The following is a 72,089-nucleotide window of genomic DNA, read 5'->3' on the forward strand; positions in this document are numbered from 1 at the left end:
CACATCTGGGGAATGTTTTAGAGTTCAGTAAAAAAAAAATATTAAAAATTGGAAACCACTGTCCCAGCAAAGTGGATACAAATAAACTGGACAAGGACAGTTCTGCCAGTGCTTTTTACTGCAAATAAAGTTTGGTAAAACTTTCAAGATTGTGACTAGCTGGATGATTCAGGAGAGGTTATTTCAAAACAAGGGAAGGGGGAATACATCAAGTGTTGAAGAGCAGAAAGAAACCTGCATTGCCAGGACTTGATGGCAAATATTTCTTGGCTGACGTCTCCTGTATGAGGAGTTAATCTGAAGAGAGACAGGAAAAACAATAGCTTTGTAGGATAACTGGGTTATGATACAGCAATGGGCTGGTTTTAGTGACCTAGGTTTTTTTCTGCAATGCCAGCCTTTAAAGTAGTTAGAGATGTGTGTTTTTTCACATCCTGATGTTAATAACCCAGATAATTTCCTCTTGGCTAGCTCCATAGTCTGTTTTATGGGCATGGTAAGTCCTTTGCTCCTTATCTTCCTGGAGCGATAAGATGCCACCTGTTCTCTGCAGTGAATTCTGGTGGAAGATGTTCTATGCCTGTAAAAAAATATGTACATTTCCCGCAGGAAAACTGCGATTTATGTTTAAGGACTGTATCTTGAAAAATATAATTTATGATATAAAAGCATAGGTTTCTTGTTGTCTCTTGCAAGACTTAATTATTCCTAGATGAAACAATGGCTCCACAAAAATTAATGACTGTTTCTACTTCTGTACAGTGACAATTCATTTTTAGTGTTTCTCTCTTCTTGTTTCTCCCAAAGATGAAGCTTCCTTCGTTTCATATAATGACGAGTCTGGCTTCTTGTGAGACACTTCCATCACAGCAAAACAAAAAACGGCAACTGTATCCAAACAGATAGATGCAATACTTCCCCTGGCCCCTTGGACCTTTCACAATAGGCAGAAAACAGAAAATAATCATCTCCTACACTGGCAACTGTTACATCTTTCTCCATGCTCTCTGTGAAGTCCCATCAGCAACATCCAGTCTGTCCAGAATGGTGTCATCAGACTTGGCTCTGTGGCATGGCACAAAAGCATATCGTCCCCTCTCGTCCTCTACTGCACCATGAAGCCAGCTTTAACTGCCTGTCCTCACATTTCAAGCTCTGCTCCGGGCTGCTAAAGCATCTTTCTCATGAGAGCACCCCTTAACAGGATTAAGCAACTATATTAAATCCAAATTGAATTGTGGACTCATTGTACTCGCATTTGATTCCATTACAGATTGTATTTGTTTCATTTCATTATTTACTGCCAGAAAATGAACAACCCCCTTTTAGCAGCAGGCATCAGACTTATGGAGCTGAGGCATAACTAGCCTAAAGAGAGTTACCCAAACTTCAGACTCTAGAGACAATAACATGTCTATAAACAACCACTTATATAAGAAACCAATAGATCATTTTAATATACTTGTGTTTGAAGTACAGGTCAGAGGACAAAATTGATGATAGTTAGAAAACCAGTGCACTCAAAAAAAAAAAAAAAAAAAAAAAGATAAATTCATGTAGCCAAAGATTTGGATTATATTTTAATTTGGCAAAATCAATATCTACTTTGTATTTCTGGAAGAAGGCAAAGACTAATGAAACTGACACAATACATTTTCTGTAATGTTATTGAGGTGTGAATTAGAAAGAAGAATGTTGCAAGTGTCTATAACTCATACATAGCATATATGAATTCCTTCATCTGCTGTTACTGACTGATTTATTGCAGAAATCAATACAATGAACAAACAAATATTTTCAGTATTCTTCCGGCTGTTCCCACCAGTGTCTAAAAGTAGTGTGTATCAAAGCCTCCAAAATGTCGCAATGTTGCAAAATCCAATACATATTTAACCTAGGAACAACATACCAGATGGTTTTAAATATGCAATATTTACTATAAAATGAACACTAAGAACAATGGAAACTTGACCCAATGTCAACTGAAGTCTAAAACCAATCTTTGTTGGTTTTACAAGGAGGTTTGATCAAGTTCTAGCTTCAAATGAGTGATTTTACCTAAAATGTTTTACTTGCAGCTACTGACAAGGAGCTGATGCATCACAGCAAACCAATCCACACCATAGGCCAGGAGTCTGCTGGTTGGTAATACCTGATGCTTAGAAAGAAAAAGAGAGGAGCAAATAACTAGCTCATTTTTTTGCTTCACTGATAATTTTGCAGTGGCAACTTCTTGTCTCTAGGACAGAGAAAATTCCCTGAAATCACAAGAGAGAGGAAATTGTTTGAAAATCACAAATAAAAAGGAAAACTGTTACTCAGTTCTGCCATCACTTCAAGTTTGGTCTGGAGGTCTCAAAGACTATGCTGGCTCGGGGAGGCTACTATAGGCCATTTATTATCTGTTGTGAAGAAAATTTTGTCCAATCCTCATTAACAAAATGGATGCTAAACCTCCATTATGGTTTCTATTTTACCTCTGAGAAATTACCACCTTTCTTTTTATCCCTAGTCAATTCCTGTCCTCCTCCTGATCTGCCGGTCTGACTCTCTGGTGCGTGCCTTCAAATGGGGAAGCTGTCTTCCCACAAGTTGACTTCTCTTTACAGCCCGGAGTTTGGGGTGCAGTAGGAGTATTCATGTCCTTATACCTGTATGTGGATGTGGTTTCGTGCTGTGTGCTGTTAAGGGGAATGAAAACAGGGCCCTTCCCTTTGGCTGGTTTCTTGCTGTGGTACCCCCTGCCTCGTTGCTTTGGAACCCTCTGCCATGGAGGACAGCCTCCTGCCACCCCTACGCCTGTGCCAGAGAAATGGGGGCTCTAGGACCTGAAGAACAAGCTGTGATGAAAGCAGCGTGAGGTTTTGATTGCAAAAAGATTTGCAAACTGAGCTTCCCAGGCATTAATAATCCATATCGTTGTAGGATTCAAATTTGCTGAACTCCTGACTCCATGTCAAATGCCTTCCATTGCACCCCTGGTATATTGCATTTTTTTCCTGAAGAAAACAACGAGTTTGATACTAAGGATGAAGGAACATAGTGTGTATAAGCTATTTCCCTTGTGTCAGGTGGTGCTTGGCACTTATCATGCTGCAGTAAGATTTAAGAAATCAGCCAGCAGTCAAAAGGGAGAAGGCACTGAAGTGAATAACCAAAGGGAGTGCTCACTCCAGTAAAGAGCATCTTCATGGCTGATGGAGCAATGGGTGGAGAAGTTAGCAAGTCATCTGTCGCAAGGCTAAGAGTAAGGATAACTCTGCTTGGCAGCGTGTATTAATGCCAAAGGAAGGGCCTTATTCCGTAAATACATGTTTACTGATGCCAGAAAGTCACATAAAAACTATTATTTGAAAGAGTCACTGTATGAGTGGTTCATTCACATCAGGGCTGCAAAGTGTGGGGCAATAAAAGCAAAGATTATCTCAGACTCCAGCATTTGTCCCACCCCAGAAATGTGGCAGAGCATTCATCACATGAGCAGGGTTGAGATAACTCTGCCTCACCGCCTCGGGAGAGGTGGCATCCAGAGTCCAGCATCTGCCAGGGCGAACCGCCACAGAGCCTGTGAGGCCAGTGAGCCTCACAGGTAGGGACAGATCTGCTCCATACCGATAAACCCTCTCAGGCTCGTAAAAAAGGGTGGCTCCCTGCAAATTGCCTGCTGGGAGCAGCTCTTGACCTGTCTGATCTCCCAAAACACGCTGGGAGACCCTTTAGGAGTATGCTGGCTGGCATAGGCCAAAAGTGCTCCAGGGTCTGCCCAGGCAGTTTAGTTTGACAAGGTGTTGTGCTTCAATGCCTGGAAGGTTTTCTGAGATGAAGGCAGCCAGAAGTTCCCAAATCCTTCACTGGAGACAGCAGAAGTGCCTTGCCTGCAGGACATAAATGCCTGTGGTCCCCCATTTCCAGAGTGTTAGCAGTAACAGTCCCACAGCTGTGAGCAACTCAGAATCGCTGGTGTGGCTGTAGCCTCGCTGTCTCCCTCAACAGCATTACAGGAGCCAGGAGCTGGACAAGACAACCAGGGGCTGAAGTATCTGGGGAGCACATACTGCATAGGACAGGGGCAGAGTTTTAGGGGAGCGAGCAAAGCGGGGCTGAGGCTGCCGCCCTCCGTGCCTAGGGCAGAATTAACATTGCTGCCTCTCCTTTTAGGACAGCTTTTCTCTCTCTGTGGTAAGGGTCACACAGCTACATCCCAGCCCTAAACAGACCAGAGGGCTCAAAGGCTTCACCCCCTTGCTTACTTGCTGCAAGACAAGCCACGTACCTCCTTCATGGGAAAGGTTCTCGGTTAAATACAAAACTGTGTGACTCTTTCCCTGCTGGGTCTGGTAAATAAGCAGGTTGACCAGCCCAACGCCTTGCTGCCATGAGGAAATGCTCATGAGGAAGGAAGAATGAGAAAAAAGCCTGAGGGAAAGCCCCCTACCCCCAGCCCAACACAAACATTCCTTTTTGGGTATGCTGGAGAAAAAAATATTTAATGTTGTTTTCTGTGGAATGCCTTGTAGTATTTTAAATGGATGTGGGCAATTTTAAAGCCCATCTTGATTTACGAAAGCTGTTGTAACAGATAATGATGTAAACTGTATAGTGCTCCTTATGGCTCCGTTTTATGGATGTGAGGTGTTAGCAAACATTGGTAAGGGAGCTGGGAGCAGGAAAACTGCAAAGTTGTCCCCGTTTAGATTTTATCCTACTATGTTATCCTGAGGAACAATGCCTATTCTCCACACATTTACATGGAAATAACAAGAAAACCCTTAGGCTGCTGATCCCCCAGACCTCTCTACTTCCACTTGGGGCCTGCGCTGTGACCATCGGCTTCAGGGCTGTCTGCCAGTACTACTGTGCTGTGTACTCAGTCCCAGTAGCAAAGTCCCAACCCTGGGTTACACAGTTGGGATCTTTTCCTTCCAGTACTGTTCCTAGATAACTAATTTCTTCATCTGAAGGAGAAATTTATGAGCTTGGATAGGATACTGAAAAGTTTATACATTTGTCATCTTAACAATAAAACATCCATGGAGCGGATGGGGAGAACAACGTGCAAACCATTAGCATCCCCACAACTACATCTGTGCAGAGTATCCTCTATTTGTTCGTGCAAAATATGTGATTGAACTAAAAGATGGTGAAAATCCATCCATGCACATTTATGTGAATCAATGCTATGGGTTTGAGGCAATGCCCTTTTTATTCACTTTTCAAAATTCCACCTAAGTGAATTGCTTGAAGAATGTTAGGAACAACAGTAATATCAAGAACCTTTAAATTTCTGCACTATGTCTGTCTGGAAGGATTCAGCTTTAAAAGTCACAGTAGATTTGGGAATCAAATTTTCCCATCAGGAAAGAGAAATAAGAGACTGACCTGTGTATTGCTCCCACACTAAAGTGCAGCATTTACAACTTAAACCACTATCTCTGATAACCATCTAAGAGTAAATCAATAACTGAGTCCTTTGTGGAAAGAAGCCGCTGCATAATGGTATCTCTGCATATTTTCACTACTGATAAGGCAATGCACCTATGAAATACATAGGCATGAACCATGTTTCAAGTAATTTCAAACAATAAGCACATGAATAAAAATCAAACTCTTCTCCTAGACAGTTCACAAAGAGTGAAATTCATCCCTGGGCAGGGGGGCTGGCACAGAGACATTTCACTTCCCTAAGCTTTCTGAAACCTTCAAAATAGTGCTTTAAAAGCAATTCAGCATTGTACAGACTTTGGGTTGGCCTTCTGCTCGGCAGTGAATTTCATCCATTGTGAATTATATGTGAGAAGACTTTGATTTTTCACCTAAGAAGAGAAAAGGACTAAACGAGTAGGATGCATGATTCATTTCAACTAGATATCCTACTTGCAATCAGCACTTATTGTCTCTGGTGCTTGTAAAGGACAAAGCAGGGTTGTCTTGGTATCCTGGAAGGAGCTATAGACGTTTGTACATAAAAAGTGACAAACAGGAGGAAGAAGAGATTGGGGGAAGGAGTGTTCAGTGAGCTAGTTTTTTCCCAATGCAATGAGAAGAAGAAGGTCTATTACTGAAACAGCAGGTAGCAACGTGGTACCTGTGTATGCTTTGACAGGAGTTACAGAGCCGCAGCTATGAAGGAAGCACCCCAAACTTCCATGTGAGTGGTAATACACACCATAAATAAGTAAAGGTTATTTTGCTGTACTGAAACTTGAGAAATATTAACATTATATACTATTCTGGGCACTCGTAAAATTGCTTAGAGGTTTGAAATTGAAAAGGTGTTATGAAGGAAAATCTTAAATACTCTAGAGGTTTGGACTTTGAGTTACGAGGAGGGATTAGCCTGTGCTGGCCTCTGCAGCCGGAGGAAGAAATGAGGTAAAATGGGAGATTGTCAGAGAGGTAAACGAAATCCTGAGATGAACAGATTGAAGGCGGTAAGCTGTTTAAGATAGCAACTAATTTGAAAACAAGATGCCATGGACTAAAATTGGGATGGGATGGGTGGGTGCACAGGCAATTCAGACAAAATTACTTCACAGAAAAGAGTCTGCGATTTGGCATGCATGGGAAAAGTCAGCTACTGAAGCATGTGTGTTGGGGAGGGGGTAGAGTGTAAACCCACTGTGAAAAGGAACAAGATGTATTTTTGGACAAGAATAAAATTCAAGGTTGCAGCCACTAATTGGATTTTTGAGGATATGCTGATATTAGCTACTTGTAGATTGGTTGGTATTTTCTGGGTTTGTGAGGACAGACTTTAACAGACTGATGTTTTCTCCTAGCAGTTAATATTGTGGGGTCCTTAAGTCATTTGCAGCATCAGCCAGAGCTCATGAAGGTTGGTGGGACTCCTTCCTCAACTACAACAGGCTTTGGATCAGGCTTCTCTGGTAGAAACTAGTAGAGCTTTACGATTTCCTCAGCTCTGTGGATAGTCTTGCTTTTTGATTACCAATAAGCCTTTTAAGTGAATTACAGCTGTGGGAGAATACTGCTTCTTTAAGCCTTTTCTCCTGGGAGTGCTGAGTGCCCTTGGAGCCTCCCTTCCCTGCTGATTTGCTCAGGAGTCCCTGATGGTCTTAACTCATTCTGCTCACGCTTGTGCTACTGCTATCAAGATTTCTAGGCATTGGCATAATGTTTAACCTTCAGATCTTAGAGAGTCATAGACTAGATTTCTATGACATCTGAAATCAATATAAGTAACAGCGATATTTGCTTCAAAGCACTGAACAGTAAGTAATTTTAAACATAAACCTTTTGATGACCTGCCAGTGCTAATGATCAGTCCTCTGATATTGTGTGTACACTTGCTCTAGGTGTCAAATAGCCACATACAGCCTGTAAGGCAGAGAAGCAAAGTCCCCAAAACTCTGACTTGTACTTCACAAGCTAACAAAACAGTTTCATTAACTTACCTACCACAGAGAATGATGGTACACACGAGCAGGTCTAATATATTGCACACAGAAAAGTGCTGCAGTAAACATATACCCAAGCCAACATGTCACAAGGTGATACCTTGATTTTATTTTCCAGCTTACAAATACAGTGGGAAATCATGCTGTGACTGCAGTCTTCAAAGGCAACAGGTGAATTTAATGTGAGCAGTGTCCACTCAGTCCTTCTTCGGTAAAGACATCTAGCAGTAGAAACATTGGTGTGCTTTAATTGTTTTGTCCTCTGATGAAGAAAAGCAGTTATAGACTCAGATAAATCAGCTAGTTAGGCTAGGTTTATAGTGAGTTCTGGTTAAATCTTTTCCTTAAGGAATGAATGGGCAAAAAGCATTATGGACTATCACAATATGCTCAAGACCTGCATGACTTTATAGTTTATCTTTTCCTATATGCCCATTAATATAGCGCAGAGTAGGGATGAAGCTGCTGGAATGCATAGTCTCGGCATTTCCATCCCTTGAATGTTTCAGCTTTTTAAAGTAATCTTGACCCTGCATCAACGTATTTGGCTTTGAAAGTCAGAATATCCTCCTAACTTAGCTTAGCCTACCACTGCTGAATTGTACTTTCTGTTTAACTCACTTTACACTCATTTTGGTCTGGAAAGAAAAATAATTTTTTTACTCATGTTGAGTGGCATTTGCCAGTCTATTGATTAAATGAGGATTATTTCCATAATCAGGTGCTACCTAGTATGAATCCAGATGTAACTGGCATCCTGTGAAAAGTATTATACAGAATGGAAATACAGAAACTTGCTGTCCTATTTTATATTAAGTAACAACTGTGATACTCAAAGTATTACAGTCTAGCCTAGAGGAACTTAATTAAGTGACACCTCTTTTATAAGACTATTTTTAACCTTGTAACAGCATATATTTTAAGACAGAATTATGTATTTGCCAAATAGACTGGCAAGTTGACTGAAGCAAAGATATGCAAAGGTTATAATTCTCTGTTCTGCTATAAAGGAGACAAACCAACCACATTTTATTAACAAAATCCACGCCACACCAGAATGGTCTCTGCTTTTTTTCCTGGGTCACTTCGCTTTGTCTTGAGACATGGAAGCGTGTGAGTTCAGTGGTTCTGCTCCACCCTCCCATACTCCGCTCTCCTCTGGTACTTCATAACTGCCGTGTACAAAGACCCGAGCGAGAAAGAGCTGTGCGCATCTTCACCCACCCAATATATAGAGCGAGAAATTCTTTCAGTGATGAATTTTTCCTCACAGAAATCAATAGAAATGTATTTTATCATAATCTTAAGATCAATATTAAATAACTAAGCCAAGCTTTTGGAAAAATGAAGTCCCTGACTATAAATTTTCCCTAAATCTAGGCTTTGAAATCAATTGAATCCATAGTATGCCCCAATACATTTTATGGCCGTTTGAACCATTGCTTTTATATTTAACACCATATTTTGTTCCAGGAAAGGGTAATAAATGTCTCTGCAGCACTGAAGAAAGCCAACAGGGGACACTGGTTGTTTGGAGTACATTCTCTCAAAGCATTTTTCTTCATGTTGCTGGAGGAACTAAATTAGCTGGGAAAAATCTAACTAACAACCAGTTATCCATCATGGTTCTTTGTGCCCTAATATCATTGCACACAATTGTTTTACAACATGAAAGGCCAAAAGAACATGCTCCGAGGGACAACCCTACACTGAAAACCGTCAGACAGGTGGTACGTTATGATTGAACCTAAAGCAGTTCAACTTGGATAATAAAATGTAGGATTGCAGTAAGGTAAATGACAAAGGCTATGAAAGGCTGGGAGGAAATCAAAACCCGTGTCAGACTCTATCTAAAGAAGCAACAGTGCCCATCTTTGCTGCATCCAACCTTCAGTCATGGATCACAACCAAGAACTACTTGTGAGCCAAAGAAGGCAACAGAAAACCATTTTGAGTCTGAGCATTGTGCAGCTGAGCATCTGGCAACCGGAGGGATGCAGCTTTGAGGAGACCCTCCCAAATATGCTGCAACAACATTGTAAGCATTGCTACAGCAAGTGAAGTAAAAACCTTGCTGCAGCAAGTAAGTATAAACAGGTTATGGGAGGATCCTGAATTATGCTCAGACAGTGGGGCAGGAATGGGATGGAAAATTAAACTACTCTTCTGGGCTCTGAAAGTTTTCTTTGGCTTTTAGTGTAAGTTTATGCTCCTGGAAATGGGAGTACCTCAGTGTCAGATGCATCTGGCCCTGTAAGACTGGTTAGGGTCTTCCAGACTCTAAGGACCAGATTGGCAAGTCTGCAGTGTTGGGCAGAAGTGGCCTCCAGGATGGATTTAGGGCCACACGCACAGTTCACCTGCAGGAAAAGCCCCATAGCTGCCTCTGAGATGGTCCAGCTGATATACCTGTGAGTAGTGAAGCAGTGGAAGAAAGGGGAACATCATTTAGAGCTGCATTTTGGAGATCCCACAAGCGTGCACTTCTCCATAGCGTGGGTGGGCCCAGAACTTCGTACCAGGCATGGAGAAATGGTGATCTGATGTCTTGCACCCCTCTTCAAATGCCCTTGTGGAGATATCACAGAACTGATTCAGGGTAGATAAGATGCTCTGGGATCCCTCCTAAAAGGACCCTATATGGGGAATGATGAGATAGGGGGGAGAAAAAACCTCAGAAGACATGTTCTCCATGTAAGACCATGACAGGGTGTTCATTTCTTCTTCCCACATCAGGTTACATGACAGAAATATTCAGATCTCAAGTCTGTGGCTGCTACCTCTCAATCTCTTTCCTCTGCACAGCAGGTTCCTCAGGGAGGCTGTAGCTTCAGTGGGGAAGACTGGGAGATGCTACCTTCCCAGTGCAACATACACAGGACTATTATATATTCTGTAATATTGTTTCTAAACTCTGGGACAAAATAACATCTCAGAGAATTCCTTTGTGATGCACACATGGGGGACTTAAACCCTGGGCCTGCCCCAGAAAAGCTAGGACACCTGTTGACCATCATGGTATCTCCTGCTGCAAGAGCTGGTGGGACTGGTGGTGTCTGAACTCAGCCTGGGCCTGCAAGGGAAAGGCAAAAGCGACCATAGCCTCCGGTCTCCTGCAGCCTGCCTTCCAAAGGTGGTGTACATACAGTGGTACGTGCTGGTGGCAAACGCAAGTTGCAGTTTTGTCCCTGCGAGACAACCTGGACACAGTAAAAATAGTAAAGCATGAAGGGGTGAGGAAGCAAAAGTAGCTCCAAAAATCCCTTCCGCTCGTTTCCTCAGGCCACTGGCTGAATCCCAGCATTAGCAGCGGTGATTGCAAGAGACCACTTTTCCTGGACTGGCTCCTTTTCAGAGCCTCTCTGCCCCTGCACAGCCAGGCAAGGACTGCATATGGCTCAGCACTAGGATGTTTGGGCCACTGTATTTCCTCTACAAGCGTGTCCAAAGGAGGGTGCAATGCATTCCTCTTCACCCTTTGGTACTGACAAAGGGATGGAAAAAATGGTGCAAGTTAGTCTATTTGGTGCAATTGTTAGTCTATTTTTGCTCCCAAGTGACTACCTGAACTTTGAGTCTCCCTCCTCGGCAGAGCAAGCTTCCTCCTCTGGTGAGTGTCCTTAGTTTAGGGATAGGGTACGTAGCTTTGTGTGAGTGCAGAGCACCACTTTACAGTACTTGAGATGCATAGATCTTCCTATTTTTCCTCTTTCTATCTTGTTGGCATTGTAAAGTTCCAGCCCAGCTCATTACCAGCTGCCAAGAGCTTACTATTTGCAGATGCAGATTGTCATAGCTGTTTGAGGAAAGAAAATGAAGGGGAAAAAAAAAGGGAATCATGCCAAAGAATGGCCAACAAGATGTCTGACAGTCGGACAGCCTCCTTCCTTTCTTCTAAGGCTTGAGCTGAAAGGGCAGAAGACAGTTACCAGGACCTGCCTGCGAACAAAGAGTAAGCAGACATCTATGCCTGCTCCTTTCACCACTGCAACCATCCCTCTGTGCTTCCACCCGTTATTGTCATTTGTAAAGCGCTGACATTTGGTTGACAGCTGCAAAGCCAAGGTCCTTCCCCTGAGTCGCTGACAGCGGTGATATCTATCCAAAGTCTCCCCACATTTCTGCATGCTGCTTTTCTCTTGGCTTGAAGGAAAACGCTACCTAATGTCCTGTTGATGATCTGATTGTTACCCCAGAAATAGAGGTAATTTAAAACAAAACCAGATTGCTTTGTTTGTGGAACGCTGTTAGTACTTGGCTTATACACTAAACTGGTAGCAGATACAGATTTCAACCTCATTTATGACTGAGCTATAAATAACTCTGTTCTCATAAATCAGCTAGCTGAGAGTTAAACTAGTTTTAGAGGAGACGAGTTGTTGGGAAAAACCCTCACTAGTCCTCCCAGATGGATATTGTTTGCACTTGTACAAAAATATCCAACCTACATTTTTCCTTCCATCTCAGACTCTCCCAGCTCAGTTAGATCACATTGGAAACACGTTTGTTTCATTCATATCTTCATATAAAATATGTCAGTGCCACTTGGGAGGGGTTAGTGTCCAGAATACAAAGCTGTGAGCTCTGGACTCAATTTCTATGGCCATGGGCAGGATTCTAAATTCAGTCTCCTAGCTTTCTTGAGCGGCCTCCCTCTTTATCCCTTGGCTCTCATTCCAGGGGGTATAACTGAGCTGGGGCAAACACAGCACCGTGGGAACAACAGGCGGGACTGGGACAGTACATACAGTGAATTCTTTGGCTTTTTAAGCACCTCATAGGATTTTTAAATCTGCTTTGTGTTGTTTTTTTTAAGTTTGTGGGTTGTTCAGTGGGGACAGCTCTGCTTGTTGACCCAAGTACATGCAGATGTACCTGACCACAGCACCACTGCCTGAACTTATCTGTGCTGTGGGAAGCTACCCTTTCTTTATAAGGTATCCTTTGCATTAAGTAGCCTCCCTTTCCTTCCATATGCCTCCCTTTCAGCCTATTCCACACCTGGAAGGGTTTTACACACCTCATCAATGATGGGCTACAGAAACAAATTCGCCCAGAATGGCAAAGTGCACTTGGGAATTGCTAACAGATTTGGTCCAACCATTGGTATCAAATGGGAGCTTTATAATGCTGTGATAACACTGACGCTCTTTTTTTTTAAACTATCTACACAATTTACAGGATTTTAAATCAGCCATGGATGGTTAGGGATGGGAGCTTGTACCCCATATGCCGCTCACTTAGACCTTCCCACTATGCCACTGAGGCCCAGAAAGACAAACAAAATGTTACATGAAGGATGAAGAATACAAAGAGAATAACAAGAAAAATAATGCAGCCTTACCTCAGACGTATGTACAGTAATAGCTACTCTATCTTAAAGAAAACTAGAAGTTCATAGAAGGGCAAAGCAAATGATTGGGAGCACGGAAAACCTTTCATATGAAGAAGGTTGTGCTAGGACTGTTCACCTTAGAAAGGAAACCAATGAAGGAGAGTATGATAAAGATATATTAAATCCTGTCTAGTGTAACACTAGTGGCTGAAAATATTCAAGCAAATTGAAAAGCAGCAATTTCCAGACTGATCAAATAAAACCCTTTTCACAAAAGAGATAATTAAACCATGGAACTCTCTGCTGCGAGGCACCAGGGAGGTCAGGCACTCAGTGGGATTGCAAAAGGGCAGGATTTCTGTCTGGTAATGAGGCTCTCCAGACTTACAATAGCTCGTGTTCATGCATTTTAAGATATTAACATCTGAATTGCAAGGAACAGATTAGGAATAGCTTTTCAGGGTTAGGAGTGGGAGGTGTTGCCCAGTGATTTCTTACGCTCGTTTCTATAACATCTTCCTCTGTAGGCTAAAGTGGGGTTGCTGGGGTGGCTTGGCCACCTGCCTGATGAGAATGATACTGATGTCCCCTTGGCTCACTGCCCATGCCATCCAGCCGTGCTGGGGAGCCTGAGTACACCAGGGGATGAGCACCAAGTGTTTCTAAGTCCTTGTGGCACCTCTCTGGGGGCTTCTCCAGTTGGTCTGACTGCCTCCACATCTGAGGTGGTCCAGGTCCAGGTCTACCAACATCAGGGCTTGATACCCCCTCACTCACACCATGAGCTTGCACCTTTGCACCTTTTCTGCAGTACCGCTCCTCATGAGCCTCATCCCTGGGCAGCTTGTGCCAGAGTGTCACTGGCAGTGTGGCAGCACCACCGGCATGCTCCAGCTGCGGGAGCAGCACGTGGGGGTAAGTTGCCCTTGGGAGTCACTTGGTCCTGGGAGGAGGTCCAGAAAGGGCCTAGAAAGACATCAGGAGCAGTTCTGCCTCAGCGGCTTTCTTAAAAAAAGGCCAAAGTTATTCTTTTTATCAATGTGTAGCTGACACTGTGCTTGTGTGCGTTTTTAAGAATTTAAGCCAGCTAGAAGGAATATGGCCAAAACTTGACATAAGGTCTTGGCTTTCTTATGGGTGTTGTTGGGGTCTTCAGGGACTGTGTCTGAAATCCCAGAGTTGTTTCCCTGTTTAGCCAGGACTATCAGAGAATTCACACAGAATCAGTCCTGCCACAGATCTTTCTTCATTATACTTTGTTGTCTCGGGATGTACATTTGCTGAAGGATAAATTGTGTTACTCTACCCTTCAGATGAAAACCCCACTGTAGGAAAAGCTGTCTTCTTCAATTTGATTTGAAGCTTGAAGCTTCCAAGCAGCTATACAAAAGATTTCTGTATACATAATTTTGGGGTTATGTTCATGCTTTAATTCCATGCTCATGCAAATGGACTGGGCTTTCCCAAAGAGCTTAGAAGTGGCTTGAAAAACTTTGTAAAGGTTTGAAGGTTGCATGGCATCTTATTATCATAGGTGACCATGTCCTAGAGCTCGCTGTGGTTGGAAGGCAGCTGAACTGTGAGGGCAGGAAAGGAAGCGAGTTCAGTTAAGTCTGTGTCTTTTTGCAGCAGAACTGTGACAGTGTCTGTGCCTGACACAATGGGGTTTAGAAGCACTTAACTTTTGTCTTCCTGCCTGCACTCCCTGACAGACAAGTTATTTATTAATTTTTAACACCAGGTGTGAATTGTCATGCTAAGAGCCACACAGCTTCTTCAGTGCAAGAAGTACTCAGCAATAGGTTACAGCTGGCCTGACCCTTACTTAAGAAACGGTTGCACAGACATATCTTAACAATTTCCCTCCACTTAGGAGGAAGTGTACGCTTGAAAGAAATGATGCTCAGACTTGAGGTCCCTTCAAAGTCTTCTTCTATGGAATACGATGGATTTTACCCCCAGGTATCAACATCCCTCCTCTTTTAGGTTAGTAAGATACATAGCATGCGGGCAGATCATATCTAATCTGAATAAGCACCCCTTAATCAAATGTACTGGAGATGTGAGGAGCCACAGCACCAACTGCTTTGAGCTACTGATCTGCTCCTATTACAAAGAGTGAATTGCTAAAGCAGGTGCACCCATCAGTCCTTTCCGCTCATAGTGCCAGATTCAGCTCGGTTTGCAAAAGGCATATTTGGGGTCCACAAGCACAATAAAGCATCATTTCTCAGAGAGAGTCAGCTTTCTTTGTTCAAGCAAAAAGTCAGGGAAAACATGCAGTCAGGCTAAGAGAACTGACATCTGCAGGAATCCCAGGTTTAATTCTATGAGTGATCTTTATTTTTAGCTGTAAGTGGAGAATCACACATGAAGTCAGTAGGCACATGTTCCTTCGTAACTGTCCCCGTGAGTGAGGAGTACAAGGGGGCTGGTATCTGCTGACAGAGGGCAGCCTTCCCAGACTTGTTAGAGTTAATGGAGGGAGAAAGGCTACAGCTAAGCTCTTGTAGGGGATGATTGAATGCAGGATCTTATCGTTCCCAACAAACTGAAGAGGAAACATAGGAAGACTAATCTATCTCCCTAGGCTAAACTTAGCATTTGGGTGTACTCCCTCTGGTCCCATTAAATTCCCATTAAAAATCAATTTATTGGGACCAGGATTTCATTATCTCTTCTTCAATAACCTAAAGCCAATGCCTTCTGTGCTTTATCAGTTTCCTGAGTCCAGTTTGCAACATTTCTTCAAAATCCGTTTATGTTCAATAGTCACAAAACTTTATAGGCTGCCTAGGTACCTAGATTTTTGTTTATCCTCTGGAACCACAAAAAATTCCCATGCTGAATCATAATGGAAAAATGAAAATGTCAAAAATAGTTGTATTTTATCATCTGAAAAGAAAAAGCAAGAAGTTAAGGCCAACTGACAGTTTTGCTTTAAGTCTTACCAATTAGATTTTGGGATTTTTTTTCCTTACTACAATTACATTTTAAGGCAAATTCAATTTGAACTGGAAATATTTTTTTTTCTTTCAAGCCAAAACCATTTAAACCAAGAGTTTTCCTCAAAAAAGGCTTTATAATTTAATCTGTTGACATTTCATGTAAAAAAATATTTCACTGAAAATTTCTGAGCAGTTGTATTACCAGTGATTCAATGCTTAATTTGCTAGATGTTTCCATGTTTACTTCTAACTAATGGATATTTTATGCTATAGTGTACCTTTATAATTTATTAATATGAAAAATTAATATATATCTAGCTTTGACTAAAACCAACGCTTTTGAACATGAAAAAACAGAAAGGCCATTCTTACCATAAATTCTTACAACTCTTGTTGTGTTGCATTCATCAAACTGATTTCTCCTTTTCAAATGCTGAAGAATAAGTAGCTGATAATTACACAGATTTATATATATTGTGTGCCCTTTTAAAATATGGCAAGCACAGAGTCTTGCATTATTCTGTATCAGGGGACCTGTAATGCAACATAAAGCTATGGCTGTGAATGATATTTTAAAAGTTTATTTATGGTTTGCAGTGTTTCAAATAAGGTTCAGAAACGCATACACAAATGAAAGCTAAGCTGTTCTGCCTTTACAGTCACCTATGGTAAGGGACTGGCAATTCTTCTTCTTGTGATGAGGTGCAGCTCCTCCAAGCTGTGCTTTGAGAAGACATGACTGGAAGGATGGTGGCACGGCTGAAGACTTAAGCTGTTAAAGTTTCTCTTTGTAGTTATGTGGGTGGGACTGCTATATGGTAATTTATGAGCTAAGGTATATATAGCCTCTTTTTCTTTCTCCTCTGGGATTTTCAAGACCATAAGGTGGATTTTATTTGCAATTACGTGCCTGCAAACCTCCTTACCTGTATTCTGCCTTTCCCTTATCCTTCAGTATACTCCTTCTTTCTTTTTTGCCTACAGGCTCTGGAGGAGGCACTAATCAAATTTCACTGCAGAATTCTGCAATAACTTGTTTGTTTGCTTTGTACGAGAAGGAACAGGGAAATGATGAAAATTATTAGCCAGAGGCACAATCTCTTTCTGTCGCCATTGTATGGGGGAAAGAAAATTATATGAGAGCAGATTTGGTACTGCCTAATTCTGCACAGTGCCCCACTGAGGGCTCCATGCCACTTGCAGGGGTGTGTGCAGGAGGCAGAAGGCCAAGCATCAGGGCAGGGGTATCTGCCACCTATGAGCTCTGAAAAGCCAGCGCTGGTGTCATTCTGGTTTTACCATCCATGCTCACATGGCTTCTGAGTCAAGTGTATGGATTTGCACCGGCTGCGGGGGAAGCACCAGTGTGCAGCCTGAGTTGTGTCCTCCCCGCTACCCCAGGGGCTCACCTGACTCCGAACTTGGGGACCTTGTGCGACTGGAAGGAGGGAGGGGAAGGTGCTGGATGTGGAGTGGAGCTGAGAAATCAGCAGACACTTCACTTACTTTGAAGACTGTCCTTCAGAAACCCTGCAGACTGAAACGTCCATAGCATCCCAGGTACTTCTCTGCTTTTGTGTTGGTTTCCACCTCAGACTACCGGTAGTGGCAATGATTCATTTTTTTAATATGGAAATCACAATTACTGTCAAAAAGTAGGAAGTGTTATTGAATTTTCTCTTGAGACCTTTCCCTGGAGAAAAAAAACAGGATAGGAGCTAATAGTCCTAACAGCTCTTAAACAACTCTTGAACCTTTTGAATCAATTACCAGGGGTGAAAGTGGCTGAGCTACTTGTGAGTCCATAGAAGTTGACAATTACTCTCTGGAAAGCATTAAGGATGAATATCATTTTGGTACAGTGAGATGTTAATGTTATCTTTCACAGTCAATGGGGATCTATGTTATCTTTCACAGTCAATGGGGATCTAAGGTCAGGAAGCAAGCAGTGTCCCTGTCGCTCACTGATTATACGAATGCAATGCAGAAGCTAGTATCTCCAGCCATGAGCTGAGGTAGATAGCATCTTGAAATAAAAGTTACCATCATGTTTTTTAGGAGACTTCCTGGGTCCAATGGCATGTCCATCTGAAGTTCAAGATAGGCTTCTCTGAAAATTAAGCCTATACCCTGCAAACACAAACACATTACAACTGACTGCCAGCCTACGGCTCTGTATTAGGTTTGTTGCAAACACTGGTGCAGGGAATCTGCACTATCATACAGTTATTTCATCTGTACAGGCAAGGATTCAGTTTTTCCTCCAAGTGCAGTTATTGCCAGCTCCATTTTGTCTTGTTGTGTACGTATTTGCTAAAACATGCTACACACTGACAGACTGTCCTACTCTGAGCCTCTCTTTATGCTTCCCTCTATGACCACTGCCAAAACTGGCTCTTCAGGCTTGAAAATTGTGGTTTGAAATCTTCCCTGAATCTGTTTATCTCTGTACTTCAAGATACTAAATCTTAGCTTCAAGGTAGAACAGTCAGCTCCTCCTTTTTAGTTTAGGACCAAGGATAATGTCTTGTCACCAACACCCAGCGTGTTTCACTTCCCTTCATCTGCTCCTTCCCTTCATCTCCAAACCAACAAGGGGTAAAGATATGTTACATCTCCTGTTTGCAATTAAAGCCTATATCTACTGTAGCTGGATAGTGCTATTGTGAGTCATAGAAGTCTGATTGTATCTGTGGCGATGAGTTCTACAAGCTAATGATACATCGTATAAAACATTCTTCTTTGGAAAGAATACTCTGCTGGCTTTTGGTCCCTCATTAGCAATCAAATACTCTTTTTTGACCTTCAGTATACAACATGATTTTATATACCTCAGTTGCATGTTCTCCTTGCTTTCTCTCTAAGAGAAACAATTCTGACCTTTTTACTTTGTCTTCACGCATCTTAGCCTTATTGAAAGCTGCCACCTGTCTGCCTCATGCCTTCTGCCTCTCTCAAGACCTCTGATTTACACTGTTCTCTGTAGAAACGTTGAAGCTCTGGGCTGCGCTAACGAAGTACCCAAACTTCAGGGGTGGATGATCCTACTTTGTCAATTAATAGTCACTCCGGGTTAAGGTGATGGGGAGTAAATGAGACAGTGTGAAGAAATGTAAAAGGTAAAGCATCTCTAACATTTTGGTTTAGGACAAGGATCCAGGCTCACAGACATTTTCAATCATTAACTTGAGAAGAAAATATGGTTCTGTCCCAAGTCAGCTAAAAAACACAGTGGCAACAAGTACAACACCGAATAGATGATTCCTTACACTTAAGCTCCCTATAGCTCTGGAAGAGATGTATTGCCCTCCCTTTGCGATCAGTATTCTGGGAATAGCCAGACAAATTATCAAGAAATCAGAATGGAGATTTTTGGTGTCCTAACCTCTATCGGTGGTGTAAAGTAAGTGAAAGAGCCATAAAAAGCTACTCCAGCCCTGTTGCTTAAATGAACTGCATAATGAGATGTAGAGAGCTCACCTGATCCAATCTATGCTGAAAGCAATGACACTTTTCCACTGGCTTCACTGAGAGCTAAACTGGCTGCCAAAACAGAAATTGATCTTTCTGTTCAATGACACTGTAGTAAAGAAGCCCCACACGCTCGCTTTGCGTTGACTGTGGGCTCTACAACATCATTTTGACAGTTTTGATTGAAAAGAAGCTGTTGAAAACGCTCTGTGAAGAAAAACTGTGATGCAGGGCTCGGTACCTCTCTGAATTCCTAACAGCTTGTAAACTCATGGAGAGAGTGTGTCTCTGTGCTCGGCTGAGAAACAGCCTATTTCTGAGGAAAAGACCCACTTCCATTCAATAGAAAAATATAAACTCAGCTACAGGGATGTCTGTGTGATTCAGACTATGCCTCCAGAGTATAGAGACTGTATATGTAAGTACCCTCTGCTAATTAATACTGCACTATCACCCCAGTAATTAATGCACAATAGAAGAGCTCTCCTGCCATTTTGCAAGGTAATACAGAATTTGGAAAAATGTAGCCATGAAAATCTGAGGAATAATGGAGACCCCTCAATAGGGTGTGCTGAAGCCAGAGACCCTGGGAGGAGCTCTGGACACAGAAAATGCCTCTCAGTTACAGAGACGAAGATAGGTGCAGCACTCTCCCCTCACAGTATAACCTCACAGCTAAAGAAAGCAAGCTTTTAAGTGACATAAGACATTTTAAGATATTTTACTATGAATCTAGCATTGCTGTGGGTTTACACTGAAGGTCATCTGAGTCAACCCAGCTGATAAATGGTGTTTGGTCAGTGTAAAGTCAGTGGATGTTCCAAACAAATGCACTATGTGTCTTGAGTATTGCAGGGCTTGCTGGACCATGGTGGAAGACAAGTATGAGGAGGACTGAGAAAATGTATTCTGGCATGCTTAGAAGATGTAGCGTATGTTAGAACAATCTGGGACTTTTCTTTCCTCCCAGTGTCATCATTATCATTGAAGAAGTGCTTACCATTATGTGGGAAGTCATGAGAAGGACAGCCTCATCTCTCAGGACACATAAACCCACCCAAAATCAGTGGCAACTTTTTATTTTAAGAAAGTGGACTGGAAGGCTGAGGATAAGATGACCCTACCTTTGTCAACCTGAAGAGAAAATAATGCAAATAGTGATAATGGAATATTTGTGGCCTATTGCAGCTTTCATGCTGCCTGTGAAGCCAGGACTTCTTCCTAGAAAGGACTTGACAGTGCTGCGGACCTTGGCTGATCACCACTCTCAGGTGGCATCAGAATCAAGGACAAGCTGGGACATTGAAGGTCCTCACATCAATGACACATGCAAAGATTTAATGAGTAACTGTTTGCTGAGGTTAATCAGCAATTGATTGCCAGTGCAACTGGACAGCATGTGGTTCTGGATTTTTGATTCCTCAGTAAAACCTCCGGCTACAGGTATTTTCCTCACAAACAAAAGTGGAAAACAAGTGCTGGATACCAGCACAAAACTTTCTGGGCTTGCAGGTATACGAAAGGGAAGATTTAACTGGAGCACAGTCAGAGCTGCTGACTGCTAACAAGAAATAAAAGTACTTCCCTAATTATCAGATGAGGTGCATCTAGAAAAATCAAAGTGCAAAAATAAGGAAAGTGAAGGCACTTTGACGGTCCCTGAGTGGAGAAGAGAGCTGGCATTTGAGGACAGCACAGGGTTTCTTGCAATCAGTCAGGAAGGTATTTGTAAAGTCTTTCTCAAAACACGGAGAATGGGTGAAATAAAGACTGCAGCCTCTCCAGAAGGTGGGTCACCTGAGTTGGATGTCCTTCCCCTCAACTGACCTTGCTGGCTACACACATGTGGAAAAGGAGCTAGAAAAATGCTGGGATGGGCTCTTTTCTATTTTCTTCCCCCTCTTTCTGAGAGCCACCATGGTGCAGGGAGTATGAAAAGCTACATGGTTCAGATGTTGAGAGATCAGGGTTACGGCTGGATGCAAGCTGTGCCTGAGCATCTCCCAAGAAGAGGTGTGTGTCTGACTGTACCCTGGCCCCATGGGGGTGAACCTGCACCAGCTCCACAGCTCGGTGATTGTGGGAAGGAAACCTGCCTGCTAGAGGGGAGCAACAGCCACAAAAAACTAGGGAGCATGCTCATGTGCAGCCTGCTTGTGGCCTCAGTGGATGCTCAGTAGGATCTCTGCCAAAAAGCAGCACCCAGCTGTTCTTCTCTGTCCTCCCGACCCCCAGGCCAGCCCTTCTCTCTCATGCCCACGGCAGTTTCCAAGAAAAGGAAGCTGAGAGACTGGTGACTTTTTAATGCTGACAAATGTTGTTCACTGCAGGTATAATTTGCTGCTTAAAGTCATAATGGCCATTTTATATAAATTTTCTTGAACCATCATCCATGAACAATGGGCTTTTCTACAGAAATGTGAGTTTAACAACCCTAAGGCTCTTCTAATTTACCCCAGCAAGCTGATACAGAGAATAATTTAAAAATTAACTTTTCCTCCCCCTGTTTGATTCCTGCCCCAGTACAGTTACTGCAAACAGAAACCTACAGAGTGAAGACTCAAAATGCAGCTGCATCCTGCATCTTCAGTGCCTGTAGCTCTGTCCTCGATTTCCAGAATTAACTCAAATAAATTATGCATTTCTACATGCTTAACCAGGAAAAGTCTGCACAGTGACAGTGCAGAGTCACTCAGAAGGGAAAAAAATCTGACCCTGTAGTGCTATGGATAACAGCTATTTTTGCCTTTTGGCAGATACATTGCCACCTGGGATAATTTATTAAGAAAGAAACTAATGAAATTACTGGAGTGCCAGAAAAAGAAGGAAAAAAAAAAAAAAACAGAAGGAGGAAAAGGAAAATTCCCATCAACATCACACTACAGAACAATGAAAATGCCTCCCACCTGCAAACTTCTCAAAAACATTTCCATGGAGCCCCAGCTTCTAATTTGGCTTCAATTTGTAGTGGCAGAGAACTGGAGTTTATTGAAAGGAGATAGACATGAGTTTTAGGAAGGCAATGTGATGAACACTGTTAGGAAATTGCAGCAGGTGTGAGCATTAATATTATTTTCCTCTACTCAGAAACTTGTTCCCTTTGCACCTAAACCACAGCTTTCCCATTAGTCTATATCATCCTGGCTCTGTATTGGTTTTGAACTCCTAAGTTCATTGCAGCGCTATCCAAGGCACAGACGAGCTGGCTAAGGTCCTTCTGGGTAACTGTGCCAGGTGTATGGAGGGAGCAATGATGGCTCTGCTTAAAATTATGCTTAAATTGTTCCTTTTCCATGTGCTGACAATTATTCACAGGGAGTTACATTTGTACTTGTCAGGGAGAGCCCACACGTACGGTGGACTTCTTGTGAATCGGCGTTCAATGCATGGCCCTTCAGGGTGAAGTGATGAGCTAGCTGTAGTTTTAGAGAAGGATATACATTCATCTCTGTGTCAGGTTGGCATGTTTTACACATTCATACATTAATTTGATTCACAAATACACACCTTGCAATTTTTACTGATCTTCTTTTCCTGGTCACCTTCAAAATCTGCCTTTTGCAGTCTGTATTTTTAATCCCCTTTTTTTTCCTCCTTGCTGATTTCTTCTTATCCTAAAGCAAAGACTTTAATTTTCTCCTTTGAAATCATTTAAGGGACCTGGCCTTGTGGTGTTTACTCATGCACCCTCTTCAGTTTTCCTCTAAATAACTATTTTGCAAAAATGACAGTACAAAAGGGCATTGGAAGGAAATCAGAGTCCAGCACACAGGGGCAGATGTCCTCAGCCTGCTGTAAACAAAACATCCCGGGCCCTGCAAGCTGAGCCTGTAGAGTCAGTGAGAGCCAGCGCAACACCAGCTTTATTGTTTAATATTCATGTTCTGCGTATCTTAATGTTGGGAGGCAAATCTATTCTACCTACAAATGAGAAAGCAGTATTTTTTTTCACCAGTTCAACCCTCGTTGTAGCCACAAGGTTACCTGGCACACTCCCTCCCCCAACAGCAGTGGGGAGCAATCCTGGTCCACCTTGGGAAGCTGCAGTGGGAGGAGGCATGGGTGGGAAGCGGTGGCTGACCAGCGGCAGGGAGCCTGCTCAGCCAGTCCCCGCGTGCTCCCCGCCGAGTGTGGTAACTTTTCTGGTCATGCAGTGAACGGTGTGAACCATATGAGAGAACTCAAGCTTGTATGTGAGTCTTCACAACCTGGTACTGGTGAGCTAGAGTTAAGAATTTCTCAGGTTCGATGGTTTGAAACCTATAGAAAATCAATGAAAATAAGGGGACCTCTGATCTCATGTCTCTCCTGCTACTTTTTTCTACATGAGGGCAGTTTTCTTAACTACTCACTTTAAAACACAAGGTTTACTATAGCTCTGACAAGATTATCATGAACAAGTGGGGTCTGACATTCAGGATTAGCAGAAGGAGAAGCAGCCACCATAATTCCCATTCTGCAGCTGAAGAAGTAAGGTGGTGGTATGCAGTATGTCTGTTTCTGTCTTTTGCAATCCCAGTTGATGACTAGGACAGAACTTGTGAAATAACCAGACAGCCACATGGCCAGCCAAGAAATGATTTAAATATATTTTTCTGAAGTATCCATAGGGCAGTGACTCTGTTTTCACACATGGCTTTGTTTAGGAAGTAGAAGTTCTGCTACTGTTAGCAGAGCTCCCGTTACAGCCAAGGTACATGGATGTATACAACATACAAACCCCGCTGGGCAAATATTTTGCCATGATTTGAATGTGACAGGCTAAGCATACAGCAGGGATGGACGATTTCATGGTCATGTCATCCCCCTAGCTCCTATTCCAGATAGGACAAAGGTGTCTTTCCTTTTACTTGCCTCTATCTCTGCACTATGTCAGTACATCTTAAGCAGAAACGGAGACGTGCTGAGGATACGTCCATAGAGTAAAACACATTTTTCCTTTTTAAATTCCCAAAATAAGGTCAGGAAATTCTCTTTCTGTTCATGGACTTTCTGCAAGCTGGCAAAGAGGCTAAATTAACTGCATACATTATTCATTACAAATTATTCACTCTATGCAGCATATACTGATTGTATAGAAAATTCATTTTTTCTGTCCTAGAAATGTCACTGGCTGTAACTCATTACCTCATCATTGACAAATTCTGTTGATTGCTTGACTAGTTGCTTTAACTAATCCGGGATTATGGTTCGCAAGAATAATAATAGCCACTTCTCTAGCACTTTGCACAGGAGGATCTCAAAACATGATTTCGAAATGCTAATTAATCCCCAGAGCACCTGGGAGGTGAAGTATTCCTATCCTTATAGCAGATTTGTAGCTCTTGAACCTTGTCGGGAGGTGGAAAGTCATTCTGCTGACTCACCCAAGCTGCCAGGTCAGGTGGGTCTCATTAGCTCCAACCAGCCAAGATAAAAAGCTGAGCATTAAAAAGAAAGGGAAAAAAAAAAGGAAATCAAGTAAGAGGAGATGGGAAGGGTGAAAGAATACCTTGTTAGCTGCCTGAGGAAGCATTGATAGCCTGTTTGGTTTCAGAGTCTTGTTCTTGGTATAGTTGTGGAGGTAGCTGAACAAATGATAGAGAGTTAAATGGGAATGAACACTTCCAGTTGAACTCACTGACTAGGTTGAATCTTTCAGGCCTTTCTTTACTTATTTTGCAGGGTGTATTTCCAGACTTGCCTACACTAGCAGTCCAGAAATTGTATGAGATGAGTTTACTATGTACCTGTAGCTGATCTGTGTGGCTGCAAAAAGTTGGAGTTGCTCTGCGTGCTGTGCTAAGTATGCAGTGACTATTTGTCTTGGACATCTGCGTGTCTGGTAGCCTGGCAGTTTCTTGCTCAAAGATGAAGCTATTTGATGACTGGTAGAAGGAGCCGTCTATCACCCAAACTGGTGAATGTGGCAGGCTGGTAAACAAGCTAGATGGCTAAGGATTTCTTTTGCCTAGGATAACTTCTAGGTAGCAGAATGGCTACAGTGGAGTTTTAAAAGCTATATACCGGAGCCAGATGATCTTTGGCTGGTATAAGGACTAGTGGGAGAAGAGTTTTTGCTGTATATCTGCATCCCTTATGCTCTTTCATTCTCTCTTCTATTGGGAAACTGAGGTATACAAGGTATGAGGAACTTACTCACTGTCTGAAACACGGGGAGATGTGGGGATTTGGGTCTTATCTCAAAGTCTTTCATGATCAACATCACATCTTGTGGTGTTTTAATTTTTGCCTGCATTTGTTGGTCACTTAAGAGATCAAGCGGTATGACAGCTAAGCACTGCTATAAAGTGGAGCTCTGAAAGCGAAGCGTGTTGTGCTCTGCAGCAAAGGACCATCAAGCAAAAACACTAAGTAAATTGTGTTCGTTGTCAGTGGATGTTTCCTTTGAAAGTATAGAGCAGGGGCTTTGAGCAGAGGCACACAAACATGTGTTATTCCTTTAAAAATAAGCAGAACTGGAGATTTAGGTGAAACAAATGTTACCAGGGCTGGATAACATGTATGCTGAGGGGAGGGGAAAGAAATGGGGGAGTGGGTGTATGACTCTTAACACTGCCTTTGTCTAGGAGTGTGCAGTATGGCAGCTAGCGTTTGTGCTTTAAAAATGTAATTACCATCTGAAGAAGCGAATCCAGATAACCAGCAAACACAGACAGAATGGGAGGTAGGGGCCAGTTCATGGCTGTACGCTGCAGTGCATGGATGCTAATGTTGTTCTGGAACTAATGTATTTTTTTAAAAAGAGGAGGGGGAAAAAAATCAACAAAAAAAACCCTGAAAGCCATGAGCACTCATGGTTCAAGGGAAAAACAATAGTCTGTCTAGCAGGGGCATTTAGACAGAAAAAGTATGACAAACAAAAACTTACATACTGCTGCAGGTTATACTGCAGGGCTTTATGGTATTGATGTGAGTACTTGATTAAATAAGAGCAGTAGGGGTATAGAGAACTGCTGCTTAAATTTGCGGTAAAATATTCTTGCCAGCCTTCACTGATATCAAAAAAAGGACTGACTGGGTCCATATGACCTTATTCTACTCTTCCTTGCACCAGCAGATGAAGGAATCGCTTTCTGGAGGTTAATGGCTTTAGACTTGTATGTAAATGAGGGGAAAATCTGATCTTAAATCTCTAGGAAGCAAAAAGTAGTGACAGGATTTACTGCAGACCTCTTCCACAGAGGAAGTCTGCGGGGGCTGGCAGGGAGCGATTGTGCAATTAGAGGAGCCTTTAGCAGTGCCATTCATTCTGCACTTGTCCTCCCATTTCAGTGCTGGCGAGCGTGGGGATTTGAGGAGGAAGGAGGTGGCAGAATAGCTGTGAATGGGACTCTGCAAAGGGCTGTCCCAGATCCCACGAGGGTGTGTTTGTATTGTCCCTTCCCGACAATGTTTTTCAGGCCAAGTTCCTTGACTGTCTATGCTGACTCACCTTGGGGTGCATTTGGGGCATGTGAGCAGTGGCCCAGGTGGGGAGTCAGGCGGAACCTGGGCAGCAGTGAGCTCCTCAAGCCTTGGTGACAGTTCTGCATCTGTGGCTATCTGAGATCACAAACACACCCCAAAACATGGTGCAGCAGAGCAGGTGATAGTACCACCCCATTCCCCCATTGGCACTGCAGGACTCTTCAAAACCTTAGCAAGGTGGAAGGGGACCAGGATGCTGGACCAAGAGCCTGCTTCTCCCATGGACGAGTCCTGTGTTGGAGCAGCATGAATGTGGTCAGATTTAGTTTTGCCCCTGTGGTGATGAAGAAAGAGCAACCTGGGCGGACAGGACTGGCCACTCTGCCTATCCTCACCTTCAGTTCCCCAAAGCTACATGTCTCAGCCTGGCTTTGCTCTGGTTTCTCTTTTCCTTTCAAGGCCAGGCCCTGTACCTTGGAGGCTGTTGCCTGCTCAGGTCTGCCCATCTGCCCCTGGCTGGTGGTACTGTGCCATTTCTGAGTGGGTACCAAAGCTGCTTCCTACATGTGGAGCTCACAGATACGTGCAGGCAGAGAAGGGTCTGGTGTCCAGGAGATGCAAACCCTTCCTTGTGCTGACCTGTACCTTTCTGTGGCACCTTTATGTCACTGGTGTGACAGCGAGGAGGGCAGGGTGAGCCCAAATACAACCTGGAGAGGCTGAACAGCCGCTTTGTGCTAAAGAATGAGATTTCAAGTCAAGGCGAATTGCAGTAATTTTCCTGTTCAAAGGGCAGAGAAAACAATAGCATGTTTGCCATGGATATCAGATATCCGAAAAACCAAATGGATCCCTGGTGTAGCCCACAACAAAATTAGCTTGGGATCAATAGCAGGCAGGGACTTGAAAGTTTTCAGGTGAGAGCTATTAAGGGCACACCTCTTTGCCCCCTGTGGAATGGATAATGTGTTTCTGCTGTTTTGTCACCTGCAGGCTCAAAGACTGTGTGGGGTTGGTGTCCATTCATTCTTCTCTCAGAAAAGGTGTACGTGGCCTTGGGAGCCCAAGCTCCTGCAGTCTGTGTAGCTGGGGGGGCAGTACTAGTAATAGGGCAATGAGCCTGAACTGTTTCTTCTCTCTGAGTGAGAAGTGGGATGCCCAGGTGAGACAGGACAGAGAAGTATGTGCTACTAAACCCTATGCTGCTAGCTCTGCTATGTGGATTCAGGGCTGCTAGAATGGCATTTCCCATATATGCTTTCATTCATTCTTCAGGAGGGGAAAAATAATATATTCTGGCATTGCCTACATAATATAAGATTCTATGTACCTAATCTATTCCTTCATTTGCTCTCTGTTTGCTGCCTCTCACCCCTGTTGTATGTTTTCCTTCTTGCTTCATTTCTTAACAAAATGTGATTTCCCTAGTTTTCTGGTTCCCTTGAATCATCAACAAAAATCTGGTATGACTTTTTTTAAAGACTTACTACTAATATACTTATAAAATAACTTTAATCAATGCTACCTTTTGGGGAATTCCTAAGTAATTGCTAGAATACAACTAATTATTGTGCTGTTACTTTACCTTTCAGTCGTTATTCTTCTGTGTAGTTGTAAATTTTGCTAACTAAATATTAGCTCTCTGATGAGCACTCCCATTAGGCTATGTTTTTTTTTCCCTCAAGAAAATGTGTAATTTGCTTAATTACTTTCACTCATCTGTTTAACTCCTGTGGTACTGTGTTACTGCTTTTGAGAACACTTGGCATTTCTAACTTAAAAGTCTGAGAGGAACTTCTTAAGGAAGAGGTAGGTGGCTTCAGCTTTGAGAGAGCTTACTTACCATGGGGGGAATGTTCAGTAGTCTTTTCCAAAAGGATAAAAAGCCAAAATATCAAAAGCTTTTGTTTCTCAAGAGGTTCAGAAAAGGACGGGGGGAATATTATTTTCTGAATATTATTCAGAAAAGTTTGGGGGGTGCTGGGGTGGATATTTTATTCTTTTCAAGCTGAAGTTAAATATTCTGTGCAGGATGTAGTCAATGTTGGCAATTCAGTTTGAAATTAAGCATAATTTTTTTTTTCTCATACTTTAGACTCATAGAACCATAGAACAGCTCAGGTTGGAAGGAACCTTGAAAGATCATCTGGTCCAACCTTCCATGGGAAAGGGAGCCTAGGTGACATTATTTAGCACCCTGTCCAACTGCATCTTGAAAACCTCCAGTGATGGGGACTTTACCACATCCCTGGGGAGGTTGTTCCAGTGAATTATTGTTCTCACTGTAAAAAAATTTCTTTCTTATGTCACGATGAAACCTCTCCTGGTGCAACTTGTACCCGTTGCCCCTTGTCTGCTCCATGTGGCTCCCTGTGAAGAGAGAGCCTCCATCCTCCCCATAGCTGCCCTTTAAATACTGAAACACTGTGATGAGGTTCCCCTGAGCCTTCTCTTTTCCAGGGAGAAAAGACCTTACTCCTTTACTCTTTCCTTATAGAGAAGGTTCTCCAGCCCCTTAATTATCTTCATGGCCCTCCTTTGGACCCTCTCCAGTCTGTCCCCATCTTTCTTGAATTGTGGGGACCAGAACTGGACACAGTACTCCAGGTGTGGCCTGACAAGCACTGAGTACAGTGGGATGATCATGTCTCTATCTCTGCTAGTAATGCCCCTGCGGATGCAGCCCAGGATCTGATTTGCCTTTGTTGCTGCAGTGGCGCACTGCTGACTCATGTTCAGCTTGTCCACGAGGACCCTCAGGTCCCTTTCAGCAAGGCTGCTCCCCAGCCACACAGATCCTAGCCTGTACTGGGCTCTTTGGTTATGTTGTCCCAGATGCAGGAGTTTGCGCTTGTCTTTGTTAAACTTCATCCTGGTCTTGCTAGCCCACTCTTGCACCCTATCCAGGTCTCTCTGTAAGATGGCTCTCCCTTCTGTTGTGTCCACCTCACCACCCAGTTTGGTGTCATCAGCAAACTTGGTGAGGGTGCTTTCAATCCTATCATCCATGTCATTTATGAAGATGTGGAACAGCGTTGGACCCAGTATTGGTCCCTGGGGGACCCCACTTGTGACAGGCCGCCAGTGTGAGTAAAAAAACATTGATCACCACCCTCTGAGTGCAACCTGTTAGCCAGTTTCCTGCCCATCTTACAGACCACCCATCCAATCTGTATTTTGCCAGTTTGTCCAGGAGAAGGCCATGAGACAGTATCGAATGCTTTGCTGCAGTCCAGGTAAACAACATCCACTGCTCTCCCCATGTTGACAGAAGATGTTATATTGTTGTAGAAAGTGATCGGGTTAGTATGGTATGATTTGCCCTTGGTAAATCTGTGCTGGCTTTTCCCAATCACCTGCTTCATTTGGTTAGTAATAGTTTCTAGGAGGACTTGTTCTATTACTTTTGCAGGGACTGAATTAAGACTAATGGGCCTATAGTTTTCTGGGTCCTCTTTTGGGCCCTTCTTGTACATGGGTATGGCATTTGCTCTCTTCTGGTCATCAGAGACAACCCCTGATCTCCACAACTTTTCAGATATTATAGACAATGGCCTTGCAACAATGTCAGCCACTTTTCTTAACACCCTGGGGTGGATTCCCTCTGGGTCCGTAGATTTATGTGGGTCGAGCCCTTGCAAGAGACCGCAGACCAGCCCTGCCTCCACTGCTGGTGGGTTGACACATGCTTTGTTGTAGCTACTTGATCTTGTGATCTAGGGTCCAGCTATACCAGTAAAGACGTTATTGAGAAGTTATTGAGAATTCTGCCTTGTCAGCATTATTAATGACTGGTTTCCCTGCCTTGTTTAACAATGGGCCTATGTCTTCCCTGTGCTTCTGCTTACTGCTCACATATCTGAAGATCCCTTTCTTGTTGTACTTGACATCCTTGGCCAATTTCAGTTCTAGCTGAGCCTTAGCCTTCCTGACTGGGAAACTATTGTAATTTTTAAAGCAGTTCCATTAAAAATGTATGTAGCTGTATCAATTGCACTGTGTTACTTTGTGTTTCCCATTTCCAGATATTCCGTAGAATACGCTTTTTTTCTCTTTGCAATAACCTTGGCTTCTGCTTGTTTGCGATGAGGTGGTACGTGCTTAGACACTGTCACAAAGAGTAGTCTGCGGTAGTTCATTATTGTTACTATTGTAATAAGTATATTAGTAAAGCGAAGCTATCGCTAAGATCTGCAATACCAGCAGAAGCTTCTCTCTTTGTCTTCCAATTTCTTTAACGCTAGATACTGACAGGTAATAATGACTTGACGGAGTGCTCATAAAAGGCACTTTTTCCCCTAACCTGGTTAGAAAGGTTCTTATGAAATTATTGCAAGCATTGGATCTTATTCAGATTCTGTTTAATAATAGATTCTTGTGTAATGTAAGAGTGTGTTTTTTCCTTTATCAAGTCTCTGCTGACCTTTTTAGGATTACTTCCACCTCTGTTCCAAGTTAACGCACCTGAACAATAGCACAAACCATGCAAACCCCACGACTGCCACAGCCTCGGTGTGTTTAGCAGTAGGGACCACGCCGGCTCGGCTGACCTCAGAGGTCCCCGCTCTCTTATTCCATGCAGCTTCTTACCTCGCTTTCATGTCCTGGTTCAGCGGTGCATGGCCATGGGCAAAGCGTGCAGACCCAAGGGGCAGGGTGACGTGGGAAGTGTGCTGGCTATCCCGTTTTCTTAGCACTTCTTTGCTCATTGATTCGCAGAATTATGTTAGGAGCAACGCTGACTGGCATAATCTCTCTGTGCTTATAGGCAAGGGGGAGAAAATTTCTACTGATTGTGTTTGCAGAACAAGGGGGAGGGGACATTTGTCCTCCTGTGGGGCCACATGGGGCCCAATCGCAAAAATAAGAGAAAATTGAAGTATTGATGGAATTCCTCTTGCCCCTGGCATTTTCTATAGTGCTACAGAAAACTCTAGGTGGCTTAGTTGTCATCTGTCTATGATCTATTGTAAAAAGTCCTCCTTTTATACATGCTCAATCTCTGCTTAATGAAGAGACAGGCATCGTGAGAGCAGTTTGTAACAAATTTATTAGCCAGTCATATGCATTTAATTAATGTATAGCTCTGTATTCTACTTACAGGCAAAATTAATAAAGAACAGAAACAGATGGACGTTTTTATCTTGCTGAAAATGAAGACACGCAATTCTCTCTGCTGATGATGTAATCCCAGACTGATCTGCTGCCAGAAGTTCTGGAGGTAAATTCGTCTGCTGAATTATTCAGGGTGTAAAGGGCATTCGGATCAAGTTTGCCAACTTAATGGCAAACAGCCTGTCTAGGAGGGGTGGCGCTTCATTCATTCCCTGGGTGAATTGCCAGCCTCACCTGCCCTCTCCTTTACCTCCTGCCAACAGTGTTGTTTAAAGTATTTTCTTAGTACGTGGAGAAACCTTACCCAGGAAGCCAAGGAGCCAGTCGGGGTGTTCGTGCCAGGAAAACGCAGGCTGTGTGTGACCTAAATGATCGTCTACCAAGGTCAGATGGAGGTTGGCAAATCAGTCCCATGCACAAGAGGCCCCACAGGGATGGCTCCTCTGTCGTGTTAGCAGCTGCAAACAGTAACTGCAGTAATACTCTCTCATGCCTTGCGTGGTGTTACCAGATAGTCATTTAGCATCCTAACAACAACTTTGATCTGATTAATGCAGCTCAGCAAGGGTTTCCGCAGGAATCAGTGGTGGGATGCTTTGGAGTGTGTGAATCTAACATTAAATAGTTACAGGTGGCCTTTTGGTATTAGAGGGCTAAAAAATGTAACTTCATATTGCTGAATCCTCCTGGAATTGCACACTGTGGGCAACATAATCCCTAAGAATGCATTTGTGTTTTCTTTAGTCTTGAACTCACTAATCATCCATGCTTTTCTCTGTGACCTATCTATTAAGATGTTAAAACAGAAGAGCCAAGGCTCTGCAGTTACATTAGTGTAAAGCCAGAACAAAACCCAGGGATGTCAGTGTTTTCTACAGTGTTTATCTAAGGCAAAAAGTGTTCCAAACTGCAGATGACATACCATACCAGCGTAACAAGTATGTCACTTTGAGAAGAGCTGAGCAGATGCTCTATTTCTTCCCTGCCCTCCCCTGGCACACCCCACCCTCCCACACCCCCCAAAAAAAAATTATGGACAAGTGCTAAGTAGTCAGGCCTGTCAAAGCATTTTCACTTGCATAAGAACCATTTTGTTCTAACTTCCCTCTTCCCCCCCCATCTTCTCATCCACAACTCAAAATTCATTTTAAACTGGAAGACTTAAAAAAGCTAGTTACTTACTTTTCATACAAAATATTTGTCATAGTTTGACAGTTTACAAAACATGTATGTTTGGATGAAATGCTTTTTCCTACAGAAAATTTCTGATGTTCAATTTTTAGTCAAATGGTTTCAGCATGTGAAACGATGTGCTATGTTCAGTTACTCTGTTGGGTACCACCCTTAATGAGGCGGTTCAGTGGGCTATTCAGTCATGAGCCTTAAGTGCTTTTCTTGAGACAATAAAAAAGGAAGGAAGCATCAAACAACTGGGATAGGGAAACTGAGATTTGAGTAAGGGGAAAGGGCAAAATCAGTGGACCTGGGAATACTGTTAGGCATACTGCCACCGTTAAAATACAAAAGAAAGCGTATGGTGAACTGTGACATGATACTCTGTATAATCAGATAATTTAGTGAGATTTAGTGGGTTGCTTTATGACTGAAGCATGGAACAGAGCAATAATTATTAATCTGTCACTTCCATTAACTTTGACTACATAGGACAATTGCCACTTGATCTACTCTACAAATCCAGACTGGTCACATTCTCACTTAAACTGTGCTAATTTATGTTGTCAGAAGCTCAAATTAATTGGTCCTAGGGATGCCCTGCCATGCCTGCTTTCCTCTGACAATGTCTCTTCTGCTTACAGCTGGGAGACAGGTATGGGAACTGCAATGATGCCTCAGCTCTGCTCTGGGAACCTACAAAGCAAAAGGAAACCAAAAACTTGACTAAACAAGTATAGCAGTCCCCTCACTGTGAGATGACCCAGATCTATCCTAATGCTTGAAAGGCCTTGACTATTGTGAGAAGATGAATGTTAACCTCCATTTTTTTTTTTTAAATGAGAGCAACATGTCCAGCATTATGTTGGTTGTTGGATATAACTTTGAATATCTCGCACATACCTCTGGTTATGTTCTGTGAAGAATGGTTGTCTGAGTTGTGTATAAAAAAGTTTTTGCTCTTTTTCTCTGTCATTTCCCAGGTTTTCCTAGAATCCTTTTGCAAATATTGCTGATTTCCACCACACGCTACCTACAAAAAACCAAGCTGACGGTCTTTCCCCACCCACCCCCTTCTTTCCCCCTTGCCCCTTCTTGCCTATTTTCTTCTCCCACTCTTTCTAGGAGCACATTGTATGCTGCATGGATTTAAAGCCCTGGTATGAGATGACATGCTTCAGTTTCATTACTGCTTGTTCATGAACACGCCAATGACTGAGTAATTCACCTTTACAGGGATCCTGACACCCAGGGGGAGCAAAAGACTGGGTTTGAGAACTGGCATTGCCATCAAGGTGGCTTCTGAGGCACCAGAGAGCTAACTCGGTTTTACTTGCTGCACCAAGAGCTATTGCAAACAGCTTTTTTTATGGAGGATTACTGATACAGCACCTACAGATTTTATCCTACGGTTTAAACAAAAGATGTTTGATATCAAGCAAAAAATGTTTCCTTAAACTCCCTGAGCCCTGCGCTTGCGGAAACACACAAACAAGTTGCTCTGAATGTATGGCCTGAGACAAAGGTGGAGTAATTCATCCAGCTGCCTCGTCTTCGGGGTGCACAACACATCTGCTTTTCTGTTGCCGGCCAGGCATATTTCTTGCTTGCTACTATCCCAGCCACTCAGATGAACATGTTTTTCTATCTAAAAATCTGAGAAGTAAACTGAAGGTGCTGAGAGGAGAAGCTGCAGGGTTTAGTGGCTGGGCTGCTAAGTCTGGCTTCTTTTCTTATTCCTTTATTGATTGTGTGTGTCTTCAGTAAGTCCCTCCTGCTCTCTGTATCTGTTTCACTTACCACTGTCCTAGTGCTCCGTCTCTGGCATATGAAATCTTTGTTTTTCTCTGTGTGCTTAGTGCAACAGGCTACACTGAGCCAAGAAAGAACAACGTATGTGAGGCACTTATAGAGGTGTGTTTGCCAAGAGGGCTTAACCTGGCATCTCTTTCTGTGCTTGCAGCCAGCTGTGAGGGTGGCCACTTGCAGGCGTGATGAAAAAATGTAGACCTCCATCAACAGCCATTTTCCCCAAGCATGGGGAATAGCAAATTGCCAGCTTCTCCTTGTGGTCTTTGGGATGCAGCAGCCCTCGGGTCTTGCTGCTCTGTCTGCCGCTTTGTGCCTCTCTGCACTCCTTCCCCTAGCAGCTCTCTGGTGCGGGGAGCCCTTCAGGAACCCTATATAATCTAGGAAAGTCTGATGGTAAGCAAGATTTCCCCATTCCTTCTCAACCTGGTGGTCTGACCTTGTTCTGGTGTTCTCCATGGTACTACAAACCATCCCACCATACTGCTGCTGGAGTACAGACCTGCTTGCACACTGATTTTTTTAATTTATATTTTTTTCAATAAGAAATGTTGTTCCTATCACTGCTGTTATTGATGAATTAGCTCCACTGCTGTCTTTCATTCAATTTATTGTTGTGATCCATGTATTAGCTATAAGTGCCTTTTCTTATTGTGGGTCCCACTTTTCAACACACACATCCCTTGTACTCTGGCTTCAGTCCCTTTGGTCCACGCTTCATCTCTTCTACCACATCCACATTGGGGATGTGCGCATCTCTGGCACAAATGACTTGATTCTTAAGAACAGCAAAAAATCTCCCTGTAAAATTGCTGAACCGTCTGCATGTAGCATAGCATATGACATGTAATCTTATTGCTGTATTTCTGAACATCCTGGCTCCCCCTCTCCCCTCAGCGCTTGCTGTGCTGCACATGTCAGCATGAAGATCATGCTCCTTAGGGGTGGTGCTCATTCTCTGTCTGGGCTATAAATCCCTGTGTACCGTGCAAATAACAAGGAATCGTCAGATAATCTCTCATGAAACTAACGGTGCTTCACAAGGTTGTACAGATTATAGTTCTTAGCAGTTCTGAGATTTTGCTGTCCTAAGTATCATCTGCTAATGGTCCCTCCCGTACACACACTGATGATCACGCAGTATGCTATTGTTTTTACCTGCAGAGTTGTAATTTAATGACATTAAAGCTGTGAGGAAAGCTTGGTGATATATGAAATGAATTAACATTTTCTGATTCTTTACTGTTCCTCTTCTTTCAAGAGGAGGTATGCAGTATAGACATGGGATAAATGATAACTTTGTCAGGTTGATTGTGTTTTTCCTTTCTGAGGAAGGATAGGCGGATTTACCCTCAGCAGTCCTCTCCCATTATGTACTCAATAACAGACTGAAATAGGTTTAATATCATTGACTTAGCATTGTGGGAGGATACTTTGCCAAGTAGTGGAAACTGGCTTGTGCCAGCTTAAAAGGTCATTGCTGTGTAAGAGTGCTCCTTCACGCATTATCTGCAAACACGGCTTCTGATCCAGTGTAATTGATTTTAAAGCCTGATAGTTTGCCAAATTGATTTATAATATGAATCACTGCTGGAATTGAAATTTTTGAATTCAAATGTAAGTGGCAAAACTTCATCAACCCAACCTGCCTTTGTTTGCAGCCTCTGCCTTCCTTATTGTGCTTAATTAATGCTTTCCGCAGGAACTGGTGGAAACCCTAGAAGGCAATTGTGGAAAAATAAAGGCACAAGCGGGCATTTTGCCTACTACCTCCCTTATAAGAGAAGGCAATGTGAATAGAAGCCAATTTAATTAGCAACAACTATGAGTCTGTTTCTGATCTCATACAGGTAATTCTTTTGTGTGACTTTATGGATTCACTAGATTTATTCCTGGATTACATCCTTTTCACTGCAGTCAAAATTATATCTAATGTCCTTGTGATACAGAGAATCTTCTGACTAGGAAACTGCCTAAAAGCATACAGTAATTTGAAAAAAAAAAAAACCAAACCAAAACCAAAAAACAAAGAAAACCCACCACAAAAAAGCAACTACTTGGAGACTAGAATACAAAGAAATGATAGAACTGCTGCCTGTATAATAGCATAATAATAATGAAGTCCAGGCCAATGCATAGGATTGGTTGGTGCTTGCAGAAGATGTCATCTGATTTATAAGAATCAAGTGAGGCTGGAAAAAAATCTTTAATAGTGGAGAGAATAATTTCATTTCCACATAGAGCAGCAAATACAAAAAGGGAAGATTTTATCTTATCTGAATTGTAATAAACCCTGATATGTGTAGAATGTGGTGCCCTGAGATAATTTTTCTGTGATGGAACAAATGCTTTTTTGTATGTTTGTCTCTGTGTGGTCAGGCTATTGGCCAACAGGGTGGCGAGCACATTTGCACTGTTTGTAGCTCTGCACATGAACTTTAAAGCTGAGAACGCTTCTGAATGCTTGTGAGACAGTGACAGGTAACTGCAGATGAACTCGTTCACAGAGTGAGAAAACAGAGCTGTAATAGTGGAGAGGGACTTCACTGGTCTGCTTTAAAGGTAGGTGCCCTGTCTGCATTGTTGTTCACTTTTTCCTTCCCATGAACGGCCATATGCTTACAGAAGCTTTCCAAAAAATGGGTCAGTTAGGATGGACACTGTTTGCTCATCAGTGTGAGTCGGTTATTCAATTCTGAAAGGCGTTAAGCAGCATGAAACTTTGAGAATGATAATGAAATGGAGCAATCGAGCAAAAACTTGGGCCCATTTACTTCTGTCATCTTGTATTAGTGTCCTTATTACTGGTGGGTGCTGCAAAAGTCTCTTACTGTCAAAGCCTGAAAGTGACCGTTTTGGGTCACTTTAGTAGCCAAAGGACTGGATTGGCCAGAAAAAGAAATATCTTTAAAGTATCATCACTGGCATTGAAAATGACTCCAGCAGTGATCTGTGGGTCTGCTCTGATTACTAGGCTTAAATTCCCATTGGTGTTTGGTGAAAATAATGATAAAAGAAATCTTTATCTGTCAGTGTGATAGATGTACCTCTTGTTTTATCTCATGTCTCAGTAAGGGGGAGGAAAACCTTCCATTGAAAGTTGTTTTCAGTGGGTGATGGTACTTGGTCTTGATTGCCAGAAGGGCGGAGAATTGAACCTCACAAAGACAAGTTAGAGAGAAAGGAATAATAATAATAATAATAAAAAGACAGTTTGCTTTAATAAATTGAGACACACGGTCTCTTGTGTCCAAAGCCTACCAAAGATTTTTACGCAGGCTGTAATTCAAAGCCACCATCAGATTATTGACAGACTTCCACAGCTCAGGTAGCTGGTAGATAAGGAAATGGGAAAGAAATCAGATGTTTTACGGGAAATATTCTCAAAGGGGGTGCCTCACTTTTTTCCTGTACACCATGATTTCCGTTTTGATGCTCTCATCTAACCACTTGTCCTCTGTTGCAAGAAACTTTTGTGACATTCAGAGCAGTCAGGCACGTTTGTCTCCAAGCAGTTAGCCTGATTCTGGGATTTTAACCACTGATCCAGAGATGTTGTGTATTGAAAACTGTCACGTAAGACCTGAAATCCTGAACTGAGATCTTCTAGGAAAGAAAAAATGCGTAACATAGGCTATCTGCTGAAGCCAGGACATGTGCCTCCAGCTGAGAAGAGGGCACAAATGTGTCATATGAGAAAATAAGGGAAACTCCTGATGCACCTTGAAGATCTGTGCTAGAGTTTGCCCTCTGAGAGCCACTGAACATCTGTGCTGTTGCAACAGAAAGATTACATATTTGCTTCCCAGTCTGTTATGACAGCAGAAGCTCTTGAAGTTAAAGGATAAAGCGTACCAATGTTAATTTTGGCTATGTCAGAAGACACTGAGTGTAAGATTAGAGGCATCAAATAAGTGTGCTCGTGTGGCTTCTGTTGCTCTGCCTTTGAGTCTATTTATGTTTTACATAATTAGATCTGCACCACCAGTATAAGTTCTTGCAGTGGCCTGTTATCAGGAAAGGATAGCAAAGGAAGGAAAAAAAAAAAGGGGGGAAAAAATCTTCTCATGTGTATGGCCTGGGCTTTATGACACTGAGAAGCATTAACTGGAAGATTATCTGTGTTTGTAGATTCCTAGATTTGTAATGACAGGACCCCATACCTGTCAAAAGAACTTCAAAAAAAACCACCCCTTTTTTCAACTTAATCTCCCAAACTTCACTTGTTCTTCCTGCTCTCCACTGAGCCTGCCCTGCCCAGTTCTGCATCAGTGAAGCATCTCCAGACTGAGCTTCACATGGAGCTGCTCTTGGGTGAGGAACAAGCTCCTTCCTCTTCGTCCAGGGGCTGCACCTTGCCACAGAGCCGTAGTAAAGCCGCCAGAAACAGGAAGCTTTCCTCCCTGTTGCCCATCCCAAAGTATTTTTAACACAATGTACTGTACAAATGCCATCAACTAAGAATGTCTCAACCAATTTCACCATTCACTGGAGCTGTAGAGAACAATAATCATCTTTTCTAAAACAATACACAATTAAGAGAACTTTTCTGCCATACTACCAGTGTTGTGAAGGACATGTGGTCAAAGAGGATTGTTATATCAGTTCCCCCTATTTTTATCAAGTTTTCTTATCTGGTCTTCTTTAACAATAGTTACCCCATCTGCCATAAGGGCTGCTTTCCTTGCTTTCCTAGCTCTGTAACTCAGATACCAATAATTTTTAGTTTAATTTATTTTTTCCTGCATGAAATTGACTATAAAACTGTGATTTTCAACTGTCTTTTAGTGCTTTTGCCTTTACTTGAAAAAACAGAACCCATTTTTTTCTTTAAAGCTGATCAGGTTTGGTCTGAAAAGATGACAGGGGGAAAGAACTGTTAAGAGTTGTTCAACAAACTTACTGAAATAGGACCACTACCCTGGCTAAGACTAGTCAGCATTTCCATAAAGATCCAAATGCAATGCACCTTTCATTACAATTGTCCTTTTTCAATGCTTTCCCACTGTCCTCCTCTGCTGCATGCTTCCAGACCAGTAGTAGCATGTGTGGTCCGCTGCTGTTAAATGGAGTCAGCCAGGAGTCAGTTCAGCCTAAATTACCGTGCTTCTAATTTCTGCTTGATTTACTCTTACAGATATGCTGGTTTCAAGCTAGCTGTTCCTATTTTTCTCACTTAATTACAAGAATAAAAGTTCCTAAATTCTTCAGGGAGAAAAATAGCCCTTTCCAGGAGGTTCCAGAAAGGGCAAAAATACTTAGTCCCTGTTTTAGAAGTGCAAGAGTTGACCAGAACTGAAATTTTATTAGGTCTAAATGGATTTTTATTTGCATCTACATTCTGAAACAGAAACATTTCTGCTAAACCAGGCATCGTATTATAGAGCTGAGAAAAACAGGCATTTATAAACCTGTCACAGGGCACACAGATGAACCAATAAAACTCAAAGCTGGCTTAGGATAAAGAAACTTTAAGCAAGCAAAGATTGGACAGGTTTGTGGGTATTTTCTTGGTTTTCTGGGGTGTTTTTTTGGTTTGTTTTGAGGGGGGCAAAAGAAGAACATCCTTTCAGAGGACAGTTTTTTCTGGGGCTGTGATCCCTCGTGGCTCTGTACAGCTTTTCTGAACAGCTGAAGCATCTTGGGGGCTGCTGAGACGTGTCCTGGCAAGTGGCAACAGCCATCAGAGACCACATTAGCTGGGAGCAAAGGCTGCAGGGCAGCGTGGCTGGGGGCAGCAGCTGGTGATGGATGGGACTAGCTGGAGTGGCCAGTGCCAGCCCTGCACCAGGAAGCTGGAGGTAGCCTGGCCGATAGTTAGCTGTGCCTCCAGCAAGCCTTCGCCATGAAAAAGAGCCCGGTGTGGCATGGGAGTGTGGCATGTGTTGGGCAATACCTGCTAGGCTTTTCTGAACCTCAGGGGCTCAGAGCACAGGAGGGAAGCAGCACAGGCCCTCATGGCCTCGGGAGGAGGGAGGTGGTCAGGGCTGATTGCTTACGTGCTCTGGAAGGCAACGGCTCTGGTTCTGGAGATCACACAAGTTTTCCAAAGCAAGAATCATTTTCTTTTCCTTTTTGTCCCCCCTCCAACGAAGTTCTGCTTGTTTAGGTCCATCTGCTTAAACGACTGTCTGCATGGGAGGGAACATTGTTTGTTTTGTGCCCAGCCTCTTTTCCTTCCTCTGGATGGATCTGGGTTTGATGATGTTTGTGTTTTTGATGAAGTCCATAAGAAATTGCATGTGGCCTTTTTTTTTCTTCCAGTTAGTGCCTGGCAGAAGTATTATACTTGTGAAATCTATGAACCCAGCATAGCACAAAGGAACCATACACCAGCTTGGACATACTTCCAGCCTAGCAGGCAATAACAATACATTTGTTGCGCTTCATCTATCCTTTGAATTTAAAATGATTGACAGCTTGTAGCTGCCATCTGTCAGTGGAAAATCCAGTTATTACAAGAAAGCAATTTACTCACAAGATTTGAAAGGAGATTCTACCCTACTGCCTTCATTGTTAAGATGCAAAACACTGACGTGATAAAAAAATGTGGTAGCCATCACTTCAGGATTTTCTTTTGTATCCCTTGATGGGATCATGCGTCTGCCCCAGGCACTTCCACAGAACAGTTTGAAAACTGCTGCTGCGAAGTGTTAGTAGGTGGGGCTTCATCCAATTGCTGAGGAATAACATGAATGAAATTTCCTTTTAAAATGAAGTGTGAAAGTGGGGATGCTCACAGGAAAGTCCACTTCTGTGACTGATGTAATAAATTTTCTCCCCATCTATTCCTAATCAAGATGAAGATAGATTTGTAACACCTGGAAAAAGTACTTCTCTAAAAGGTCTTTGTGATGGTAAGCTCATGTGGTCACCTAGACTAAGCACCTCTGGATGGGTATGAGTCTATACATAGTTACAATGACCTTCTCTTCAAAGTGTAGAGATGGCCACCAACTTTAGGAAGTCTTACTGAAGTACTGCTGCTTCATCAAAGCCGGGATTTGAGGAACCCCTAGAACATCTTTGGGAGGTTGAGAGGTCAGAAGGTGAGCTCTGAAGTTAGACAACGTGTGTTTCTGTGTGCTCTGGCCAAGAGAACAAAAGCAGGAGCTGTGCAGTGAACCAGCTACAATCCATTTTCAATTGTCCAGGGATCATGGGGAGGGTGGGAAGAACTAACCTGGATAAGACAGGATCAGATAAAAATAACACAGTTGAGTTAGACCAAAGGAACCTACCTAGTATGTGCCCCTTCGTTAAAAGCATTGTGGGAAGAGCAGAGGCAGCTTCAAACAGCAAAAGGCAGAGTGGTGCGTGGGGTGTGTGAGTGGTGTTTGCCAGCACGAGGTGGCAAGGGAGGAACCGCAGCAGTGCTGCAGCCAGGTGCTGCAAGGATGCAGGGAGCTGGTTATCTACCGTCTGAGAGTCCAGCCGCTGATGATCAGTATTTGCTTGTCTTATCAGAAGCAGCATTTCAGGGCAAGATTACATAGAGGACTAGGAATGTTGCAGCTGAATGATTCTGTCCAAATTACTGGTTTGTCAAAACTGACAAACTTCATGGAGATTTGTCAATTCAGAGAAATTTGTTTTGAAGGGTAATGAGAAAACTTTGAAGAAATCAGGCAATTCTGATTGACTTCTTCAATATGGAATGTTTCAACTTTTCTGTTCCAAACTAAGTTTGTTTCATTCTTCATTTTTCTATAGTCTATAGAATATGTGCCAGTTAGACTGAAAAATTTTAAATCAACTGAATGTCTCGGAATGGTAAATTCAAGCTTTTTGCTTGGGGTGGTGGCCTTTTTTTCTCTTCTTCTGTACATCATTGTATTCCAAAGTAGAGGAAATTTTAAAATTCCTGCAGGGGGGAGAGGGGGGACACACACCGACCAACACAGATTTCCTCTCTCCTTTTGCTCCAGAGTACACGTTTGTCACAGACTCGGCAGATGGCTCTTTCACTTGCATTGATTTCCACCAAAAATACAGCTTATAGACACTGGAGAAGGTGTGGGTAAGCAGACTGGTAATATTCCATGCTCTTTTTCTAGCAATAAATGTTCAAGTCTGAAATAGAAACAGTTTGTTGACTAAACCCCATTCTGTTATTATAAAGCTTGCATGCAGAATCAATGAATGTGCATCCAGGCACCCCCTTATTAACCTGGAGACAGCTAAAATGTCCTGCCAGAGCTGTAATCTTTAATTCCAGAAGAAAATAATAGTAATTTAATAGAAATGAAACTGGAACGTAAAGGAAGAGCTGTTAGAGTTAGACCACTAAAACTGCTCACTGCTTTGCAGAGACAGGTCAAGGAGTGGGAATTTCTTTCTGTCCAGGAGCTGAACCAGTCAGATCAGCACATAATCATGTCTTCACTGAATGTAAATCTCTTTGGTATCCTGTGTGTATTTTACAGGCAGGGAAATGATTCAAGGAATATGCTAACGTCGTTGATTCAGGAGTATGAAGATTCAATCCAATTTTAGGGCTGTGCCTTCTCAGAGGGTGCAGGAAATTGTATCAACTTTCTACAAAAGCTGTCTCAGGAGCTCTAGTAATAGCCCAAACCTTTTACTTGGCGTGATGCCACCCTCATTAACAAGAAAAGGCATTGGGAAGAAGCTCTGCAGAAAACAAAACTGAGGATGAAAACTGGCAGTGTGGCAAGGGGAAAGACGCAGAACTACGCACGATGCCTTAAAATTCCCTCTACTTCTGAAGAACATCTGTGCCTGAACTTGGCACAGCTCAGGAATGGATTCTCACATGTGCCCGGTACATTAGTAAATACTGGCAGGTGGTAGCTATGTAGCGAGTGCAAGCATCTAGAAAAATGTTTGCTCTGTGCTGCTGTAGGCTTGCTCTGTGCTAGCAGGATGCAAAAATGTAGGCATATTATCTCCTCGCCGCCATGGGGTCCTCTGCAGAGGGAATCAAACCCCATTAGTTTCCTAAGCAATCTAGCAGCATGCCACAGCTGGAGTTACCGTGGGACTTTGACCCACCAGCAAGCAACAAAATATTCAGCATCACTAGGTGTGGAGCAATGGTATATACTTGCAGTTCCACGTTGCTTCTGTACCCTGCAACACTTATGGTAGCCATAGAAATGTCACAGGTGCCTTACCTCTCAGTGAAACAAACTACTGTATTGAATGTTTCACAATGGGCTTTGGTTCCTTGCAAGAAAATATACTTCAGATGATAGGCTATAAAGTGGGAGGAGTTGTAGGTTACACCAGCTGAAAATCTAGGCTGGAGAGCCTTTTAACTTAAAAAGTGAACTCCTTCAGTCATTTCTTGTTTTGAAAGTGAACAATATTTGGAAAAATATTTTAAACAATATTTGCAAAAGATTTTTTCTTTTTTGCATTATGAAATGTTAGAATATGACATTATTGATACTTATATTTTCAGTAGTAAAAGCAAATTTTCTTTCTAAATTGCTGGAAGTTTTCAAGATATTTTTGGTTTTATTTTTGAGAAGAGGCTGTGTTTCTTCTTGAGGAAAAAAACAATTTGAAAGAAAAAACATTGATCCTTTTCATTCTGACATCCTACATTCTGTTCCCTTTTCTCAGTTATTCATCTATAAGTTTTGCCATCCTACTAGACAGGAAGAATAAGAAACATGCTTTATCAATAACCTCAGTATTTTTGTAGGCCCATATTTTAATGCTTAGGTTCATTTTTGTGAACTTTTCCCCATCTCAGGGGGACACTTTTTCTGTGACCAACATAGTTGAGGCGCAATTCCCCTCATGCCATGCTGTCAGTGAAGATCCAGAACACTTGGCTTTGTTATTGCTGTGCTCTAAGTTTCTTCTCCAGGGAATTAGGAAGACTCACAAAAATAGAAGCAACATATCTAAGCAAAAAAGGAAGAAAACAGCAGCAAAATTTGGACTGACATGCGGAAAGGCCAGGGCCCTTTGTGTAATCAAAGAAAACAAGTCCCATGTTTTCAGAACCTCTTTAATAAGTGAAAAATGGAACTGAGTTAGCAAGGAAGAGGAATTGAACTTGGTGGGAAAACAAGACTAAGGAACGAGCACAAAGGTGCACTAATAAGTTTGAAGATTGCACAGGAGGGAAACAAAGTGCTACCATATTCTTAGTATGATATTACTATTAAAATATAACTGGTCCTATTAGTAACGAGCATACTAAAACTAAAGGTATTAAAGCAAATGGAGCAAGCCAGCTGAACCGGCTGAGAATCTGACCCTGAGCATTCAAGCAAACAGACCTCTGGAGGGTCTGGGAAGTGAATTGGCTTTAGGGGTAAAACAGGAACCAAACTGTGAGATCAAGAACCTCATATAACTGTACGACTGGGAAAAAAAAATGGATTTCCAGCATCCAACAGTTCTGAGGCAGCTGGGCTTTGTTCAAATGTAGGGACACCACTGGGGTAATAAAATGCTCCAGGTGCTAGCAGTTGTGCTTGCTGCAGTCCTACTCTATTGAGTGTTGCATGCCTTAATTTGTTTTCATTTCTGCTAATGAAAATAAATAGAAATGAGAGAACTCCAGGGAGGGTAGAAACAAATGGCACTTACGTTTCAAAGCTCTGCAGCCTGCTCTCTAGCGTGCAGTTGCAGTGCGAGGCAATGTTCATGCCTTGTTAAATAAAAAACAAAGAGCAAAAGAAGAAAACAGAGCCATTATACCAGACAGCACAGATTCCATCTCCTATTCACCTCTTTACAGATTCTTTGCAGTCTCTGGCCTGAGGCTACATGAACATGCATATCTGAATTTGAAATGCAATAGCTGAAACCTTTCTTTCCACCTTGAAAACACTGAAAAAAGCATCACTAAATTCAGACTCAAGTTGAAAGGTATGGAAAGTTCCCTAAGAGTTACAGTCTGATGCCTGTTTAACACAAACAGAAGAGCCATCGGGCCTGCTTTTCTGTTCCTGCATCTCCCGTAGAGAATGAGAGCTTGAGCCCGGTGCTTTATTATGGAGGCCCTCAAGTCGTTGAATAGGAGCAATCCAATGCATTCATCTGGCATCGCTCCAACAGCTCTTCCAGTTAGGCCCTGAAAAGGGGTCACTGTGAAACCTCCATCTCTGTCCTTGCTGCTAAAAACTTCAAGAGAAGTGGCAATTAAAAGTCTTTTTGTTAATCAGCACTCTGACTGCTGCTTGGTTTGCAGACAATAGTCAATCAACGGGACTTAAAGGAGACTGGCAAGGATGCATGGAGCACTGCCCCCCATGCAGCAGCTTGGATAAAAGTCCATTACCCTGACGGATGTCACACCAAAGCAGATGCTTAATAATTCATCCCTGAGACAAGCACGTGTGGTTTAGCAGTGGAGCCAGCTGTCGCGCTTTCTCAAGTTGTGACCTCATCGGATTTATGAGGTAAGCTGAACTGAGCCGAGTTTATATTTGGCTCTGAAACCTCTTCTGAGAATCCAAAATAATGCAGGAAGTAGTGATGTGGATTCAACAGTGAACATGATTCCCTCCCAACTTTGGACCAATATGGTGTTTCAGCACGGAGCTAGGAAGCTACTGGTTGGAGCCGTCTTTCAGACAAGATATTAGCTCTTTTTTGAGAAAATCCACACAAAGCTTGCTCAAGAGAGAGGTGCACTGCAGCACTTTTAATATACAGTTGTCACTGATATACTCCCAAACAGAAAGAAAAGCAGAAACTGAACATGTCCTGTAGGAGCTGACTGCCCCACTCCCTTACTGCAAGTTACAGCACGAGTTGTACAGCTAACACTGTCCACCTTTCCTCTGTATTCAGCCTGTGAAACACGTTCTTTGCTTCAGTGACCCCCCTGGGTTTTCCCTGCCTGCCTCAGTCCACACAGCCATTCTTTTAACACCTTGTACTTTGATGTGAGAAAGAAGGTAAAGGTAAGGGGAGCTGGCCTCCGTCATTGTTTTATCTACTTGCATTCCTTCCACATTGACTCCTTCGTGCTCTTTCCTCTCCTCCTTCCCTGTTTGCTTTCCTTCCCCCTACATTAGAGATTAGAGCTGAGAATGCACTGACATTAGAGATAAGGTAACTCTTCATCTCAGGAGCAGAGTCAGTTCTTCAGAAGTCTTAGGGCTCACCATCTCTTTCCAGGTCTTCCATAGGTCCTGCACTGACATAAATGACGGTGCACTAGCACGTCTCGGAGCAGCCTCTGGCCACAAGCCTCAATGTGTTCCCCTTCTGCTGCTGAATTTCCAAAGATTTAATAACTAACTCGACTTTCTAGATGATCAGTTGTTCTTCATGATAGCCGTTAAATCTGTTCTACATACAGTAAAGTAAATAGCTACTCACAATATTAGGGTGTCTAGTATCCCACCCAAATCATGGGATTTCACTCAGTATTAGTGGTGTGCTTAAGTCTTCCCTAGCTTATGTCTTTTCTTTCGTGCAAACTGAGTGAAGCCGCCCACCTGCGGAGACAGGACCGCCTGGGAAATGTCCTTCCCGTGGCTTGGAGCTGTAAGGGGAGTGGGTGAGTCAGTCAGCACTCACACCTCACGGAGCTGGCACTCTGTCCACTGGGACCTTTTGAAAGGATCAAAAGGCCTTTGGACAAGGCCCTAAGGCTGGGACCTGTTGGAGCATCCTGGGTCACAGTGCCAAACCACAGGGAGTCAGAAAAACTTCAAACCTGAAGGTCTAGTGTGATCACACAACTTTCTGCCTCCCGCATACAACAGGGAACTGAAGCAGAACCCATGTCCTGTCGCTTTTGGTGTGAAAAACACTCTATTCTGTTCTTTTGGGCAAATAGATACCTTTTTTCCTTCTTTTCATAACATGCCGCCTCATGCACTATACAACAAATGAAGGCCGTGTTGTATAGGAGACAGTGAGAGACAGAAAAACTGAATTTTAATGCTTCCTCCTGTCTCACACAACTGGTTTCTGTACAAAATCAGAAATGCCAAAGTGACCTACAACCAACTTGCACAAGAAACCGTCACCTTGCCACTAATACCCAGCTGCAGTAGTGAAGAGCAAAGGCGCATGAAGGGAGCTTGCACCGGCATAAAGGAAGAGCTGCTGGCAGGATAATAACACTGAAGGCTGTGCTTTGGGAACTTCTCCCTCACTAGGTCCATGGAGCTCTGAGGTTGGTGTCCCCCGGAGCAGGCTGCAAGGTGCTGCTTTTCCCTCAGGGTGTGGGAGCTGCTGGGTTTTGTTGCCAGGTTTGTCACGCAGCTTCATTATGCTACTTGTGTTTTCAGAGGATAAGCTGTTAACATGCATTATGAATCATGTTTTTAAGAGTTTGTAAAATGTTTATAGGTGAGGTAGCCCTCAGATTCTTCTGACATTAAGGCTGCGAGATATGGCCATAGCAAACGCCCAGCAGGAGCACTCATGGGGACTGCTGGGCCAACCCTTACGTACCCAGTACAAACTCAGCTGTGAGGCTGCCCATCATGCACTTCTCTTGACTTTCTCTGACGGTGGCTATTCTTGAGCCAGATTGCTTCATTTCCATACCCATGTCAAACAGACCCAAGCGGAAGATGAGATGCTCTTCTTACAGAGGATGCTTGTGTTTATAAGGATGTAGCTACTTTCTTCAGACCTTGAATTACGTTTGAATTGAAACTAAATCAAGGAGTTTTACTTTGGAGAAAGGGTTGGAGTGCTGTTTAGGCCCATTTTTTTAGCAGCTGCAGGTAACAGTGGACTTTTCAAATACAGAGTGTTGTCTAGAGCATGGAGGAGAGGTAGTTGCAGAGACAGGGAAGAAAGGATCTTCTTGAGAGTGCTGAAGGAAGTAATCTGGCTTCATACTTTAATGATGATATGAGTTCTTTTCAATATCTTTCAAGTGTGTTTCATCACGATTTTGGTATTTCTATTTAGTGCTGAGTGCTAAAACAAATCCATGTGGTTAAGGACTTGCTACTTTCTCCCTCAATCAATCCTCTCCCATTCCTCTTTTCTTTTTGCTTTGACTAAGTGTATTTTTTCCTTTAATATTTTGGCCTCCTGGGAATTTCAAATACAAACACTTCCTTCTTCCAGACAACTCTTGCTCCCACTCCAAGCCTCTTCCCTTTGCAGGAGAACATACAAGGAGCTAATGACACACAATGTTTCTGTGGCATCCAATCTTATTTAAGGAGAGGATGGTATCTTTAAGTAGGGGGGCACTTGTCTCTCAAAGAATGTCTGATCCTGTGGAAAATGAATGTAGCTTGTTCAAACACTTGTTATTTCCACCTCTCTGAAAATATATTATCCCCAGTAGGCTGAAGGAAAATATAGCTAGCTGGCATTTTGTCAGATTTTATGTATAAATTTTGAGGAAGTTAATAACACAACTTCTCTAAAGAGTTAACATAAGGCCTCTACAAAAGGTAATTGGGAAAGGATCAGAACAATTGATAAAGTTAAATATAGCAGAGTAGTAGGCTCAGGCATCCTTCATAGGCATAGCCAGTTGGGCATAGCTGGGGGGCAGCCTCCAAATGAAAAGGTGCAGACCATATCTGGAAACTTGCATGGACCTCAGAAGGTGCTCCCCTGAGGGAGCTCCCCTGAGGGAGCTTGCTACGTGGTCCAGGGTTCATTTTTCTCCCAAGACTTGGTGGTCCTCCTGGGCAGGGCACGGGAAGATGGGAATGGAGCAGGACTACAGTCACAGTCCTTCCTGTCCCCTCTGTGTCACCTTGTTCTGTGGACAAGGGCAAGATCACTATCCCAAGGAAAGGCTGGCTTTTATACTCAGGGGCCCATCATTTTCCCTCCCTGTTATGTAAAATGAGCAATATTATCTTAATTTTTCACATTGGTCCATATTCTTCTGGGCAGGAATTGTGCCCATTTGTCTTGCAAATGTTTCTTCTGAGCTTTGTGAACAAATAAGAGTAAGAACTAGCAGTCCAGGTCTCTTACCCAACAGGTTTTAGCTGCTTTTTAAAAAAAAAAGAAAAACTTTGGGACTGTTTCTTTTAAGTAGCAGAAAAAAAGGATGATAATACCTGGGGAAATTTTCTACACAATTCAAAAGAAGCTGGGGTTGAACTTGGGCTGTTTTTTTGGTGGATCATGATCTAATGCATTTCAACTCACTTTTCTTTTTTCATACCTAAAGTCATAAGTTTTTATCTAAAAAATGTCAAGGAAGTCCCACCATAACAGAACACTTTACTGCACCCCCATGTCCTCCTTGGGAGAAGACAGAGAACAAACTGTGCAGATGTTAGATGTGTTGCTTAATGAGGTGCTGGAGGGCACTCAGGCACAAAGGACCTGTTGGAAAAACTGGACAGAATAGAAAAGAACTTAGTGTGTGGTCAAGTGAGGAATCATGATGCAGATGCTCTCATGCAGCGAGCTATAACAAGGCTATAATATCAATAATCTGCATGTTAATGAGTTGGAAATCTTCAGATTAAAGCTTTCCCAAGTGAGCTGTGAGACAGCAGACCTTGACAGCTTTATTACTGTCGAATAGGACAGCTTTCTTAATACTCGTTGATAGTTTTTTTCTCTATCACTTTCATGGAGAATATAAGACCTCCGAATGAATCCTTCTGTTCCAGAAACAGAAAAACCATGGCTTTTATACATTTTTTGTGTTGTTGTCATCATTATCTTTGCTATTATGAGGACTTTTGTATCTATGGGAATGCAAAAAAGGATATGTAGAGCTAAATGGAGCTAAATTTGAAAGCTAAATGCTAAATTTTGAAGATACTTTTAAGCTTCAAATTTTGTTTTTGTTTCATGCTGGGACAAAACAAAAACTTCTGAATGTTTTGAAAAACAAAACTATGTCAAAATGTGCATTTTCTGTCTGAAAAGGTCGGGTTTTCCATTCTAATCTCTTTCTGATTAGAAGTGACCAGAGAGTCCTTAACTTCACAACTTAAATTTCTGGATGAGAACATCCTTGAGTATGTAGCAGGAAAATATTTCATTTTGAAAACCCACAGCATTCTTCAACAAAAACACATTTCATGAGTATACTCTAGGCAGTGGCAATGGTAGGCCCATGGACTTGGACACAGCACATACATAAATATAATAATCCGTGCTCAAAGTGGTCCCAATCTCTATAGTCAAACTGGAGAAAGCGTATGTTTATTCCTTACCATTAAATGGTGCTAATGAGGTCTAGAAAGCAGACGTAGGGTTTATTTCAACTGGTGGGGCATGTAGGGTCTCCACATTAGAGACAGCCTGGGCTAAATTATATCTGCCTTGAAGTTTCTGATAGCTGATTATTTTACCCCAAATTTAGGATACTGTACTGTTAACATACTGTCCCTGGGTGAACTGGTTTGGGTGCCTACCTCCAGGGTAGCATTCCCTGCCTGAGGACTCCATACTGAGGGATGCATTTGCCATCATCTATCAGCAATATGCACAAGACCAACCACTTACACCTGTACGTTATCCTTCCCTCTTCAGCTGACTGGCTTCCAAAACTGCTTACTGAAGCACTTGACAATTCGCAGGTGCTCCATGAGGAGCCTTAGCAGCACAAAGCTACCCAGGGTAGGGAAAAAAAAATCTGCTAGATGACAGACTGACTGCTTGGGGGTCAGATATTGTTTTGCTCAGCTGCATAACTGTGAAATCCTGGCTATGGTCATGTATGGAATACATAACAGTCCTATTTCTTAAGCACAGGGACTGGATTGGCACATCTCTTTCTTTTTTGTCTCCATATTCGAAGTAATCAAGAAAAAGCACAGTTAATTATTTTTTAAGGCTCATTACAATAACAATTGCAATTCTTTTCAGACAAGAAAGACAACTGAGGAGTGAAAGCTGAAAATTCTCATTTTGTCTTACTCACAAAGCTCAAACTCTGCTTCCTTAGCAACCGTCTATGACCTGTGAACTGTAATCTTGGTACAACAATACAAATTTAGCTCTTTTCTTGTATTGTCATAGGATTTCAAACCTGTGTGTGAGATTTTAACTGTATAGCCTCTGGTAAAATAAATTGAATTCATGCAACTCTTTGGAAATGGAGAAATTAGTAATATCTGGATAACTTGGATACAATGTACTGTGGCTGCAGTCTTCTACAAACTTTAGCAATCTACAGCATTTAATGGATTATGTAACAATTTCTCCCTTCCCTGCAGAAGTATATTGAAACTGTAAAAGATCTCACACATCTTAGTTAAGCAGTTAAAATACTCAGACATAATTAAGCAACAAACCCCTGTACTATGTGAAACAAGAAGGCTGCATCACAAGAAGAAGAAAACTTCAGCATGGGCCCAAATTTTCTCCTACAGGCAATTTTAGAAAGACCAAATATGAGATTAATTTAGATCACACACTTTGCTCTTCTAGTATTAGTCCAGAAGTACATACATACATAACCTAAGCAATATCAAAATAAAGCAAAACTGGCATTCTCCTATTTCCTTTATTGGTCTCTCAAAATGGTTAGGTAAGAGCAAGATATGCAGGCAAATATTTGTGAGAAAATTCCCTGTGTTGTTAGAAAGAACAAGGAATCTACTCAGCCCATAACAAGTGGATAGAGCTAGTTTACAGAAAAAACAGACCCTTCCTTCTAGTATATCCATAGAAGCAGTTGCAGGTTCAGGTCTTAAATCAAGGTATCTTGGTGTATAGAGTGAGTTTCAACTGCATAGTCTTTGTTGCAGGTAAAGCAGGGGGGAGATCTGCAAAAGAAAGCTAGTGGTAGTTGTCTCTGCGGCGGTTCTCCGCTTTAGGGGAGTTTTGGGCCCCTCCCTTCATATCTACTGCCATGCGTCCAACAAATCTATGCCATGCATTGGTTTTGGCTCCGCAAAGAAAGAGCACTGCCAGACATCGGTACCAGTCATTGTGGGCGATGGAGCGGCTGATGGTGAGCACTGAGCACCCATCCAGGTTGAAGGGTATCAATGCCAGTTTCATGTCAGCTGAGCCCATGTGAGACAGCAGTGTGAGCTCAGATCTGGAAGCCCAGGAGCTCACCCAAAGCTGAAGCTTCAATATGCGTGTGCAATCTGGAGATGAGGCAAGTTTTCAAGGAAGTGCAAGCGTGGGTATGTACTGACGGTACAGACTGGCAAGCCTAGATGTGCCCTGACCTCTCTGCCTTGAGCTTCAGCTGGGTTATCCTCACCTCCCACCACTTTTCTGGTGGAGGCCAGAGCAACTTATTTTTGTCCCTTGAAATGCAGAAAATTTCTGACTTGCCTATCTATGACCTCTCATCATTTCCCGTCTGCTACTGCTACAACATCTGCCTGCAAAAGCATGCAAGGTAAAGTACGCCCCAGTGGTTTAAAAGTCTTCAAAGGGATGCTCTTGCCTTGGTCCAAAATAGTGTCAGTCTTGACCTCCGGAGCACTCCTACCCTCCAGCCCTTTCACTTGCTCAGGTTTTGGGGTAGGGGGGCCAGAAAGGGGAGATGGATGCAGCTACCATTTGAAATAAAACATTCAGACTATTTAGTCCCTATGGTAGCTGGTTCTGTTATGCATGCCTTTTTACAATGTTGTCAAAGGCATCTAGGAGCAGGGGTAACTGCCTTCTTGTCATGTGGGCTGACAAAAACATGAAGGTACAAAAAAGGTTTTCCTCTTTCATTTTATGTGATAAAGGTAAGCTCCCTTTGCTGAGAGCCCCCCTACCTGATCTGTATTGTTGCTAATTTACTATTTCTATCACAGTAATGTGTTGGCTCCGTAAGAGATTGATGTTCTGTACGCAAAGTACTCCTTGTAAATATAACAACATAGAGACATTCTGCAAGCACTTAAACATAATAGCAAATGCTTTCTACTCCACATGTTACTTGGTACATTTTACTCACAGTTATCTACCAGGTTTCGCTTGCTAATGTCTCCAGCACTGCAAATGTTTAGGAATGGATTTCCATGTATCTCCTCCTCCTCTAAACCTTAGCAACAAGCTCAGAAGTTTGACTTCTTCTCCAGTACCTAAAACTGCCTGTAGGGAGAGGTGAAGCTTCTGTCTGAGGTCTTTGAACGGGGTGAGGATGCCCCGATTTCCTGTCCCATGTGTAGCAGGGAAAAAAAGGGCTGCCATGGTCTTAGCATTTTTTAAAATGTCATCCTCCCCAAAAGGCCATAGTCGTTAACCTGTGAATTTTGGCACTTAAACAAACCTCCTTTGCTCAGCTTCAGATAATCCAAGTTTTAAAATGTTTTTAAAGAGGCTTAGAACTAGAATGATCTGACATACGTGGAAACCCCAGGAGCCTGTTTCAGAAACGACCTGTCTGGACATCAGTGTAACTCGGGTTCCATTTTTTTTTACACTAAATTAAGTCCTCCTCCTCTTTTTGCTCGGTCCTTCTTCTCAAAGCTCAGCTTTGTAGTGTGTCTTACCAGCCTGAGAGCAGACAGGGCTCCTCCCCTCTGCCTGCACAGGTCATTTCTGTTTAAGCAGCCTCAGGTCACAGGCTAAGACTCTTCCTGTCTCTTTCCTTCGCAACAAGTTAACAAGGCCATACAGACTGCTTCCATCTCCTGGCTTTCACTCTGAAGTCATGGGCTGGGCACAGAGTTAATACGTGAGCTATGATTCATAAAGCCATTACTAAGTACTCATCACCTCAAGTACACAGCTGCTCTGTCAAAAGGGAAGGTATGGAAAATAAATGTGTGCTTTCCAAGAAAGCAAAGAAAAAAATAATTGCAAAGTCAATCATGGCACGGTTCAAACAAAGGCTACCTTTCTCCGGCTAGCTTTGAATTTGCTGCAAATAATACAGAGTTTGTTTTAACACCAAAAAAAAAAAAGAAAAAGAAAAAAGAAGGAAAGTAACCTTCTTCTGTGTGATTAAGGACATATTCTGTGGTCAAAATGGAAGCCTGTTTACAACTGCTACATAAATGCATAATGTGAACAATTTTTATCTACATTGTGATTTGTACAGAACAAGCTCAGTGATGGGGTGGTATTCTTAAGGGTGCCTGAAGTAAGGCTTAGGTGGGACAGAGCTGCCAGACTCCAGAACTGAGATGGGAAAACCCTTACTGAAACTGTGGGTTTATAAGTGCTAGAACCAGTTTGCACATAGACCTTCAGGTTCCCGAGAGTTACAGCTCTGTGTGACCCAGAACAGACCCAGACTTGACAGCGCCACACCTTTTAATACTTTGTTTATGCCCAAGCCTGATGACAGCCCAGAATTTAGGCATTGCAGTGTTTAAGCCCTAATGGCAACTATGCTCAGTGGGGGCACTTGTAGCATATGCTCTCCATATCAGACTTCCTACAGAACACGGTTACTAAGGCTGTTTCTTTTCTGTAAAACAGAAAGTAGGGAAAGTGTCACTTCCCAACTCTGCTTTATACAATCTTTTGCAGGTTAGACTGATCAACATAGGAAATGGAAGAATGTGTTTCAGGTCCTCCTTGTGCCCTAGGTGGCCCTAAATAGATGCTGCACATCTCTCATGTGTGGGCTAAACTGAGATGTGTTTTTTTTGTTCTCCCTTCTTGAAATCCTGACAGTGCGCAGAAAAAAAGCTTCTGAGGATGCAGGAGACAAAATACCATGCAGGAGTTTGGATCTATACCCTAGTGGCTTAGGCATGTACCTGTAAAGGAGAAAGCCTTATCCCTGCTCCCAAGACCGCGTCCAGTTACTTGCATTAAAGTATGCTGGTTCTTTGGGTTCCTATTCTGAGGGCACATTTTAGATGCAGAGACCTAGATGTGCAATCTCTGCTCATACAGCTGACTTCTGTGTGATGCCATTTGGACACACTGACACACAAATGTGCTTGAGCCATTATGTCCTGCCTTACAAGTGACTCTGATTTCACATGCAGGTCCTGAGACCCCTGCCTCAGGTGGCTAGAACAACGCATCAACAATGCCAAGGCTGTGGTTTTAGAGCCCCCAAAGAATAGATGTTTCTCTGTTTAGAGGCTGGAAGACTGCTAGGGCAAAGGAACCTACGTGCTTGGCCTGACTGTATGTTTTGCCTTAGCCATCCCCTCACAACCACTGCTGGAAACAGGATAATGAGCCACACAAACCTTTGCAACATCGTGCAATGCCTTCTTCTGTGACCCTTCCCACATGCTGCAGGGAGCACACCTACCATGGCCCAGGATTCTACCCTGGGTTTTAGGCAGTGAAAACCTACACTTTGCAGCAGCTAACTTTTAATCATTTATTTGACTTGATCTTTGTTCAGTCATGTCTGTAGGGAGAAGCAGATGAAATAACCTGTAATACACTAGAGATAGAGATAGTTGTCAGTCAGTTCCCATTTCAAAAAAAAGATGTATCATCTCTTGCTGCTAACAGCTCCGTCACCTTGCCCACTGTCCTATTGTGTAGTTTATCAAACTACCCTGGCCAAAGTTCTCCACTGCAGTTATAATCAGTCAGACTTGGATCAGGATCTATCTAGTTGCAATGTGTGTGTCATTATGTTGCAGTATCCAGGTTCTGTTTTTTTCACCAGATGCATTATAATATGAATTTCAGAGAAAAATGCTCAAGGAGTTGTACTAAACCTGAATCAAACATCAGTCTGAAATGCTTCCTCTCTGACATCCCCCCAGCCCCGCTGCAATTGAACTGGAACTGAACTTGAACTGTGGGGTTTTGGAGGTCTTCATTGATCCTGAGCCAGAACTGAATTAAGGAAAGAATGAATTTCTGATTACTGTTTCAGCACAATGGACTGGTTAAAAACTAGCATTTCTAGCAGGGTCTCTTTGGCTTGGAGACTGCCCGTACTGGGATCTGCAAAGCGGTGTAGCATTGCGATCGGTCCCTCCCCTCACTCAAGTGTTTGGCACAAACCTTTGCCTGTGCACAGGAACACCCTGTACTGCTCCACAGACTCCAGGTGGGGACCTGTTCAGCACAGGACTTAAAATACCTTCATAAATAAAGCTCTGAGGCAGAGCTGGATCTACCTCTGCTTTCTGTTGCCCTATTCTTCCTATTTACTTCTCTAAGTAGAGGTGCCATCACTGGAGCACCTCACCACGTGGGTAGGTGTTTCAACCTGAACATCTCTGATGTGTGTGTGCAAAACTGGACTCACAGGGTCATTTCTGCCACCCATCCTTTGGTTTCTTGCCCCAGCTCTGGCACCTCTTGCATTCCTACTATCTCTGCTCTGGCTTCTTCCTCCCGCATGCCAGATTTAGGGTGATGAAGTGGTGGAGATGTGCTGGGAATATGAGATGGCAAACAGAGGCTGAAGCTTCTTGCCTTTCTCTACTGGCTTACTCCATCATATGATCCTGTCCATTTGTACATGTTGTATTTCTCAGTTTTGACTGGTTTCTAAACCCTGTTAGCTCTCAACCAGCTTTAGTTTTATCTCAGCCCATTGTGGCAGTGAGCAGGGAAATGTGGTGGTTTGTTTCCCTGGAAGTGTTCTTTTGCTGTTCTCTTCAGGCATTAATATTATGTGTTAGAGCTGTTTAAAAATTCAGTGGTAATTATGCACTCCAGCAGAGATGACTTCATCAGGATGAGAGTAAAATGTTCCTTTTTTAGCCCAGGTCAGGCCAGGGAGATCTCCCACGTCGCACCATTTATTCTGGGAATACAGCTGCACTGCACCCCGGTCAGGCCAGGGCTGCACCTACCCACCTGGCCCTTGGCTCAAGACAACACTGGCCTTCATCAGTAGGGATGAATTGCAGTTCCTTCTCAAGCTCAAATGTAGTTTTGAATTTCAACATTTCCAATTATAAATTCAGCAAGAGGATTACTAAATGGCCACAGTGGTCTTTTCTACCATAATTTTTTCAAAACTTCACTCATATAAGCCCAGAATTGACGACATTGCAGCATAGATCTCCTGATTTATAACCCTATTATTAACTCCTAACTGCTCTAAAAGAAAGCAGTCCAAATTATTATGAGACAAGATTTTTTTATTGGTTTTATCATGAAAAAGGCCATTAAACATCATAACAGAAAGACAGTCGTTCCCCTGTAGACATACTGACGGGGTAGAGACAAAATGTAATGCCTGTAAAGGAAGCCAGTTCACTACCTAATCCTGGTCTTTAAGCAGTTTGCTGTGATTCATGATTTCATTCTTGCCTTCCACAAGCCACTTGTTTCTTTTGTTTCCAAAAGTTTTGAAGGGCCTTTTCCTGTGCCAGCTAACTAACATTGCAGAGGTGCATTAATTTCCTCCTGTTCGCATTTGTAAGAAATGTTGATTTAGTGCATGCACAAGTATCGTGTTGATGAAACAGACAATCAGGTTTAGGGCTCTGGAGAAATCCAGGTCTTTAGCATAAAGAGCCTCCTGATGACAATAAAATGATATTTTGGATAATTGTTGATACAAACCCCTTTCTAGCAAAGTGACACAACCAGTAGTCCTGCCAGCCGGGGTAGGTGCCCCATCTGTGCAAACACTATCCAATTTGAAGCAATCAAGAAGAACGCGTTCTTTGGCTGTCACATTTTCAACATGTTTTCTCAGTTATTCCATCAAACCTCAGCCAGTGGTGGTAGATATTGGCAGACACCAATCAGTTCCTGAATAATATCAGCATTTTCCCTCATTCGCTGAACTTAAACACCCAGCTTCAGAGTGTCTGTTAACTTGCAGCTGTCATCATCAGTTGAGTGAGAAAAATACACATATGCAGCTGCTGAAAATCTAATTTATACTGGCACCTCAGTGAACTTGTCAAGCCTTTGCATCATCACAGACGCCCAGCCACAGCGTCCATTTTGAGGTCATCACTCAGTGGAGCTCAAACGGACAAGCTCTTCTTCAGTACCCCAAAATGCATTTGCGAGGTACCCCCAGGCTTTGCAGCGTCCAGCCTTGGCATCCCCAAGCAGAGAGGGTGTTGGCCTGTATTGCAACAGAGACAGAAGGCAAGAGGATCCGCGAGTGAACCCAGCCAGGCTCAGCTTATGCCTTAAGTTGTACTATTCTGCAGGAGGGCCGTTAACAAATCAGCTATTCCATGAAGTGGAGGCAATCACAATAGTTATAATAACTTTCAAATCATTTGGGAAAGCTAACTGTGCCTGAAAGTGCCCCAGGGGAGCAGGTGCCCTAAAACAACAGCTGCAGAAGCCTTGGACAAAAAAGTGTTTGTGACTGTTTAGATCTCTACTGGACAGCAATGGCAGCATGTGTGCCCTGTTTGCTGCAATAATTATTGCTAGTATTTAAAATCAATAGAGTAGACTTCAGTTGCAGACAGGCAACTAGAGGCTTCTAGTCCAGCAGCCTGAAATGGGGCAAGTGATGGAGGCTTTGGTCTTGGCAGGAACAAACAGAGCAAGTTGCACATCCAGGAAAGCAGCAGCAGCCCACCCCCTGACCAGTCCTGCACCGAATGGAGAAGAGGGACTTCTCCAGAAAGGAGTGACCATTCGTCATTTGGCCATCCTGCTCTGTCTGAAGTGTCATTGAAGATGCGTGGAGACTGAAACTGTGTCTTTGGGTAGGCGGCCGAGGCTTTGGCAGAAACGCTGTGGTGGTACAGCCCTTCCTCCCCTTGTGCTCTCACTGTCATCGTCCTTTTTTCCCTCTCTGTGTGCTGGGCTTGTGAATATAATTTTGATGATGAAAATAATTAGGTAGCTGGGTAAAAAAGTATGCACATCTGACATAAGGAGTGGGACCACTAGGAAAATTGAAGCGAATGAAGGGCAGGCGAGACCCTGCTGGGTTCCTCGTCCCTCCTTGTCTCTGCTTTGGTGCGGCAGGGCTGCCAGCTGGGACACAGCCTGGGTCTGTACCTCCAGACCTCCCGGCTGCCCGCAGAGTGCTGCAGAGCTGTAGCCAGCTGTGATTACAGCACCTCCTTTCAACAGCGGGTTTCTTTATCAACTGAAGGTTATTTATCTTGGTTGTTTGTTATGCTGGGCTTCACAGACATATTAAATACTACACACGCCATGAACAGGAATGTGTTTTTTCTAAATGGAAGGGTAAAGCTGTTGGACTACATTTTTTGAAAGAAAACAGGTCTAATCTTCCTCACTCGTACTATGAATTTGTAATATTTTTACTACTGTGTTCAAATAAAAGAAGGTCTTAATTGGTACATTGGCGTATAGCTTCAATTTCTGTTTAACCGTGCCTGAAGCCCAATGAAATGCTAATGGCCCGAGTACTTCTGCCTATGCTTAATTTCAAGCTTGCAGATGGATCCCTCAACATCCACAAAGTCCTGATAATCAACGATGCAGCCTGCTTTAAAATGCAGTGGCTGTTAATACTGTTGTGAGGACAAAGGAGTTGGAAGTGGATGAAGCACACCTTGTTGAACCTGGCGGATGTGTGTACTGTGCTCTCAGAATAAGACCAAGCAGAGGAAGCGTCAGGCTTGGAGAATTCATTCTGATAAAGAGTCAGCTCACTGAAAATATGGAGTAAAATCCTGAAACTAGTGAAAATCACCATGGCCAGGCCTTACTTTGGGATCCCACGTATAAACCTCTTATCTCTGACTGCAGCTTCAACAAGATGTTATTCATAATGACCTCTGCGAACACAGACTTAATAAAAGTCATGACACTCTCACTGAAGACAAGAGCTAAACAAAATGCAGTTTCCTTCACCTATTTATAGAAAGAAAAGGTTCATAAGCACAGATGGGAACACTGCAAGTACCATAAATGTTCAGACTAAATTGTATTAAAAGAAATTTTCATATTGCAAGTGACTTTTTAAACATGCTTCTCCTTCTGAAAAATTTCAAGCAATGAATAATGGAGCTGAATCAGATGGAGCACAAGGCATCTTGTAGCTAGTGAGTGCTCAAAAGCACTGACTCACTTCAGATCTTTATTTTTTCTTTTTTGAAAGCTTCACCTGCAATGAATGTGACCTAGTGAATTGAAGAAGAAAAAAGAGAGGAAAAGGCAGCAAATAGTTTATGAGCCATCCGCTGAAAAAAGATTTGTTAACATAAAACTTTCATTAAACAACTATGAATAATGAATTTGCTGGTGTTTACATTGAACAATTTCTTAGACGCAGTTTTCCTTTTCCCTGCTGGCGAAAAGTAGCCTCCATTTTTACGAGAAAACACGAGTGCCAGTCCAGAAGGAGGTGCTGACACACGCTCCCTCTCCCCCTCCAGACTGACGTTGCCTCCTGGTTAGTGAAGAGAATAAGGCTATGAGCTGGTTTCTGTTCCCAGTACTATGATTGAACCTAGAAAAAGTCCTGAAATAGGACCCCAAAGCCCACTTGCCTGGCCCCATGATATAATACTGAGGCCACAGTCTTAGGTTTTTAGTTGCTTGCTTACTTTCTGGCCCTCTAAGTACTTTGTTCTTGTCATGCTGTGCCATAACTTCAGCAGAAAGCATTAGTTAAGTCTGCAAGGAGTCAGAGTTCGCTGCAGATGCTGCTTTGATGGAGCTGCTGTCTGTTACTGCTGATGGCTCCCCTCTCTTTTGAGGGGGCAGGTGGGAGAGAGCCTGGGCTGAGTGAAAGTTCTGCACCACTGTGCCTTAGACCTTCCTGAGGAAGATGTAGGATTAAATTTTCTAGGGTTGAAGAGAAGACAGAAATCTGCCTTTTTCTCCACAGAGATCAGATTCATACACAAAAGAGAAAACCATCTTGCCCAACAAATTTGCTTAAAGAAAACACCTGCTCCCCACTCGCTCAGGAACCCAGCCCTGGAAAAGGACTGCCGAAACATCCACTGTCCCCAATGCGGAGTCCATCCAGAAAGCCTGAGCCCCTGAGAAAGGTGGGAGTGAGGGCCACATCCCTGTAGGTGCTGCTTCCTCTTGCTTTGGTCCAAGAAGCTCCTTTCTTTGGGGAGGAGAAAAAAAGGGAGCAGGTCTGGACTGTATTTTGGAGGAGTTTACCTTCCTCTCTGCCTGTAGAGCCTATATGGCGAGTCATTGTCCCTCCAAATCACCCTAGGAGAGAAGCAGCCAGGTAGCCTCTCTTCAAAGGGGCATTCTTGAAAATGTCACAGTATCTCCTTGCGAAGCATTTCCTCGTTTTGTTTGTTTTCATGGAACTTCATTCAGTTTTCCTTCCACATAAAGGCATAATAAATGATCAGAGCAATGATATAATGACTCTGGATCAGGTTATTGTTACCAGTCCTCCAGTTGCCCAAGGTTTGATGGCATCCCAACACTGCAATAGAAGAAACTCTGGTTTGTTCATTTCAAGGCAAGATAATCTAAATATGCCCTATAAGGCCAGATATTATGGAGATCAGTTTTGAGTTTGAGTCAATTAGAATTCAAATTTACTTATTTCATTACCATACACTGGCAAACTCAGAGAGCTATTGGGCTACTGTTTTTGAGAAGACCAGAATGATAGTAACTTTAAGCAACTTTGATGGTAAACTGAAGATGACAATACACTTGTTTTTAGATTCAGTCAAATCTCCAGTTAAAAGACCCCTAGGGGCATGATAGATATATTAGAGGAAAGTTTGGGTTCCTTTTAAGTCCTATGGGAGAGTGGGGCTCATTTAGTTGATTGAGTTAGCTCATTTAATCAGTTAGCTTAATTTCAGTGAAGCTGTGTTTCAGAAGCATTGAAACACCATGAAAAAGCAATTTCCTCTGTATTTCACATATTAAATCACACTGTTCCAAAACAGTAAGAGTCATTGCAATAGGGTAACAGTAAGTTTTGAATATTTGTTAGCAGGATGGGGATTTTCACTAATGAATACATACACAAGTATCCTTTAGAAACTATTTTGTTTTAGAGCAGGGGACAAACAATAGACCGACTTGTCTGACTACATTCCAGTCTGAAAGGTTAATGCTGGGGTCAGCACCAAAGGGACTTTTCCTTACAAGCCACTACAAAGAAAGATTACAAGACAAATCTTGACCCAAACTACTTTGTCATGATCATAAGACTGTATATTCGGCTTAACTAGTGCTGACATACTTTAATTTTAAACTGTCAGCATTTGGTGAGAAGGATAATGTATACACACAGCCTGAAGGCTGGAGCTGTAGAAACATGGAAGGAGTTATAACACTGAGCCTCTCACAGTGATGAGTTCCCAGGAGCAGAAAGCGGGTCCCAGAGTCAGATGCCTGGGATCCTCATGGGGTGAGGGGGAGAAGCTGGCCCTGAGGCACGGGGTACACTGATGCTGTGCCGAGAGCCACCTATGCACCCCTGAGGAACATCAAGTAGAGAGGGCAAGATGCAAGCGCTTGGGAAATTAAAGGGGAAGATGAGACCAGCATTTACTCACAGGCTGAAGTGAGAGAAACCCAACATCAAATCCCTTCAATGCTTCAAGGGAACACGACCCTTTAGCTCCTAGGGGATTGTAGGGCACTTCACATGAGGCTCTTTCAGTATCTCCTTTCCAGGTTATGTCTCATTGCATGAAATAATTAAACAAGCCCTGAGCCAGGGAGAGAAAAGGATAATGATTCCATAACCAGCAGCAAAAACTTTAGCAAGTGAAATGTAAAACCCTGTTAAGGTAGTCGAAGAAAAAATAACAGACAAGGTTGTGAGAAGCAATTTGCTAAAGGTGTGAAACTTCGTAACAGAAACTTCATAACAACAAAAACTTCAAAAGCATCAGAAGCAGGACATCTACCACACTTGGTGAGGTCCAGAAGTGAACAAGATATAAAAGCATCACACGGGGAAGACAAGGTCATTGCAAGAAAGCTGAATGAGTACTGGAGGGGAGGAACCCCAAAGTAAACAGGTATCTGCACAGCTGGTACCACATCTTTTGGTACAGGAAAGCATGAAGTAGCAGCAGCTGCTTCTGGTGGGAAGCATATCCTTTGATCCTCCTGAGAAAGGTAGTAATTGGATTTCTTTGTCTCCATGTTCTCCACAGAGAGGTGAAAGAGAGACCTGAGACTTTGCTGTTCTTTAGGGGGTACCTATCCGGGTAACATCTGTCTTATCTGGAAAAAACAGTGGACTAGGGTATGGATCAAATCAATAAATAACAATAAATAATTTCAAAGAACTGTAAAGGAGTTAAAGGCTTTGGTTTATTCTGAAAATAAGCAATGTTTAGGCTCTAGATATCAGAAAAATGAAAGGCTACAAGTGTAACACTTTTTTTTTTTTTTTTTAAACTAGGACTGCAAGAGAGATGTGGGCAAATAAAGGCTGTAACACCTGGCTTTTGTACCAAGCAAACTCACAGAAACTTATGCAAAGAACAGATTTACTAAGCACGGGGAAAAAAATTCAATTTATTGAGGAATAGTCAACACAGCTTTTACCAAGGCAAGTCATGACTCCCAAATCTGTGAAAGTGTAAGGAAGTATATGAATAAAGGTGATTCAGTTGATAGAGTGTTTGAGGGTTTCCAGAAAGCTTTCAACAAAGTTCATCCCCAAAGGTTCTTAGAGAGATGAAGCTGTCATTTGGAAAGGCCTCACATGGATTAATAACTGGTTAAAGGATTGGAAACAAGGAAGAACAAATGATGAATTTTTTATAGTAGGGAAATGTTAACTGTGCTGGGGCGTAACCATATTCTCAGAAGGAAGCTTGAAAAGGGGGCTAGGTGGCAAAGTTTGGTGGTAATACAAAATTACTTAGTACAGTCAAACCTAAAGTTGACTGTGAATGATTGCAGAAGATCTTGCTATACACTAACCAAAATTCAGCATTGATATATGCAATATAATGCATCTGGGGAAAAAATATTTCTAGCCATGCATATACTGTTCTTGGCTCTAAATTAGCTGTTACCAGTCAAGAAGTAAATCTTGGAGTTGTTTCTGTAAGCTCATTGCTCAGCAGCGGTCGAAAGGGCAAACAGGCTGTTAGGAATTATTAGGGAGAGGAATTGAGAGTCAGACTGAAAACACTTTTAACCGTCTGTGTAAGTGCCTGGTGCAGACATATTCTGAAGACTGCACGTAGGGTTAGTCCTTCCCTCACCTCATAAAAAGCAGCATTGAAAGAGGTACCAAAAATTTTGATCAGAGAACAGCCTGCACAGGAGGAAAGACCAAACAGACCATGTTTGGCTTCAGAAAGAGGCAAAAGGGAAAGGCATATGCTAAAGCAGAATGAAGTTATTACAGGGTTAGAGAAAGGGCATGAGGAAGGACTATTCCCTGATTCTGGTCACACAGGAATTAATGGGACTTCAATGCCGAAGCGTCAAGCAGCAATTTTAAAACAAACTGAAGAAGGTGCTTTTTCATACAGCTTGTAACTAAAGAAGGCATTCATTGCTGAGAGAAACTGCGGAGGCAAAAATGCAAATAGATTCAGGAAGGGATTAGCTAAATTAAGACAGGTCCATTGACACTCATTAAACAGGTCTGTCTCCGTATGACCTTCAGCTCAGGTGCTCTCTAAGGCACTGACTGCCAGAAGAGGTGCTTGGCCAAAGGTGCGTCTGTACTTATTATGAACCTCCCCTGTGTATCTCCTACTAGGTAGTTTGGGAAACAGGATTTGGGGCTAGTTGGGCCTGAACCAGCTTGGTCATTATTATATTCTTATGTTAACAAACTAAGCAATTAGTGCATTCACTGTACTCCTTTGGGAGCAATCTTTGTTCCAGTGAGTATGAGTATGCCCTTGATTCAGCAAGTCATGTATGCTGTTCCTATGCATTTCTAATATGCTTCCTGTGAGTGAACCAAGTGGAGGCAAGGGGGACTACGCATGGGCTCAATGTTATATATGCAACTACAGACTCACTGTCTGCCATCGAAGGAAAGATGTTGATAGTATAACAGTATAAATGCAAAACTTGTTTTCTGCAGTCTGAATTTCTGTGTATGCTAAATGAGAGGCAAGGATACAGAAATGTGGCTGGATTATAGCAGATACAGACATACCAGCTGCTTTTACATTTTCCTATTTTAAAATGTATTAGCGGACTAAGAAAGTTTCTGAAAATTTACCTCTTCTCAACAAGCATCTATTATCAGTTTAAGTTTAACATAAGATCAGTGCTTATACAGTATGTCAAACTGCTCTGTGATGTTTACTTATATTATGCTAATATGTCCCAGAAGAAGGAAGCAAGGCATAACAGCAGGTCCTCCCTGGCAGTTGTTCCTCAGGCAAAATTCTGGTGATATTACATGGTGAAGGAAATCCCTGAGTAGATGAGCTACATGATAAATCACTGAAAGTGTCAGGAATTATTTGTAGCATTTAGTAATAAAACACAATATTGTCAGCATCGTGCAAGCCAGAATCTGATTTCAATAGCGGTAATTTAATGTGCGATAATATTGCTCTGTGCGTGCGTATGTGTGTGTGTGTGTGCATGCAGACATGCTTTGAGGGGGGAAGGAAAGGGATGTGCTAAACAGTATTTACACCTGCCAAGAGCAGCTGCTTCTTCTTCTTCTGGAAAAATTCATGCAGAGTGAAGCACATCTGTGTACAATAGGACAGGGATAAGCAGCTAAAGGTACAAGTAAATATCGGCATAAGAAGGCAATAAGGAGGAAACTGGGAGTGCTGAGATGGGCCCAGGATGTTTCCCTGCCAGACCTGCACGAAGTGCTGATCTTTTGGCCAGCTTGTTTAATCTCCCTGTGTTTTCTCTGAAAAGAAGAGCTGCCCTGAGGACATCAGAGCTGAGGTTTGGCTGAGGGGCAGTCTTAGCTGGGGAGCGTTTGTGCCCTTTTACGCATTCTTTCATGGAAGAGTACCTCCCTCCACCTCCTCCGCAGTCCTTTAGTCCAGTATATGGTCCTTCCACAGTCTTGTGGAGCACTGTGTCCTTAACACATAGATGATAATAATGCATATTTAATGTAATAGGAGCATTTGACAACAGATACACATATCATTTATCACTGCAAGTGGAAAATGAAAAGGGGAATTGTTATTACTTCACTCATTTAGCAATTTCATTCACAGAACCCAAGTGCTTTGAAGAACAGGTCCATAGCATTATACATATGTATTATACATACATCGTATACTGGAAGAAATCAAGGAAGAGAATAGTGAAGTCATTTGCTCAAAGTCACCCAAAGCATGAGGTTTTTAAATCACAGGCCATTGCAGGCAAGACTGCTTCCCATTTACTGTATGCATTATTCAGTAACACAGTTACTGTTGTTCTATATGGGAAAAGTGATGTCAAATATACAGCATTTTTTTCAGTGCTGAAGGATGAAGACGTGAAGGATAGTGAATGAAATATGAGTTTGATGTATTTTTCTTAAGGCAATGTCAATAATATGACAATTAAAAAGGTGACCACATAAACAAATGTTTCCTTTCCATGGTAACAATAAAGCAATCTGTCACATAGATAAAATGTACAGTATATTGATGTTAAAATTTAACCAAATACATTTCTATAATAGGTCGGTCTGCTTTTCGGACTGTGGTCTTTAGACTCTGCTATGTCCACGGACTACTTCTAAACAACTCATGAAATGGCACCACGAAGCCAATGCTGAAGTTAGACTAGCTATGCAGTTTGCACTGCTGTTTGGAAAAGTTTACAGGTCTGCAAATTGAACAAGGTGGAAATTCTCTTAAATAGATAACATATTTAGATTGCATCCAGCCTGATAAACTTGTATTGCTTTTCTAGAACATATATCTTTGATCCCATCACAAACACATTAATCCATTACAGTCCTTGCAGTTGCATGTGGTTTTTATTTTTCTTCATTTTTCTTGTCACTCTTCAATTCTTACTCAGTCTTATCTCTGAGATTCATAGGCAGTTTTGGTCAAACACATCTTGTTTGTTTGTCTGTTTCTCAGGAACCTCTATTGCTTCTGCCTATGAGACTGTCCCATGGAAACAACAACCTTGTGAGGTCTTCAAAGAAAGCTAATAACAGGGGGTGAAATTTGCCATTGACAAAGACCTTTGCAGCACATTGTGTGATTTTTATTTTAATGGTAACTGAATGAAATTTGAGTTTGGACAGGAACTGAACCTATTACCACGTATGTTGAATTCAGTAGATGCTTTTGACCCAAAAGGAATTACGAGGTTTTACTGGAAGTCCAAACTGTTGATTCTAATGAAATATTTCTGAAATAGCAAAATATTTTGTTATTTCAGTTTCAAATCAGAAGTTCTTTATTTTTCCTTTTCAAATGATTTTCAAGGGTTTTTTGTACTTTCTCCTTGTCTCAAACTAAAGACATGTGGGGTTTAGCCACACCCAGAAGAAGCAAAATATTTCATTTCTGGTTGAACGAAAAATTGCAAGACACTTCCAAATGAAATAATTTCAAAGACACAAAACTCTTCAAGAAAGTGTATTAATTTTGAGTGATTTCTGCTCAGCCAGTGCGTCATTTAGGTTATTGCGGCACAGCTTAGGTAGGCCTCAAAGGTAACGGAAACCTCGTACTGGCCTTCACACATCTTGAGTGATCCGCTCAGATTTGACCCAATTAACTCAAGACTGACTGCTTCCTCAGGCTGACAGTGCAAAGAGGGGTAAAAAAAGACTCCACAGCAGCTACAGGGATTTCCCATGATTGTCATTACTCCATGTAAGCGTGGATTGACATTTTGATTACTTCAACAACTCTATCTTTCCAAGACAAATGTGGTTGTTGTTTAAGTCACCGAAGACTCATTCTGTAGTGGCAAAGACACAGCCTTATAGGCATAGTTTGTATCACCGTTATCAACACCAAAACTAGCAATAGGACAGGATTCAATAGATCATTAATGTTGGAAAATAGTAACACCTTTCATCCAGGACTTCAGAAACTCCATCAATTAGCAGGCAAACACTGCAATTTACAGTAATTCTAAGCAATTCAGTCTACCAATAATGACGTGTTAGTCAGATGAAAACCACAGAACCCCTGCCTTATTAGAAGCAAAACTATAAAGTTCAGCAGACAAAGCCAAACAGATCACAACATCAAAGGCCTTTTGAAGATTAATACATTGACTAAATTACCAGAGATTCATTTAGAAGCAAATGACACAGACATTCATCACATCTGCAGCCATTTTTAATTTATCAGAGTATGTTCTTCATTTGCAACATTCTCTATTTCTTAACTTATGGCCATAGATGATAGGATCAATATTTTTTTTTCAGGATAAACTTTTGGGGGTCATGGTCTAGACACCTTTAGAGGAAATCTTCTGAATCTCAAATGACTCATTTGGAAAATATCCTGCTAGTGAGAGTTATGTTTGCTGAGGCATGGATAGGAAAAGCTAGTGAGAACTGTTGCAGCTGTGTTATATAAAAGGAAGAGACAATTTAATGGAAAATTTCATACTTTGCAGAAATTTGATTGCCTATTTTCTCTATGTAGATATCTTATTAGAGCAGCTACAGCTGCTGCACTGAAGGTATATTTTCACTGATGATGATCAGGATGGGAGTGCCAGAGCAGTATGTGGAATTTAACATTTTATTCTGTTGCAGAATTACAGCAAACATTTACAAATCTCTCAGCTGTTATTTTCCTTTTATTAGACAGGAGTGAGAATTTGCTCCTTATGGCTGCTCTTTTTTGTCCAAGGGATACAGAGTGTTTGTTGGTGCCAGAACCTTACTGGGTTGGGTGTAATGGCAAAGAAATCATGAGTTAAGTGTGTCTGTCTCACCTGCTGATTTTACTGAATGTGGGATAAACTGGTTCCTTTAGCACCATAAGTGTAGACTGCCCCACATCATTGTCCCCTCCACATCTCCCTTCTTCACCAATTTTTAAAAAAATATTAGATCCCTTTAAAATTACATCGTGACGCTACAACCTGGCTCTTCATAGATCTCTGTTTATAAGTAGTATTGGAGGTGAATATGTCATAAATTCTACATCACAAAATCTCTTAGCTTCACCGCTATGATAGTTGTTTTTGTTCACTGAGGCCAAAATAATCCCAGAACGGCTGTCAAATGTTTTATGTTCTGCAATGTGGAGTTTATTAGTGTTAACAGGCTAATGTTGTATACTATTTGTGGCGTACAAAGTGCTGCAGGATAAACATTCTTGGGCTACAATGGTTCAATAGCCAAAATAATTTAAAAATCCTATCTACATATTCTTCATGGAATTTTGTCTGATTTTCACAAAACCAAAATCATTGCTAAAGCAAGAGATTTCTAGGGATATTTAAAGTAAAGGATCCTCTTTTCCTTCAAGTCTATGTGAATAGTTCTTTGACTTAAATCAGTCTTGAATCTCCCAGTATTTTAAGTTGTTCTTAAATATCCAGAGGGTAAGCCCTGTTGTTCTTGAAGCCATTGGGTGAATATCGCAGCTGACATGCACAGCAGCTGAAAACAGCTGCTGCTAGCCTGTCTGCAGATGAGATGCTAGCCGTTTTGCTAGGCAGTTTTCTCTCGCTCCCACTTAGGACAATCGAGTGATGCATCATCTGAGGGTGACTTTCCTTTAGAGACGTAGCTTGGAACACATCCGCTGACATTCCACCTACTGGTTTTGTAAAGGCTTGAAACTTCCTTTTTTTACACCTGGTTCCATCTTACCACACTCACAGTCTTAGCAACCTCAATACAAGTAGCTACGTAGGCCACCTCAACCTGGTCTAGAAATATATCATGGGATCTTACACCAAACTCTTCAGAACTGCAGCCCATCCAGCCAAGCAGTAGGTTGAAATACCATCTTCAGTAAAATAAATGTGACAAACATTGGCTTAAGTGTTGCCAGGATCTCAGCAAATATTGCATTACTAACCTTTTTTTGTTCTGAGTTCCCATCACATAACATGGTGCCATTCTAGATGCCCCTTAGCACCTGCAGAAAGAGATGAATTGCCACAGAAGCGGGTGGAGAAACGTTTCTCCAAACACTGTAGTAGGTACACTTACAGGTAACTTATTCTCCCTGTCCATAACTCATAGCTGAAATCACTATACTTGAAAATTCCAGATTCTGCTGGGTCCAGAGATGGCTTTATCATCAGATAAACTTCTGGCCAATAGATGAGTCACAGTTTAAGCAATGGACTGCAAGTCTAACCTCTAGCATGTTATTTTTTTATAAAAAGGAGTTGATTGTCCTGCAAGTAATTCAAGGCAATCTTCTTAAGAGAAAATGGCCTTCAGCCTGTTCTGCCACAGGGACTGGATTGCAGCATATTTGGAATTGCAGTTGGTATCTCATCTCGGAGCACCACTGCAAAAGCACTGTCAGCAACAGGGTCAAAGACCTGGTTTAAAGCTCTTCTACCACTGAGCATTGCTCGCTCTTTTAGCAAGCAGATGCGTGGTGGTATGGAGAACCATGTGACAAGCAAATGAGAAGAAAAAAAAACAAAACCAAAATATTTTTGCCTCCCGAATGAGTTTCCACTTGGAAATTCACAGTGCTTAGCAAAATGACAAGAGGAAAACAAAAGAAAGGAAGATTGTCTATAATTACTTGTTTTTTACTGTGTGAAGGTATCATTGTAAACAGCACAGCCATGCCTCCATAAAACCATCTGAAGCCTGTTTTTTAATCTCCGTACATTGTATTCAATATCTCCTTGAGTTCATCTCCTTAAGTTTGGGATCACCTTGAAGGAAAAAAATGTCTTGAACTGATGGTGGAACATATTCATCTTCAAGGAAAAGAATATGAGGAAGACAATGTCCTAGCTTCGTATTCTAGGAGGAACTGAGGTTGAAAAAGAGAAGAAAATTGGTCCAGAACCAAAGCCTGCTGACTTACACCTGCTTTTCCATTCACTTTGGTGTCTTGGAGTAAGAGATTAGCTGGTGAGGAAAAGTCTTTAGCTTCTGCTACTGATAACGGCTTCAAGGGTGGGAAGGGAATTAATTGCATCCCTATACAGTAGATCAACACAAGGCTATTATGCCAGTTAAGAGCAGAGCTAGTCCTATTCCCAGCTCCATGACTTCGGTGGTTTTGAAGTGACACATACAGTTTGTACTGCTCCCTGTACTTGAGTGAATTTCAGCCTCAGGGTATCATTTGTAATGAGTAGTTTATTGGGTGAATTTTATCTTTCCTGCTTGTTCATGGGCAAGATAGTGTAACAAGCAACTCGTAGTGGTTCTGGATACTGGGATTTACTGAAGAACCAGAAAGATCAGAGCTTTTATCTTACCTGATGATTTAACACTCAGTCATTCCCCTCCCTGCACTACCTTCATGAGGTCTCAAGTCCCCTCTGCAGCTGGTCTCTGCTGGTCCAGGAAGGCTGGGCAAAAGTCATGTCAATTCATGCTTTGCTGCTTGTTGTGGTTTAACCCCAGCCGGCAACTAAGCACCACGCAGCCGCTCGCTCACTCCCCCCGCCCCCAGTGGGATGGGGGAGAGAATTGGAAAAAAAAAACCTTGTGGGTTGAGATAAAGACAGTTTAATAGGACAGAAAGGAATGAAAAATAATGATAATGATAATAATAATATGACAATAGCAATACTAAAAGAATTAGACTATACAAAGCAAGTGTTGCACAATGCAATTGCTCACCACTTGCTGACCAATGCCCAGCTAGTTCCCGAGCCATGATCCACCCCTCCCAGCCAACTCCCCCAGTT

General features: G+C 42.4%; 1 long non-coding RNA gene across 1 annotated transcript; it reads left to right on the top strand.

Annotated features, from left to right (window-relative positions):
- The first annotated feature begins 24,742 nt into the window (after window positions 1-24,742).
- LOC127029377 (uncharacterized) lies at window positions 24,743-33,802 on the top strand. The gene is made up of 4 exons (XR_007768182.1): window positions 24,743-25,295; window positions 31,686-31,803; window positions 31,961-32,081; window positions 33,515-33,802. It is a non-coding gene; the product is annotated as an uncharacterized LOC127029377 (long non-coding RNA).
- Window positions 33,803-72,089: the final 38,287 nt, after the last annotated feature.

Source organism: Gymnogyps californianus, chromosome 1 (assembly GCF_018139145.2).
Source record: "Gymnogyps californianus isolate 813 chromosome 1, ASM1813914v2, whole genome shotgun sequence".
Lineage (NCBI taxonomy): Eukaryota > Metazoa > Chordata > Aves > Accipitriformes > Cathartidae > Gymnogyps > Gymnogyps californianus.